General features: G+C 44.0%; 2 pseudogenes; both read right to left on the bottom strand.

The window, feature by feature from the left end:
- Window positions 1-4022: 4022 nt before the first annotated feature.
- Window positions 4023-27123, bottom strand: LOC147109943 (myelin-associated glycoprotein-like; annotated as a pseudogene).
- A 12611-nt stretch (window positions 27124-39734) lies between these two features.
- On the bottom strand, window positions 39735-44274 carry LOC147109942 (putative G protein-coupled receptor 139; annotated as a pseudogene).
- Window positions 44275-55000: the final 10726 nt, after the last annotated feature.

Below are 55000 nucleotides of genomic sequence, written 5' to 3'. Positions count from 1 at the left end.
CTATCTATCTATCTATCTATCTATCTTTCTATCTATCTATCTATCTGTCGTTCTATTTTTTATGATGTATCTATCTATCTATCCATCTATCTATTTATTTCTTTATAAATCTATCTATCTAACAATCGCTCTCTTTATATAACATCGGTTGTCTGTCTCTTTTACTTCCATATTCCTTTCATAAAATACAATTTATTATGAAATCAAACAATGCATCGTTGAGGGAAAGAAAGACGAGAATAGGATAGGATCATGAGGGGAAGGAGACTGGGGAATCAAGCTGAGAGAGAGCGAGCTCTGACTTTACCCTTGTGACAAACTTTGTCATGAATGGACCGTTAAGAGAGGAGCCAGTGGAAGTTGACAGAGGTATGGGTAATTCTAGTAAAGTGGCAATTATAGAAACGTGATGGAGTATTGGGAAGTTGACGGCGTAGGTGATGTGACTGGATTGAGGAGATTGGGGAAGCAAAAGTGATTGGGGAACAGGTGGGAATGGAGTCATTTTCGCTGCATTTACCCCGAATTTTTCAGGACAAATTCAACACACCGGCATTGGTGTTCCTTTCTGCACTGAAACATGCAATAAAATGAAACTGAAAGGACATCAGAAAGTTAGAGTAATATAGGGAATCAGTCGCGGGCGTGATAGAAGTGGAAATAGGTAATGGGTGAGAGGCACATGAGAACAGAGAACGAGTGATACAGAGAGTGAATGGAGCGAAAGAGGAGATAGAGGGAGCAAAATGGAAATGAGAAGTCCTCAGAAACAGGTAATAGACACCACACTCTCTGAACTGCCATGCATCCTGTGACTGAGAAGAGCGAATAATAAAATACTTATAAAATGCACCTAATGCAATTTCAATTAAACCTTGCCAGTATAGGTTCCTCATTTGTAATGGGACCTGTCTGTGTGAACTGTTCGAACTGTAATTAGAACCTCCCGAAAGTGCAAGCATTGGAGCCCCAACAATACCAGCAGGTTCTAATTACAGTGAATAATCTTTCCATAATTATTTCCGGTATATAGGTGGAGATGTGAATTAACCATTGACATGTAGAAATACCAAACATAACCAGCGCAATTTCAAGAGTATTCGGTCGCAATTTCTAGATTACCCCCAAAAGAGGAAATTTTATGCTTGCAGTTGCGCTGGTTAGGTTAGGCTTCAGGTTTCCGCCAAAATTCATTTGCAGATCACGAACCGAAGATGAATCAGTACATTCGGGTATCGTAATGGAATGGAATTGCTTCTTTATTGCCATCAAAATGTATTCCTTATAAGAATGTAACCTGGTGCAGTTGTATTAATACAGAAGAAAATGGATTCTTCAATAACAATAATCGGTTTCATCGAAATGAAATAATTTTTGATATGTGGAAACTTTGAAAATATGCCTGTGCACCAAAGAAAATGTGCGCAATTTTATGATCCTTCTAGAACCACCATAACTTTCGATTTCGACCTGGGGGGCAAAGCCAAGTTTGTGGGTGGAGCCTGATTGGGGCAAATTAAATCCTGAAAGAGCATAAAAGATGATGCAAACCAGGAGCATAAATGGTCTGACGCGTGGAGCACTTACGTTTAAATTTCCATGATATTTTGCACTGGTTCTGCCGAATTTCGCAATTTAACCTGGGTGCATGGCCAGCTTTGCGGGTGGAGCCAGATTCGAGTAAATTAAATCTTAAATAAAAACAAGCAGATGCTCACGTGTTGTCTGTCTTGAATGAGTGGAAAACAGATTGACAGATCTAGTGATTATTTTTTGCCCAAATACACAATGGTTGCTCAAATCAATTGTGTCTCTTCACCTCTCACAGAACTTCCCTTTTGTTCTGTCATCCCCTCCCACATTTCCCAGTCCCCAAACTTACTTTTTAATTTGTTTCATTCCCTGATTTTTTCTCAGTTCTGATGAAGGGTCTTCGACCTGAAACGGTGACTCTCTTTCTCGCTCCACGGATGTTGCCTGGCCTCCTACATTTCCAGCGTCTCCTGCTGTTATTTTGGGCGTCCAAATAAAGGATGGGCTAGAAATTGAAGTTGGAGTACCTCTAGATTACGCTTCTGACCCGCGAAATAATTACGAAATTACCTGCTGGCGGCCAGGCTGCGAACATTTGTGTTCTCAGGCCTCATAGCAGAGGGCAGCGTAATGGCCCACGAATCCCAGGGGCACAGGCAGTGCGGTAGAGTAGTTGGGACCACATGGGCCAGGTCCTCCAATGATAAAGGAGAATTCCATTGCAGTCATTTCCGAAGGGAGTCCACTAATGATATGCAATGGAATCCCGAAATGTACGACTTACATAATTAACAAAATGAGAATTTTATTCATAATTACCTTCATTCCACCAAACTCAATGGACCAGAATTTATGTTGGCTTTGACGGCATCGCTGAACCCCGTCCTCCCTAAACCTTCAGTTTGTGCCCTGCAAGTTCCGGGTTGCCACAAGTGTTGCGCATGCGTGCACACTCGGAAATTCAGAACTGTCAAGTTACAACTTATCAGATCTACCGAACCAACTGAGAAATCAAATTCACTGGCACAGAGTTGGGCTATTTGCCAAATTACTGTCCAGCAATTGCCACAAAGCACTGATGGCTGGAAAAGCAGGTGGAGGGCGTGCTTTCACTAGCATAGCGTGTAATATAAATCTTCAATTAAAAATTTTAAAATCAGAAATGATGCACATAAACTTTAAATTAGTTAATGCAAATAATGTCCCGGCTTTAAATGTTTAAAATTATTTTTCAAATAAATTACATTTTTACTGTCTTTGGCGTGATTGAGGGACTTTTAATTAAATTTGAAAATCAGAAAATTTATATTTATTTGTCTAAATTGTTTAATTATTTGGTGATTCCACTATATGTCCTCAAGGGTGTCCGTTGAGAAGTGACTGCAATGAAATCCTCCATTCCCAATAGAGGATCGGTTCTACGTGATCCCAAGGACGCTCCCGAACCTCTTGCTTCCCTGGGATCAGTGGGGCTCTAGCTGGCGTACGGCTGGAGGCACAGGACCTGAACTCTCCATGGCTGTGGAGCCAGCAGGTAAGTTCAGGAATATTTTGCAGGTTGGAGGTATACTCTGGAAGTAAGCCTCCGGCCCCAAATACAGTGCCAATAATTTATTTTATTTGATAATCATTTCATACATTATTTAAACTATAATCCTGACCAGTATATGCATAATCTTATTCAATACAGTGTATGTGCATAATTTCGGATATTTAAATCGTTTATTTAAGCCTGTGATATGCCCTTACGTTGATGAAAAAAGGCCCTAAGCCTGCTTGCAAAAACCTTGAGACCTACGTGGGCAATTGTTGGCCAGTCGTGCGGCAGGTATCCCAAATCTGCACCAGCGATTGCTTTATCGCTGCCCCCATGGATAGCCTGTCAACACCTATGTTGGCAGGCTGCAAGTGTCGGATTTCACATGCGGAAATCGGTAATCGTAGGGTATTTCAAAGGGGTTACGACGGCATATTCTGCCAACTCAGACACCACAATTCAAGGGCTGACAACATAAAATTGTTTGGATCTAACGGCAGAACGCGTCTATGCGCATAATTATGCATCTCTTTAAATTTGCACCTGATTTTTAGGCGCACCAGTAAGGAAAGTTATTGTCCCTGGCGTTTTATTGCAAGCCAATTTGGTAACCTGTTCCTCGGCTCTGAGGGTTCAGACTGTGCGACAATGGGTTTCAGTAGATTAATAGACAACGCCGATGTTAGAAATGGTTAGTAAAATGGTTATTTTCACAGAATAGAGAAAAATTTTGAAAAGTTACATTGATGAAAAATTCACACTCTCAACTGTATTTCAATGAACTCAACTTTGTGCACGTCGATCTAAACATGCGACCGATTTCCTGAACGATCTGCATTCTCATAGTCCTTATTTTAATGCAGTGGTGTTTGATTTACTTTACGTCATCAGATGTTTTAAAGTATTGTCAGTCTCAAACCATCCCCACTGACTGTATATCTCCTGTTAACTTTCAGTTCTGTTTAATTGCTGCATATTCGCAGGTCTCCTCATTTTGAATATATTGTTCATGTTTGCGGAAGTTTGAGAAATTGACGGTCACGTACAATATCTGGTCACCCTGAGATGATTTAGTCAATTGCGTGGCGCCACGACCAGCCTCTGTACATTGATCGTCCCTCTGTAACGGAAGGCATTTGAGTTAGCTATAGCGTTATTGAAGATATAGAGCTGAATACAATGGGGGTGTGCTGTCTGCACCAGAAGAAATCTAACTATTTTATCCCTGGTAAGTTTTCTAATGGCCCTGATCCGTGAACTGAACGCTGTTAAGTCGAGATAAAGGAAACACACATGTTGCAATTGTATATCCAGATGAGTCGATGAGGCCGGGGTGTGGGACTAAATTGAAAACCACTTTGAAACAGTCAGCACAGGTAAAACGGGCCGAATGTTCGCCTTCTGTGCTGTAACATCCTATGGTTCTAAGGCTCTTAATAGCACACTTGATCCGAGTCTTTATAAATAGAGGTACAGCTTACAAAAACAAGGAAGTTACGATGAACATTTTTTAAATCAGTGGTTAGGATTCGGCTGGAGTATTGTGTCCAATTCTGTGCATCACACTGTTGGAAGGGTGTCAAAGATTCAGAGAGCGTGCAGAGCAAATTTACTCCAATTATAGGAGGGATGAAGGCCTGCACTGAAATGGAGAGTATGGGGAAGCAGGGATTGTTCTCCTTAGAGTAGAGAAGGTTAAACGGAGATTAGAAATTGGTGATCAAAATTCGGGAGTAAGTCAGGAGAAACTGTTTCCACTGGCATGAGCGTCGCTAACCAGATAACACAGACTGAAGGTATTTGGGACAAGAAAAAAATGGGAAGTGAGAAGGTTTTTTTTAACTCAGCGAGTTGTTAGGATCTGGAATGCGCTGACTGAATGGGCTGTGGAAGCTGATTCAACATGCGTGAACATGAAAAAAATCAGATCATGGCTGAGGGAAAAGAACAGTATAGTGTGACTGATTGGGAAACACTTTCAAAGAGCCAGCACAAGCACCGTGGGCTGAATGGCCTCCATCTGGGCTGTAGGATTCTATGATTATTAAGACCGAAGCGCTGCTATGCAATTAATACCAGAGACCAGCTTTAGACATTTCCTCTTCACGAACTTTTTTAGCCCTTTAAGATTGACTAAACTCAGAACGTCACTGGAAGACATTAGAGCAAGAATTTACAATCATATAAAACAAGCTCTTGCGACCCGCAGCATTGGCGAATGGGTCGGATTCTTCCTAAAATAGTCTTACAACGAGGATTGGCTGAGAACCATTCCGATTCATTGATTATCCAGGTGAACACTCAGAGTACAGATGCCCATCTTTGCTCAATACATTATTTGATGCGGTCCTAAACTCTTAAATTGTTTGTGATGAAAATAAAAATAATGAAAGCCATTGGCCGATAGGTTATATCTATTAACTTTAGAGCAGACACTTACATTTAATCTTCAAGGTAAGAGTTTGTGGAGAAGGAGTTGGGAAACCATCAATTAAAATAGTGTATTCCAAAACGGCTCCGTGGTGAGCAGATGATGGAATGAAGGTGAGCACGGATGAAACACTTCGAGAACCTAAACGTTCATTGATAATTCCTGCTCGATTTGAGTAACCCATGGAAGAGGAAGGGATTCATTGTAATGAATCCACTTCAGTTGCAGGATGCCATCCGGGCATTTGTGGATGATGGAACAGGTCACTCGTGCAGTTTGTCCAGCGATCAGTTCCCCATAACCTGAAACCTTTGGCTTTTCTATAAGAGTAGGAGCAGACGCGCGTGTTAGGTACACTTCAAAGTTAAAATGGACCAGTGTTCTGCTCCAACTCAATCTGATAAAGGATTTGAAAAAGAAATAACTGTTGTTATGCTTTGTTTGCTTTGTGTTGCAAGTGTGTTCTCTGTTCTGAATTGTTCCTTGGAATTATAAAGTAGCTTATTGCCTTATGGGCAACATATGGCCTCCATTGTTAAACCATAATGCGCTTTACCACTTACATTATTCACATCGTGGATTTGATACCGACAGACCTGTTTTTCATGCAGGAATTAGAATCAATGTTAACTCTTTAAATATGTGAGGTTATCCGCTACATTTGGGGAAAAAAAGCAAATAATTATTTAAATAGAAAGAGCAAACATAATGCTGCGGTACAGAGGAATCTGAGGGTCCTTGTACACGAAACACAATGGGGCAGTAATTCCTCCCCAAACGCGTGAGTACGGAAGGGGTACTCACGCGCCTGGCCGGAGGAAATGCCGGTTTTCAGCATGCACAGCGCATGCGCTGAAAACGGGCATTTCCTCTCCTCTAACCCAAGAGGTGAAGAGGCTAGCGCGTGCGCTGTAGGGGGCAGCGCGTGCGTCTTGGATTTCCTCTGTTTTGGGGGATTTGCGCATGTGTAAAGGCCTCCGGTCTTTACGCTTGTAAAAAGCACACGTAAGTATTTATTTTTACAGGTAAGTGGTGTTTTATTGCAATTTAGAAAAAAAAAATCCACAGGTTTATTATTTTAAAGAATCTACAATAAGGTAAGTTTAGTTTTAGACCCTTTTTATTAAAAAATTATTTTTTCAAAAAAAAAATTGTTTAAATTATTTTTTTAAACTTATTTATACGTAATTTAAGGATTGGGATGTTTTTAAAACTTTTATTTAAAGTTTAAGTAGTGTTTTGGGGTGCAGTACTTCTCATGAGTTTGACAGTTCTTACTCTCAAACTTATGAATGAAGTTTCCCCTCCCCTGATTGGCTGAACAGTGCTCACCTGATCCCAGCCGGCACCTCGCACTAACTACGCCGCTGGGTCAGGTTAACACAGCGCGCCGACATCAGAACCTGGCCACTGACAGGAAATCCACTGCGGGCCAGGTTTCAGATGTCGGCGCGCAGGGTGACTGCACATGGGGGGCTTGCACGCGCGGCAAGCCCCCGACACCAAGTTCTGGGCCAATATGTTAGCATGCAGGTCCAACAATAATTATGAAGGGAAATGGAATGTTGGCTTTTCTTGTAAGGGGGTTGGAGAATAAAAGTAGTGAAGTATTGCTACAGCTGTCCAGGGTATTGGTGAGAACGCACCTTGAGTACTGCATGCATTTTGGTCCCCTTATTTAAGGAGAGATATACTTGCATTGGAGGCAGATCAGAGAAGGTTCTCTCGGTTGATTCCTGTGATGAAGGAATTGCCTTATGAAGAAAGGTTGAGCAGGTTGAGCTTATACTCATTGGAGTTTACAAGAATGGGAGGTGATCTTATTGAAATATAGAAGATTCTGAGGGGGCTTGATAGGTTAGAGGCCGGGAGGATGTTTCATTTCGTGGGGGACTCTAGAACTCGAGGGCTCAGTTTAAGGATAAGGGGTCGCCCATTTAAAATGGAACTGAGGAGGAACTTGTTCTCTCAGAGGGTGGTGAATCTTTGGAGTTCTCTACCCCAGTGAGATTTGATGGCGGTGTTATTGAATATATTGAAAGCGGAGATGGACATATATTTGAGCTACAGGGGAGTCACAGAATCACAGAATCACAGAAACCCCACAGTGCAGATAGAGGCCATTTCGGCCCATCGAGCCTGCACCGACACATATCCCACCCTATCCCTGTAACCCCACGTATTTAATCCCCCTAACACTAAGAGTCAATTTATCATAGCCAATCAACCTAACCTGCACATCTTTGGATATAGGGAGCGGGTTGGAAAGTGGCGCTGAGGCCAAGCTCAGATCAACCATGATCTAATTGAATGGCAGAGCAGGCTCGAGGGTCCAAATAGCCTACTCCTTCTCCTACTTCTTATGTTCTAATTATTCTATGTTAATATCACTAGTATTTGATCCTCTCAAAAGCCTTGCTTTACACCAGCACTTGCCTGTGAGATTGTGACTATTTCAGAAACAGATAGATTCACAATTTACGTTGCAAAGAAACGTGAATATAGAAAGGTGATGCTCAAGAAATGGAGTGACCAGATAATAACAGGTAACATGGAATTCTGCTGGATTAACAAAAGAAGATACCTCACATGCAAATCTCATGAAGCCTTCAGCAGAAATAGTATCTTGGTGACGTTGGATCAGAGTCAACAAATAAATCATAATTTTAACTCACTTTCGAATAACTCTAAAATGTACTTTTCAATTCAGATCTAATTAAACACGGGGTAAATTAGTTCTGAATAGGGAAAGGCACAAACAAAGACCGTATTCATTCAGTGCCTTTCCAATCTTTGCGATGTCCAAAAACGCTTCACACAAAAGTAATTTGAAATGTAACCAGCAAGCCATTGCCGACGGTAAATACAGGAGATTAATGGAAACAAATATCAAGAAGTTTGGAATTAAGGATAAGGGGAGAAATTGCATTACAAACTGTTTAGATGGGACGATGCAGTGAGTCGCCGTTAAGTGCAGTTACTCAGAATGGATGGATCTTAGTACGGTTTCTCACAGGGTTGTGCTCTGGGATTGCTTCTAGTCATTGTGTGCATCGAATCTTTGGAGAACGCGCTACAGATAGTGATATCCACATTTCCCAGCAGCAATTAATTGCATTCCATTGAAATGAAAATTGGGTGGGGTGTGTAATGAGAGGTGCATCTAATATTGCCAGTTTGACACCCATGCCAAAGTTGCAATACGACTCCCAGGAGATAACTAGAGAACTTTAGCGAGATACAGGAGGATAGTGGAGATATTGTAGAATGTGGACATAAGAGACAGATATAATTCAAGGTCAGAAAATAGGAGGCGGTAGACTTTAGTTTAAACCATAGGAAGCTGGGAGATGTGGAAGGACAGAGAAGCTTTGGCTCAGAATTATAAGACAGTAAAAGCAGCACTCGCAATGTTTCTGGAGCTCTTGCTTTAATGGTAAGAGATCTATAATATAAATTCGAGATGTGGTGGAGATTCTAACGAGAACAATAGTTAGAGATCAGTTGAAGTAAGATTGCTGGTAATGGCTCCAGTCTATAGGAAGGCTACAGGGCTGATTCGTGTAGTTTCTGGCTGGTATGAGAGAGTACAAATACCACGAAAGCATTTAAAAATTGGACCAGACCATCTTAGGCTAAAACAGAGCTTGGGATGATTTGACAGAAGTGCTTAAACTTATGAAGCCACGGAGCAACAAAGTATATAAAAATTGGGACAGATCTTATTAGGCTAAAATAGATTTCGGGATGATTTGAAAGAATTGCTTAAACTTATTAAGCAACGGGACAGAGGAGATAGAAGCAGAATGAGGCAGAATTTGAATTGGCCACCCTGGTCAAAGCTCTCATTCCAGATAAGTCACCCTTGGGGCAACCGCCTTAGTTTCATCACCTTTCATTTCATTGGTAAAAATGAGGTGCTGGTTTATGTATTGTAAGTACGAACGACAATGGCAGTTTTAGGTTCAGCCAACAAGTTGCAAATCTATCCTCATGTGGACATTTCAGAATAGGCTCGACAGATGTTTGAAGGCAATTGCAATAAAGGGATATGGGAACTGAGCAGACACATGCGATTCGGAGTGTTGCTCATGTGAAGGTCAATCATCAACACGGACTGTCTGGGCCGAACGGCCTGTTTTACTGCTGTAATATCTAGTTAATTTTGTGTTTAGGATATGAGTCATTGCGTTTCTTATCAGTGCCCCTGCAACCTATGCTTCAACTACATTTGAGATCGGCCAGGGAAACTATAATAGTTTTCCACTTTGCACATAGGTTGATTCATACTGAAGCACTGGAGTGAAAGTGTGCAAAATTCACAAACGGAATACTCACCTAATCCACACAGAATTATGTCAGTACGCTGAGTGCGACGTCTATTGGTAAACCAGGCCGAAGCGAACTCGATGCTGATTTGATATGTACTCTCATCACTCTTCCGGATATCCTTTATCAGGAGGGAACACTGTTTCTTTGCAGTGCTGCCCTTGAACTCAGCTCTTCCACGATAGTTATAATGCTGCCTGTATGGATCTTTAGAATCATAGATAATGGAGAAACCGCGGTTACCAGGACCAGGTTCCCTCATTAACCACGTCACACCAGCGATGCTCCTGTAGACTAGATGATCAAACTTACACAGGATCTCTGCACATGAACCGGCCACCACCAACACAACTTTTGGCATCACCACAGCGCATTGAGCACTACCAACAACTGAGAACAATAAATTTGACATACTTTAATTCAAAATATATTTCAACACCTTAAACATCCATTAAAGTATTTTTTAATTGACAAATAATCGCCCATCACAATAGCAATTAAAGTATCAATGAAGGTCTTTTCAAAATCAAGATTAAATACTAAATAAATTCCAATCGCAACACCAATTGAAATGGTCATATGAATGCCTATTTGATGGGCGATTGATGAACCGGTCATATACATGTTTAATACTCACCTTAAAACCGAATACATATCCGCTAACAATTAAGCGAACGCCCAATAAATATGTGCATTAAATATACGTTAAACTTTTGATCAAAATAAATATTAAACATCGATTGATTCTCCTTTGAATCACTCAATAAATATGAAAAAATATTTTATTAAATCTGCATTACAGTACTCATTAAATATAATTTGAACAGCCCTATACTTAAAGATTATTTCAATAGGCTTTAAAAAGCTACAAAGATGTAAATCACTTGCTGTAGAAATTGAAATAAATCATAGAAGTGCACCTTCTGTCAACATCATGAGCGACAGGAACAGACAACTCCTCATGGCTGGAAACTGCTGCCGACTTAACTGGCAAAATGGAGAACCCAGTTCACAATTAGCACCAATTCAAATCTCTGCATTTTTCTATCCAGTCACATCTTGGATTTCTTTGCGAATCAGCATCAGACTATCGGGGATGTCAGATTCGAGTCTTACCGATCTATAGGAACAGTGCTCACTGAATCAACTCCGTTGGTGAGGTATGCAACTAGCACATCATGTGCATTGGCTTGTGACCGACTGTTACTGAATATGATGTTGTGGTATGTTAAACAGTTGCAAATGAATAATGAGGACAGAAATAACATCACTCTCTCTCTCTTTTTCGCTCTTCCTCTCCCTATCAAACACACACAAACACCAAATGTACAGTTTATTATGATAATGATATATTGGCGCCTGCGTCAGAATGGCACCGCCCACGCTAGCAGACGCCTCTGACTCACATTTCACACATATTCAGCTTTCTGGCAGCTAAAACTAAATGAATGTTGGAGAGTTGTTAACTACAGTTAATTAGCTTGCTGCAGCCTGTCGACGTGTGGTTTCGACACTTTCGTTAATGAGCGCTCCAATATGCATATGTGAGGTCATAAATAGGAGCTGTTGATCAGTTCACCGTTTGATGATATGGTAAACAGGCTTTCTATCGATAAGATAACACTTTACATTCACACACAAGGTCGCTAATTTTGCAGAACTTAACAGAAAATCCATCCTATTTGTTGCAGTGCTTTTATTCCAAATTAGGTATGAGGTCTGTGACGTGTAAAATAGACTTGAAGTTTTTTGTCGAAAATACAGTCACCACTGGAAAATACATAGCTGAAAGTGATTGAAACAACAGGTCCTGCAACCTGATCAGTGTGGGCACAATCCTGGATACATAGCAATTCTCAACTATTTTTTCTACAAATTTCACTGGGAGCAAGTGGAATTAAATTGACGTGGGTTAAGGACCGAACTATTTATTCCAATTGGGGACAAGAGGCCCAGATCTTAAAATCAACTTAGCCAGAGTCAGTAGTCAGTTGATTTATTAATTGAATTCAACGTGAATGAACATCGGGCGGGGTGTTTTTGCTGGTTCGAGCCCTCCTGCACGTTTCGCACCCGGCTGTAACAGTGAAAATTCTTTCCGGGTTGAAATTGGTCTTGGGCGCTATTGTAAATCTGTCGATAGCAAATCGTCACTCGGTTTTAGACCCCGCCCAATTTTATTCTCCATTGACTTCAGGTGAAAGGGAAGCCAGAGGGTGATTAACAGTACAGCAATGCACTGGTCAGGGAGTGCATTAAATGATAACTGCATATTTTTTGTCAGGACAACAGCTTGGGATCATGTATCTCCCTTTTCTGAATGCCAATCATGAAACTTAACTGGAAATCAAATAATAACTACTGAAACGTTAAAGAGCAAGAAAAAAACCCTCAAATTATTAACATCCCCGCATGTTTGAGGGCAACATGAAAGTTCAGGGTTCAGTTTGTCTAATAACTCAGAAAGGAGAACATTAATTGTAAACCAAAACTGTAAACCCGTGCTTCATTTAAAGGAATGCAGCCGAACTAAAGAAAGTACCAAAGACATGTATCCTTTGGTCACCATGACAACTCCCGACTTCCACTACAACTCTGACCTAATAGATTACTGGCATCAGGTCACATCGCATAGAGTATTGCTCGCTGAAACTATCATTATTCACTAAATCTAAGATTTTAACAGAAATGTACACAACATACTGGTACAATAGGCTGTGGTATTGTAAGGCTGGGCCTCCAATGTTGTGTGAGATAAAATAAGAAATTTCAAAAATGTTTCATTCAACAGTTTGTTGCAATGTTTTAAAATAAAAAGAAATATCCTCTATTTTGTCAAGTTGCTTTCAATCCCTATCCTCAGCGCCCTTAAAGCTATAAACTTTATCTGTGGGGTTTATCGAAAATGTCGAGTTATACATTCTGTAGGGTGTTTTAAATCGTCTCTATTTTGCTCACTCGCACTCAGTCCTGCATTTAACAAAGTTTGTCTCGATGTTGCTGGAAATTCACAATATTGCTAATAGCTAAAGAAAGTTAGTCCTTCCTAAATTTGGAGGACTAAGGCCGTGCGCTGACCCCTTGTGAGTTCCAGCAGTAATTACACAAAGATATTTACCTGTAGCAGTGCGTTGCACTTTAAAAGAAAACCCCAATTTGCCACAAAAATTAGGTCTCATTGTGTCAGCATTTTGAAAACTAGTGGAAATACAGCGGGAAAAGATTTTGTGATTGTAAATTAAAACTTCCAACATACAGCAGTGAAATTATTAAATGTACCCTAAAATATGTCCATTCTCAGAGTCATCTCTACAGCTTTCGAAGGGAGCGGGATTACAGCAAAATCGCTGCCCTAACAGTCTATATATTAATCGTTCTGACGACAGGCCATCGACCTGAAACTTCAACTCTGCTTTCTCTCCACAGATGATGCCTAACCTGCTGAGCGTTTCCAGCATTTTCTGTTTCTATTTCAGATTTCCAGCATTCATGGAATTTCAGTGAGATATAATTGCTCCATATTCAGGTGTCCTCGTGGTGGATACACCCATCATTGATCCCAGTATTGAGAAACTTCCTGTTGTGTACATAATCTTTTCATCTTAACTGGTTTCGACCTTGAGAATAAACTACAGTTGCACTTCTGCATGTCCATCTTCACTCTGTAACATAAAAAATGGGAATGGAGTTAAACAAAGTGTGAACTCAATAAAAAACGGAATCTAAGCTGATGTGCTTTTATTGTTAGCTCAGGATTCGTATATTTCTGCTGAGTTCGTTGCAGAATTTGCGTTGATATACAGTCACGAAGGTTGAATCAGTGGCCGCTGTATATAGGTCCGTTTATACTTTATGAACATTGTCTCTGGTTCTTATCTTTCTGGTGCGAACTAATCAGAGAAAATCTACTTGCACTCTTGCCACTACATATTACATCCAACACTTAAGGTAGTTCATGCCTTATTAGATACAGGCTATCTTTGATATTTTGATTAACAATTGGACCTAAGCTGATTGGTGATTTACATTCTATGAAAACTCTAATATGTACCATCAATATAACAATATTGACCACTCAAACAGATTCAGTGCCCAACATCTGTTCCGATGAAAGGTCAGCGACTTGAAACGTTAAATCTGTTTCTCTCTGCAGAGATGCTGCCTGACCTGCAGAATATTTCCGCAATTTCCTGTTTTTCTATCGCTCACGACCATACTGAAACAGTTAACCTCGCCGCAATCACATGGGCCTTCGAAGCTCTCCATATTACAATGCGGGGCGCTGTGTCTTTGATCTGTTCTGGAGATACCTTCGCCTCTGCTGATTTCTTCCTGAAAAATGATTTGATAAAAATCCAAACAGTTAATGATAGGAGAGAAAAGTTGTATTCATGTCTACCTCAGAAAGATATGTTTGAAGATTCCTTGTGCACGTCTCACTTACTGACCAAAGTTCGAATGTGATCAAGTAATCAAATCAAATCAAATCAACTCAAGTTTTATTGTCATTGTTAGTGCACAAGTGCAGTACAACGAAATGTAGGCTTGTGGCTCCCGAGAGTGTACATTTAGATTAAGACATTTAAACATTCAACATACATTTGGCTTGTAATACATTAACATAAACATAACCATAATAAAGTGCATTGGCAGATGTGCAGGCTTTAGAGTTTATTTGTGGAGTTCAGTAGGATGACAGCCCTGGGAAAGAAGCTGTTCCTAAATCTGGTCGTACGGGTGCGAATGCACCTGTAGCGTCTCCCAGATGGCAGGAGGGCGAACAGACTGTGGCTGGGGTGGGTAGGGTCTTTGATGATGGACCGTGACCTCCGTAAACAGTGTTTCTGGTATATGTGCTCTGTGGTCAGTAGCCGGGTGCCTGTAATGCGTTGGGCAGTTTTGACTACCCGCTGCAGGGCTTTCCGGTCATAATAGTTACAGCTGCCATACCATACTGTGATACAGTTCGTCAGGATGCCCTCTATTGTGCAGCGGTAAAAGTTAGAGAGGATCAGGGGTGACAGGTTACACCCCTTCAGCCTCCTTATGAAATATAGGCGCTGCTGGGCCTTCTTCACCAGATAGGAGGTATTGAGGGACCAGGAGAGGTCTTCCGTGATGTGGAATCTGAGGAACTTAAAGCCAGGAGAGGAATTTCCCACTAGATTGGTTTTATTTAGAGTGTTTGGATTCATATGAAGGACATGTGCACATTTCATAAACACACGTTTCCTGTTTAGCCTGAGACAATTAAAATGGTTTTTGCTGATTGCCCTCTTACATTTCAAAATATCACTTTCATTTTGTCGGTTCTTGAGATGATGCAACCCGTGATGCGAGTTTAGACACATTCAGATTAAAAAGACATATTTTCAGATTTGACATAAGATGATATATTATGTTAATATCAGTATATCCCCGCCCTGGAGAGGGAGCACTTACCTATTCCTGAAGCTATAATTTATTTGCGAGGATAAGAGTAAAATTTAATATTGCTTCCCATCATCTGAACTATACAGGCGTCAATGTGATAGCAGGAATTAACTACAACCTTACTCTCTCCTCCACACCTCCCACCTCAGCCCAAACACTCCCTTCTCGGAGGCGGTGATTTGTGTCAACCAAGGTTCGTATTTGCAGCATGTCCTGATGTCTATGTCCGTTTTGAATGAGATTCCCCCACACTACCTGTCTATCGAATTATAAAACCACCTGTACATTCGCATCTCCTCAGCAACGAAGGCTACAGTCAGGATGATATAAAGGAGAGCTGTTGATCCACTCAGGATGACATGTATCCAGAACAATTTAGCTAAATGTGAGAACAAAAAGCTCCTGTTATTACAACACCGCAGTTAATACACAGAAATCATGAACATGTATTAAATAAAAACAGTTCAGTAAATAGAACATATAGAGCCTAAAATTCCTTGTACGATGGGTGGTGGAAGGGGCGTGCAGCTGTAAAAGTAACTGAAAGGGCAGGACAGGAGAGCAAACCAGTTCACCCGGTCGCCAGCAACCTTTTTATTGGTATGTCGGGAACTACGGGGATTGGACACTTCTTGCTTCCTCCAACCGCTGTGTTGGAAATTCTGGGGGAAGACACCGTCGACATTCATTAGTTGTGCCTGCTTTGTGGCACTTACCCCATTGTGACCTACACTTGTGTGAAGCAGGCAGTCGTGTGGACCAGGAACAGAATCCGGGGACGAGTGAGCGGAATTCGTATTTTCTAAGGTGTTTATCTTAATGCAGAAAAAAGGCTATGTCTCAAGCTCTCAGGCTACTTCTGGTGCTCAGATACTTTCATTTCATCTTGAAAAATTAAATCGCGGCACATTTCAGAAGACTCAAAGTTAAAATGCATAACACGGTTCAGTTGGTAACTGACCACTGATACATTACTTAGAGAAAGGTTCAGTATGAACTTGCTGAATGGAGCCGTTAGATTCTGACACTACCACCCTGCACGTAGTGACTGACCAGTGATGGATCAACACCCTTATAGTATTAAATTACAGACAATTGAACATGTACCATTAGAGTGGAGAGGTATTTGCTGACACTAACACAATTCAGTTAGTGACTGACCATGATGGGCCAGCTCCTTATTGTGTTACATTACAGACAGATTAAACACGTACCCTCAGAGTGGAGCTGGTATTTACTGACAGAATCACCGCGCAACACATGAGATCAGGTTTCCGGTTCCGGTTGGGTGATTCAATCTCAGGGAGCTCTCCACGAGATGATTGTTCCCCGCCCAGGGGGTGATTTCCACATCTGACGTGTTCCCAGTGAGGATTTTCCCATTAAGGCTCCATGTGATGTTTCCCGGAGGATTGGCTCTGATCAGGCAGCTGCAAATCATCCAATTCTCAGAGCTGATGCATGTCGGGCCTGCTACAATTGTGGGTTTATCTAAAAAGATGGAAACATCAATAGGAAATGTTCATGTAAAACAGTTGCAGTGTCGAAGTACAATTCATTCATGAGTTGAACTAACCATAATAGTTCTGGCCGGTTCTATTTTAATATGAAGCAGCCTTTGTTGCACCAGTTGGTGGCTTATTATATCTTCACTTGTAACATGTGAGCGCCATAAGGAATAATTTCATATAAACCGAATGAGTGTTCAGTCCAACCGTACCTATCCTGACAAATGTTGTGGGGGAACCTCAGACAGAGCAAGTTCAGAGTCTTAATTATGTATAATATACCAACAAACGTGATTCACTCGTCACTGTATTATAAAAGGTCAATTAATTATAATTTCTTCACTTTATGCACTATTTAAAGCATCTTCGTTTGTGGTGGACTGGCATGTTTCTTCAATAAATGTCCGGCTAACAAGGCGACATTTCAAAGGACCTAGCTTCGGAGCATTACACTGTTCACTCAGCATCAATACAATTAACAGAAGTTGGCTTAACACCATTTTATTAGCTAATATTGGGAGAATTTCTGCTCATCAAAATGCAGGATGTCTAGTCTAAGAATTGAAAAATTGTTCACTTCAGACTACGATTAATATTTATGAACAATTAGGTTGGAGTAAAGGTCCCAATAAATGTGCTCCTGTCGCAAACTCATACATGTACAGCCTGCTGCATTTATGCCACAATGTGCCATCTTCCAATCTTGTCAGACTGAGCTAGAGGTCGCGTTAGTTTCCATTATTGGAGCCAGCGAGGTTGTTTGGCACTATTTCCGCAGGAGATGGTGGCACTATCCCAAACGCGTGCACATAGACACCTTCCAGCAAGCAGGTAAGAGAAAATTGCAATTTAATCCAGAATTCGTGAAATGAAACGCTGCTATCTAATTGGTAAATTCATACATACTTACATTGTACAGAAATCTGTGTGGAGCGGTTGGTGGTTAGCAGGGCATTTTCAGCTATGCACCAATATTCACCGTCATCCTCAGAACGAATGTTGTGGAATATCTGCTTTAGTTCACCAGTGGAAGATCTGCTGATCTCTTCACCATTTTTCACCCACCTCAAGCTGGCCAGAGGCTTCCCCCAGGCCGTGCAGTATAATATATATGAGGTTCCTTCCACAGCTACAGTAGAGGAATTGACGATTGGTATTTCCAGTCCATCTGAAATAGGCATTAATGTAAAACGTGAAGATTCAGTAAGCATGATTTCGCTCCTAATGAAAAATTAATATTGGGTCGTTATGTATAGAATACATCTAACCTATACTGTCGGTCAGTTTAAAGTTATAAAAGAATGTATGTTTCTTCGGAAATGTACCCCACCCTTCCCCTTTTGTCCATCTGGTGGCCTACGTACGTTTACAGTGGCACCTCATTCAGCCCAATTCTGAAGCCCAACCAGATCTCCGATCTGGTATCACAGCAGAGATCAGCTTTAGCTTACTCGCCATGTCCTCTTTAATGCTTTTATGACTGATTGCACTCAGAACGTCACTGGAATTCCTTAGAATACGAATTAACAATCAAATAAGCCTAAATCTGGCTGCCCCCAGCATTCATTTATAGGTCTGAATCTTCCTAAAATAGTATAGATATGAGGATTGGCTTGAGCACCATTCCAATTCATTAATTTTCCAGGTGGACACTCAGAGTACAGACGTCCATCTTATCTCAATACATTAATTGACACGGTCCTAAATCCTTATTAAATTGTTTATGATGGAAGTATAATAATAAAAGCCGTTGTCCGATAGGTTATATCTATTAACTTTAGAGCAGGCACTTACAATTAATCTGCAAGGTACGAGTTTGGGGAGAAGAAGTTGGGACACCACCAATTAAAATTGTGCATCCCAGAACTGCTCCGTGATTAGCAAATGATGGAGTGAATGTGATCACGGATGAAACTCTCCAAGAACCAAAACGTTCATTGATTATTTCTGCTCCACCTTGAGTAGACCATGGAAGAGGCAGGGACACATTGTAATTAATCCACTTCAGTTGCAGGTTGCTCTCCGGGCAGTTGTGGAAGCTGGAACAGGTCAATACTGCAGTTTGTCCAGCGATCAGTTCCCCATAACCTGAAATCTCTGGCTTGTCTATAAGTGTAGGAGAAAACGTGCGTGTTAGGTTCATTTCAATCTTAAAACGGGCAAGTGATCTGATTCAACTCAATCTGATAAAGAACTTTAAAAAGGAATATATTTTGTATTTCTTTGTCTGCTAAGTGTTGCAAGTGAGTTCACTATTCTGAATTACGCCTTCTGGTTAAAAGGTAGTTTAATGCTTCACCGGGCAATATATAACCTCCGGTAATTAACTGTTCTTCATTTTATCACCTACATAATTCAAATTATGGATCTGATACCGATAGATCAGTTTTGCACGCAGGAATTGAAATCAAGGTTATCTCTACAAGTATCATTAGTACTTTATCCTTCGCCTAGCTTTGCAATTACCAGTCAGAATGTGATTAATGCAGACACAGAGAGATCCAAAATTACGATGCAAAGAAACGTCAATATAGAAAGATGATGCTCAAGAAATGAAGAAACCAGAAAACGACAGGTAACATGCACTGTGGTGGAGAAGCACAGCAGATACCTCGCTTGTAAATCTCATGAAACATTCAGCAGAAATAGCATGTTGGTGACGTGGGATCAGAATGAACAAATACATCCTAATTTTAACTCACTTTCGCATAACACTAAAATGCACTTTGGAATTCAGATCTAAATAATGCGAGGTAAATGAGCTCTGAATAGGGAAAGGCCAGAAAAAAGACTCAATTTATTAAATTCCTTTAAATTCGCACAAAAGTAATTAGAAATGTAATAGCAAGCCATTCCCGACGATAAATGCAGGAGATTATTGGAAAATAAATATCAAGAAGTTTGGAATTAAGGATAAGATAGAAATTGCAATCCAACTGTTTGGTAGGGACGAGGCTTGAGTCGCCGTTAGATGCGCTGCTCAGAATGGATGGTAACTGAGGAGAGCCTCCCACAATGTTGAGTTCATGAATTGTTTCTGTTCACCGTGCACATCGATTATTTGTATATAGCGCTGGAGATAGTCATGTCTCAATGTACCGACAGTAATTAATAGCTGGATTAGGGGATACAGGTTAACAAATGAAAATGGTGTAAAACTGGAAATATCGGATCGTACTGATTATTCAAACCCGCCTGTTATTACTTTCCATTGCATTACATAGAAAAGGGATATATGGCATGGTGTAAAATGAAAGGCTCATCCTATATCGCCAGTTTGACACCCAGACAAAACTTGAAATTACGCCTCCCGGTAAATAACTCTGAGTACTAAAGGGAGTTTCAAAGGGTTAATGGAGAGAGAGCAGAATCGGGAAATATGAGGCAGATACAACTCAGTGTCAGTGAATATGAGGTGGTAGATTTCAGTTTGAACGGTGGAAAGCTGGGTGATGTGGGTGAGCGGGGAAATTTGGGGCTCCAGGTTGATAAGACATTGAAAGCAGCACCTCCAGTGGAAACGGGCATGAAAGGGTTACTGGAGTCCTGCGTTTAATATTGACGTTAAAGTTAAAAGTCAAGATTCAAATTAGAACCGCAGTTACTTCACAGATGGAAAAAGGTAAGTGTGCTTTGTACTCACTCTATGGGTTGGCTACAAGGGCGGATTCGCTTGGTTTCTGAAATAACAACAGAAAACGCTGGAAATACTCAGCAGGCCAGGCAGCATCCGTGGAGCCTGCTGAGTATTTCCAGCATTATCTGTTGTTATTTCAGATTTCCAGCAGCCACAGTATTTTGCAATTATATTCGCTTGGTTTCTGTCTGGTATGAGGAACGATCAACACCGAGAACGCCTTTAAATTTGGGGCCAGACCGCATTAGACTACTACAGATTTTGGAATGATTTGACAGCAATGTTTAAACTTATAAAGCAACGGGACAGCGAAGTAGACAGAGGCTGAGTTTTGAACTTGCCGTCCTGGCCTGGAAATAATGAGCAACTGATTTCTGTTTGAGGTGTAGATCAACATCGTCAGTCTTATGTCCTATCAACAAGTTGCAAGTCTATCCTCATGTGAACATTTCAGAATAGGTTCGACAGGTGATTGAAGGGAATTGCAATAAAGCGTTGTGGGAACTGAGCAGCCAGAAGCGATCCGGAGCACTGCTCATGTGAAGGATAAACAGCCACACGGGCTGGTTGGTCCGAACGGCCTGTTTTACTGCTGTAATGTTTAGATTCTTCTGTGTTTAGGATATGAACCACAGCGTCCCTTATCCGTATCCCTGCATCCTGTGTTTCAACTATACTTTGAGATCGGCTTAGGACGTTATAATATTTGCCCACTTTGCACATAGGTTGATTCATACTGAAGCACGGGAGTGAAAATGTACAAAAGGAACTGAGGGAAAACTCACCAGAAATAGAAAGAGAGAATTGAGCACCGTCAGTGAGATATTCATTAGTAGAGGTGTCCAAAGGGAATTCCAGGATGAGTTGATATGCACCCTCATCACTCTTCCTGATGTCCTTTATCAGGAGGGATCATTGTCCATATGAAATGTTGCCCTTGAACTCAGCTCCTCCACGATCGTTATAATGCCGTCTGTGTGGATCTTTAGAATCATAGACAGTGTAGAAACGGGGGTTACCAGGACCAGGTTCCCTCTTTAACCACCTCCCGTTTGGGATGGTGTAATCGACGAGATTATCAAACGTACACGGGATCTCTGCACATGAATCCAACACCGCCAACACAAATTTTGGCATCACCACAGAGCACTGAGCACTACAAACAACTGAGAAAAAGGAACATGAGAACCCATATCAGTATCTATTCAAAATGTTTTGTAACATCTTAACGTTCCATTACAGTATGTGCTTTTTGACAACAAGCAGTATGGTTGTTCCTTCACCACACGGATTGCAGTGCTTCAAGGAGGCAACTCACCACCACCTTCACAAGGGCAATTAGGGATGGGCATTAAATGCCCAGTGACGCCCACACCCCATGAAAGAATAAAAAAGCGCCCATCACAATTTAAGTATCAGTTAAGGACTTTTCAGAATCATTTAAAATATGCATTTAGTTGATCTGCCATTTCCTTATTTCCCATTATATATTCCCCCGTATCTGACTGCAATGGACCAACTTTGGTTTTCACCAGTCTTTTCCTTTTGATATACTTATAAAAGCTTTTGGAGTTAGTTTTTATATTTTCCGCCAGCTTGTTTTCGTAAGCTATTTTGCCCCTCTTGATTATGCCCTTTGCCCTCCTTTGCTCTATCTTAAACTGTTCCCAATCTTCCGCTCTGGCGCTTTTTTTGGCTATTTTATACGCCCTATCTTTGGATTTTATGCTGTCTCTAATTTCCCCTGTTATCCACGGTTGAGTCACCTTTTTAGATTTCCTTTTATGCCAGATTGGTATAAACAATTTTTGCAATTTTGTCATTCTATCTTTAAATGTTTGCCATTGTTTATCTACCTCCAGTCCTCCCAGGAACGTTGTCCAATCAGACCTACTCAGTTCCCGTCTCATGGCATCATAATTCCCCTTGTTTAAATTCAGGACCTTAGTCTCTGAGTCAATTTCTTCGCTCTCCATTTCGAGTGAGAAATCGATCATGTTATGATCGCTCTGACCCAAGGGTCCCCGTACAACAAGATTACTGATTAGTCCCTTCTCATTGCACAGTACCCAGTCCAATATAGCCTGTTCCCGAGTTGGTTCCTCGACATATTGATCCAGATAACCATCCCTTAAACACTCAAGGAATTCCTCCTCCTCATTATTTTTACTGATTAGGCTAGTCCAATCTATATGTAAGTTAAAGTCACCTATGATGACAGCTGTGCTCTTATTGCACGCTTCTCTAATTTCCCTCGTGATGCCCTCCCTAACCTCTATTTTACTATTTGGAGGCCTATATACCACTCCTATTAATGTTTTTCGCCCCTCGCTATTTCTTAGCTCCACCCATATAGATTCTGTATTAACTGAGTTAATATCCTTCCTTTCAATTGCATTTATCCCCTTTTTTACTAGCAATGCTACCCCTCCTCCCTTTCTTTTTTGTCGATCCTTCCTAAATACTGAATACCCCTGTATGTTAAGCTCCCAGCCCTGCTCACCCTGCAACCATGTTTCCGTAATCCCAATTAGATCATAATTATTAACCTCTATTTCCACAGCTAATTCATCTACCTTGTTCCTGATGCTTCTCGCATTAAGGTATAAAACCCTCAGGCTTTTTTTATGCTCACATTTTTTATGAATTAGTTTGGCCCTTTGTTTTTTGTTCCTCACCCTTTTACCATTTATTTCTGTCTGCCTTTCACTTTCCTCTATTTCACTACATAGGTTTCTAGCCCCCTGCCATACTAGTTTAAATGCTCCCGAACTGCTTTATCAAAAATTACCCCGAGAACATCAGTTCCATCTCTGCACAGGTGTAGACCGTCCCTTTTGTATAGGTCACACCTACCACAAAACTGGTTCCAATGCCTCAAAAATTTAAAACCCTCCCTCTTACACCACTGCTCAAGCCACGTATTTAGCCTAACTATCCTGTTCTCTGTACTCTTACTAGCACGTGGCACTGGTAGTAATCCAGAGATTACTACCTTCGAGGTCCTACTTTTTAGCTTGGCTCCTAACTCCCTAAATTCTACTTGTAGGACCTCTTCCCTTTTTTTCGCTACGTCGTTGGTACCAACATGTATCACGACAACTGGCTGTTCCCCCTCCCCCTCCAGAATGTTCTGCACCCGCGCCGAGACATCCTTGACCCTTGCACCAGGGAGGCAACATACCATCCTGGAGTCTCGGTCGCGACCACAGAAACCCCTATCTATTCCCCTTACAATCGAATCCCCTATTACTATAGCCCTGCCACTCTTTTTCCCTCCCTTCTTTGCAACAGAGCCAGTCATGGTGCCATGAGCCTGGCTGCTGGTGCCTTCCCCCGATGTGTCACCCCCCCCGACAACAGTACCTAAGGCGGTGAACCTGTTGCTAAGGGAGACAACCCCAGGGGATTTCTGCACTACCTTCCTGCCCTTGCTCTGCCTTTTGGTCACCCATGTACTGTCTACGCTGGCCTTAACCTGCGGTGTGACCAACTCACTAAATGTGCTATCCACACCCCTCTCAGAATCGTGGATGCTCCAAAGTGAGTCCATCTGCAGCTCAAGGGCCGTCATGCGGTCCCACATGAGCTGCAGCTGGACACACTTCCCGCACACATAGTCGTCAGGGACACAGGAAGCGTCCCTGATTTCCCACATGTTACAGGAGGAGCATGACACAGGTCCGAGCTCTACTGCCATGACTTAACCCTTATATTACTTTTTAATTTTCTAGTTTTAGTTTATTTATCGACTTTTGTTTTCCGAAGCTTACTTAGACCAATGTATACTGTACTCCTCTTATTCCTTTTTAAACTAACCAAATCCCACTAGTTTTGGTTTTACTTTCTAGGAAGGTTTGAGGAAAGTACTTACCAGTTTGTCTTACCTCCCTGGTCTTTCGCTGACTTCCCGGTCTTGTGTCCCCTTGGTCCTACGCCGACTTCCCGCTCCTCCCGGTTCCTGCCCTGCTGAAAAGAAACTGAGACCAAAAAATTTGTGACCTCTGTTTTTAGACAGCTGCTAAAAGACTACTAGGTTAGAGGAGGAGGGCGGGTGGGGGTTCCTACTCTGTACGAACTCGGGTTTAAGCCACCACCCTCCTTAAATACCTTTCACCTGGGTGCTTCCCACCAGGTCCGCTTCTGAAAAAAAAAGCTCAAGAGCTTTACTTCCGCCTCAGCTGTTTTTTAAATGGCCCCGAGTCTCGCCGACTGCTGCCTCTCCGCTCCGCTCCCGTATTGAAAAAAGAGAAATACTCACCAACCAATCACTTACCTGCTCCTTGGTGACGTCACACACTGATTATTTTTTACCTCTCTCCCCGCTGCTGAGTTGGTGGGCCTCGCTGCTCTCCGGGTTTTATACCGGGCTCCGACTCACTGCTCCCGCTGGTCCCGACTGGTCTCGGGCCTCGCTGCTCTCCGGGTTTTATACCGGGCTCCGACTCACTGCTCGAAGTGTCTTTACGAAGGAAGACACAAAAAACCTCCCTGGGATATCGGGAAAAATAGGGACATTGGCAAAGGAGGAACTGACGCAAATCAATATCTCTAAGGATATGGTGTTAAGGAAGCTAAAGGGATTGAAGGTGGACAAATCCCCAGGGCCTGATAACATGCATCCTAGGGTACTGAAGGAGGTGGCCCTAGAGATAGCGGATGCACTAAGGATGATTTTTCAGAATTCATTAGACTCGGGAACAGTGCCCATGGATTGGAGGGTAGCTAACGTTACCCCACTATTCAAAAAGGGGGGTAGGGAAAAAGCAGGTAATTACAGACCTGTAAGCCTTACATCAGTTGTGGGCAAAATGCTGGAGTCCATCATTAAGGATGAAATAGCGGAGCACTTAGCAAATGGGGACAGGATAGGACAGAGTCAACATGGATTTACAAAGGGTAAATCGTGCTTGACTAATCTATTGGAATTTTTTGAGGGAGTAACTGGTAGAATAGATGGGGGAGAGCCAGTAGATGTGGTGTACCTGGACTTCCAAAAGGCCTTCGATAAGGTCCCACATAAAAGATTAGCATGGAAAATTGAGGCTCATGGGATAAAGGGGAAAGTATTGGCGTGGATAGGGAACTGGCTGTCAGATAGAAAACAGAGAGTTGGAATAAACGGCTCATTTTCTGAATGGCAGGCAGTAACAAGTGGGGTACCACAGGGATCTGTCCTGGGCCCCCAGCTGTTCACAATTTACATTAATGACCTGGATCAGGGAGTCGGATGCAGCATTTCCAAATTTGCAGACGACACTAAACTAGGAGGGGGGGGTGGGCTCAGAGGAAGAGACCAGGAAGCTCCAGAGCGATTTGGACAGACTGGGCGATTGGGCGGATAAATGGCAGATGCACTATAATGTGGACAAGTGCGAAGTTATCCACCTTGGGTGCAGGAACGGGAGGGCAAATTATTATTTAAATGGCAATAGATTGGGAGAGGGGGAAGTACAGAGAGACCTGGGTGTTCTTGTACACCAGTCACTGAAGGCGAGCATGCAGGTGCAACAGGCGGTCAAGAAGGCAAACGGTATGCTGGCCTTCATAGCAAAAGGGTTAGAATACAGGAACAGGGATACCTTGCTGCAGCTGTACAGGGCACTGGTGAGACCACACCTCGAGTACTGTGTACAGTTTTGGTCGCCTCATCTGAGGAAGGATGTTCTTGCCATGGAGGGGGTGCAGCGGCGATTCACCAGGCTGATACCAGGAATGGCGGGAATGACCTATGAGGAGAGACTATGTAGTTTAGGGATGTACACACTGGAGTTTAGAAGATTGAGAGGGGACCTCATAGAAGTGTATAAAATTCTGACAGGTCTAGACAGACTGGATGCAGAAGGAATGTTTCCCTTGGCGGGTGAGAACAGAACTAGAGGACATAATTTAAGGATAAGGGCTAAACCATTTAGGACAGAGATGAGGGGGAATTTCTTCACTCAGAGAGTGGTGAACCTGTGGAACTCATTGCCACAGAGGGCAGTGTACGCCAGCTCATTAAATATATTTAAGAGGGAATTAGATATATTTCTACGGGCAAAAGGGGTTAAGGGTTACGGAGAGAAGGCGGGGACGGGATACTGAATTAAAGGATCAGCCATGATCTCATTGAATGGCGGAGCAGGCACGAAGGGCCGAATGGCCTACTCCTGCTCCTATCTTCTATGTATCTATGTATCTATGTAATTCAATACCAATGACAACACCCATTAAAACGTTTATTGGAATACCTATTTGATAGGAGATTTATGAACAATAATATACATATTCAATACTTATCGCAAAACCAAGTACATAAATTCTAACTAACAAGTCAATGCGCAATAAAAACACATTAAATATAGGTTAAATTATAGATCTATATATATTTATTAAAAATCAATTGATTCTCCCCTTGCTTTCTCAATAAATATGAATTGAAATGTTAATCAATGTGCACTATAATACTAAATAAATATTATTTGAAAAGCCATATATTTAAATATTATTTGAATAGCTAATCAAACACAATAATACACCAAAAGGGGTGTGTTGAACGATCATAAAATTCCGAATTCACCAGTTTTAAAATCAATTACCAAAAATAATTTATATTCGGTGTTTTACAGTTCCTTACCCAAAAGATATAAATCACATATTGCAGAATCATTAAAAACAATATAAATTTACCATCTGTTAATATCATGAGAAAAACAAACAAGCGACGCCTCATGACTGGCACCTGTTGTAGATTTCACTCTCAAAATAAAGAACCAATTGCACAATTGAGCCCGTTCAGGTTTCTGCATTCTTCTTGCTTGTCATATCTTGGATTTCTTTGCTAATCTTCCTCAGGCTATCGGGGTAAGTCAACTAGTCTGTACCAAACGATCTGTAGGAACAGTCCTTACTCACTCAGCTTCGTTGGAGAGGTGGGCAACTACCACAACTTGTCCATGGACTGCGTGTCACCGACTGTTACTGAATATGATGGTAAGGTTTGTCCAGCAGCTGCTAAATAATGCATAATATAGAAGCAGCATCTCTCTCTCACTCAAACACACTTACAATACATGTACTGTTATTTTTGAACATAACATATTGGAATCTGCGTCAGGAGGTCACCGCCCACGCTTGCAAACGCCTCTGACTCACATTTCACACTTATTCAGCTTCCTGGCAGCTAATGCGAGCTGAATTTTGGAGAGGTGTAAATACAATTCGTTTGGTTGCAGCAGCTAAGGCGAGCTGAATTTTGGAGAGGTGTGAATACAGTTATTCAGGTTGCTGCAGTCTGTAGACATGTGGTTTCGGCACCTTCGTCTGCCTCTGCGGCGTCACAGATAGGAGTATTTTTTTCGAATTGATTTAACTCTTTGTACCCACACTAAAGCTCTGTAACTTTTCCGAAATTAAACAAGGTTCTATCCTATTTGCTTCAGTTTTTTATTGAAGCTTCGGTGTGAGGTCTGGGACGTGTGAAATAGACTTGAGATTTTCGTCGTAAATGCAAATATTGCTGCAACATACACAGATAAAATTGATTGAAGCGTAACATTGGGTCAAAACAAATCAGTGTGGTCAATGTCGGGATACGCAGTAATTCTCATTAGCCACCCGGTGCGGAGGGGGATGGAGAAGTCGGAGGACCTCCTTGTGGGTCAGCTCCTGGGCCTGGCCCAGGGGGCCATTCACAGGTTAAGGCAGCACCCAGTCCAGGGGACCATTTGGTCCGGCTGCCTGCCTCCCATCCGCGGCTATGTCCAGGAGCGTGTGTCGCTCGAGTGGGAGTATGCGGTGATTGCCGGCATGTTGCAGCGCTTCCACGACCGGTGGACACCGGAGGGACGAGAATGCATTGCCAACACGGCCAACAATGCTACACCTTAACATAGCTTCTCCTTAAAATAACTGACAATTTGGACCATATTGTCTGTGCGTAAAAAAATGGGACACTTCAATTAATTTTAATTAGATGGGTGACACGTCATCCTCACTGACCAATCAGAGAAGAGTAAAATGTCTCATTTCTCAAGAGTCCCACCCCGCTTTGTGATGCTGCAGAAATGCCTCCTGCTCCAGTCACGCTTCGATTCCGATCAATTACGCTGATTGTTGGGAGAGTTTACATTGGGGCTTATGCTAATGAATGTGAGTGGAAACTTGAACGTAACTTCAGCTGACGAAAAGTGGCGCACTGTCCAGTGTATAGCGGGTTCATTTTGGAATTAAGCCCCAAGCGGAAAATACCTGCCACCATAACTAAGCTGAGAAGGCAGTCAGACCCTAGCTTTATTGCCCCATATGAAAAACGACACCGCAGAAAGTGTAGCACTGCACGGAGGTGCCGTTCTCGATTTTGTGCTCCAGTCTCTGGAGTGGAATTGAACGTACGAACTTCTGGACTCAGAAACGGGATTGCTTCCAAATGAGCCACGGCTGACAACTTAATAAGGAGGTCATTATTAGCGGGTATTATTTATTACGTAGATGTATTATTAATATGGAGGATGCGGGCTATCAATTTACATTAAAGTTCAAACATACAGCTGCAAACACAACAAGACCTTTCACAATACAGCACAGGCTATAAGCGGATACGGCCTGACCACAACTTTTGTGTCTCAATTTTCAAAGCGAATTGCAGCCTAGCACGTGATAGATAGCAGGGGGCTGTGAGCTGCAGTCACTACCACTAATTGAGCTCTGAATAGAAAGGAGCTGCTCATGTCTATACTCTACTGGCACTGGTTGTTTCCAGACCTAACACGCAGCAAGCACAACCAAGGAGAACACTGGAGAGACACAGAGGAAGCATCCTCTGAACCGTCATTGTTAAGAGCATAAGTAAATAAGAAGAGCACGAGTAGGCCATACTACCCCTCGAGCCTGCTCCACAATTCAATAAGATCAGGGCTGATCATCGACCATAACTCCACTTTCCCGCCCGATCTCCATATCTCTTCATTCCCCTAGAGTCCAAAATTCTCTCTATCTCAGCCGTGAGTATTCGCAAAGAATCAGCATTCACAGCCCTCTGGGGCAGAGAATTACAAATATTCACAACACTCTGAGTGAAGAAATTCCTCCTCATCTCAATCTTAAATGGCCGACCCCTTATCCTGAGACTATGCCCCCTAGTTCTAGACACTCCAACCAGGGGGAACAACCTCGCAGCACTTACCATGTTAATCCCCCTCAGAATATTTTTTGTTTGAATGTGATCACCTCTAATTTTTCTAAACTCCAGAGAGTATAGTCCCATTCTACACAATCTCTCTTCATAGGACAGCACTCTCATCCAAAACTGGGCCTCGGATTTAAACACGCATCCCTGAACTAGTGAATAAAACTAACCTTGGCCCTGGAAGTGAACACACATCCGATAATGAGTCACCAATGTCAAACTGCGGTCTGAATCTGAACCAAAATCCTTAAACAATTCAACCTGTATCAAACTGGAGCCTGGTCTGTAAAGTCCTCAGTAAACTCGTCGTTAAAAACAAACTGAGCCCTGGATCTAAATAAGGATCCCTAAACAAGTGAATGTAACCAAAACTGGGCTCGGATCTGAACACAATTCCCTAAACTGGTCAGTAAAAACCAACTATCTTAAAACACAGCCCTAAACTAGTCAATATACTGAAGAGTGAGGAGGATAGTGATAGACGTTTGGAGGGCATAGACAGACTGGTGGAATGGGCAGAAAATTGCGAAGTGATACATTTGGTACGAAGAACGAGGAGATGCAATATAAACTAAATGATACAATTTTGAAGGGGGTGCAGGCACAGAGAGACCTGGGTGTATATGTGCACACATTGTTGAAGATGGCATGAAAGGTTGAGAAAGCGGTTAAAACAGGTGGACTTCATAAATAGAGGCATAGAGTAAAAAGGCAAGCATGATATGATGCACCTTTATAAAGCACTCGTACGGCAAAAACTGGAGTATTTTGTCCAATTCTAGGAAATATAAGATCATAAGAACCTAAGAAGTAGGAGCAGGAGTAGGCCATACGGCCCATCGGGCCTGCTCCACCATTCAATAGGATCGTGGCTGATCTGAACCTAGACTCACATCCACTTCCCTGGCATCTCCCCGTAACCCCTAATTCCCTTATCTGCTGGGAAACTGTCTATCTCCGCTTTAAACCTATTTACTGTTGCAGCTTCCACAGCTCTCTAGATTCGCAAATTCCATAGATTTACTACACTCTGAGTTAAGAAGTTTCTCATCATCTCTGTTTTGAAAGTGCAGCCCCTTATTCTAAGATTATGCCCCCTAGTACTAGTCTCACCCATCAGTAGAAACATCCTCACCGCATCCACCCGATCAATCCCCCTCACAATCTTATATGTTTCGATAAGATCGCCTCTCATTCTTCTGAGGCCCAACCTGTTCAACATTTCCTCATACATCAACCCCCTCATCTCCGGAATCAACCGAGTGAACCTTCTCTGAACTGCCTCGAGAGCAAATATATATTTTCTTAAATATGGAAAACAAAACTGCACGCAGTATTCCAGGTGTGGCCTCACCAATACCCTGTATAACTGCAGCAAGACTTCCCTGTTTTTATACTCCATCCCCCTTGCAATAAAGGCCAAGATTCCATTGGCCTTCACGATCACCTGCTGCACCTGCACACTAACTTTTTGTGTTTCATACACCAGGACCCCCTGATCCCTTTGTACTGTAGCACTTTGCAGTTTCTCTCCATTTAGATAATAACTTGCTCTTTGATTTTTTTTCTGCCAAAGTGCATAACTTCACACTTTCCATTAATATATTCCATCTGCCAAATCTCTGCCCACGCACTTAGCCTGTCTATGTCATTTTGCAGGTTTTTTATGTCCTCCCATTCACTGCTTTCTCTACCACCTTTGTATCGTCGGCAAATTTGGGTATGTTGCACTCGGTCCCTTCCTCCAAATCATGAATATAGATTGCAAAGAGTTGGGGTCCCAGCACTGACCCCTGCGGAACACCACAAGTTACTGATTGCCAGCCCGAGAACGAACCATGTGTCCCAACTCTTTGTTTTCTGTTAGATAGCCAGTCTTCCACCCATGCCAGTATATTACCCCCAATCCCGTGATTTTTTATCTTGATCAGTAAACTTTTGTGTGGCACCTTGTCAAATACCTTTTGGAAGTCCAAATACACTACATCCACTGGTTCCCCTTTATCCACCCTGTATGTTACGTCCTCAAAGAATTCGAGCAAATTTGTCAAACATGACTTCCCCTTCATAAAACCATGCTGACTCTGTCCTAGTAAATTATGTTTATCCAAGTGCTCTGTCACTGTTTCATTAATGATGGACTCCAACATTTTACCAACCACAGATGTTAGGCTAACTGGTCTATAGTTTCCAGCTTTTTGTCTACTTCCCTTCTTAAATAACAGTGTTACAGTAGCAGTTTTCCAATCTGCTGGGACCTTTCCTGAGTCCAGGGAGTTTTGGAAAATAATCACCAATGCATCCACAATCCCTACCGCTACTTCTCTCAAGACCCTAGGATGTAGACCATCAGGTCTGGGGGTTTTATCCACCTTAAGTCCCATTATTTTACCGAGTACCACCTCCTTAGTGATTTTAATAGTGTTTAGCTCCTCCCCCCCATTGCCCCCTGTTTGTCCAGTGTTGGGATATTTTTAGTGTCCTCTACTGTAAAGACTGATACAAAATATTTGTTCAGCGTCTTTGCCATCTCCATGTTCCCCACCACTATTTTCCCGGTCTCATCCTCTAAGGGACCAACGTTCACTTTATCCACCCTTCATCTTTTTATATAGCTGTAGAAACACTTGCTATCTGTTTTTATATTTTTTGCTAGTTTACTTTCATAATGAATCTTCCCTTTCTTAATTAATCTTTTAGTTATTCTTTGCCGGTTTTTAAATGCTTCCCAATCTTCTATCCTCCCACTAGGTTTGGCTACTTTATATGCCCTTGTGTTCAGTCGGATACTATCCTTTATTAATTTACTAAGCCACGGATTTCTGTTTTTTCTTTTACTCCCCTTTTTCCTCGGTGGAATATAATTTTCTTGAAAGATGTGAAATTTCTCCTTGAATGTAGACCACTGCTCTTGTACCATCTTACACTTCAATCTTTTTTCCCAGTCCACTTTAGTCAATTCTACTCTCATACCTTAATAAGACAGGTGTACAGACTCCACCAGTCTGTAGGTATTTCTGCCAATTGGGATGTAGTCGATTCATTTTCTGGTGGAAAGCAGTGTCATATAAACAACACTAATAGCTTAGAGTGAGTAGTAGGGTGCAAATTTAATACAATTCTTAGTTTGGCACTGGAACAATTAAAGCAGAGGTGATGTCAGAATGTGTACATACTGACTACATTTGGCTTATATAATAGAACAGGTTAATGTTCTTATCAGACAAGCTTATGTCAGAAATTCTCTGTCATTTAGCCCGTTGAATCTGTGCCATTAAAAGGGTAGCTAGACAAAGAACAGGCAGTGTTCCACCCTGGGTTCTGCGGGTTGTACAACAGCAACACCCTCTCACACATTGGAGGGTACCATAGCCTTGAATCTTACCAGGTCTCACTTAATGTAAGTAACTCGGGTGAGCTGGTGCGAGGGATAATTTGAACGCCATGAGAGACAACTGCAATCACTATGAGTGCACATTTGTCAGTCATTTTATTTCGAAATGCTAAAGCATGGTGGTGGGTTTACACACATGTAGGCAACCAACGACTCAAATCATGTCACGTTAAACAGAGCGGTTGTTGTGTTACTATTATTGTAAAAGTACTTTTTCCTTCTTTTTGCTCTTGATTATTCCCTAACAATGGATTCTTATTGTTAGATCCATGTGTTAATGGAGACATGGAATGCAGGAGTTGATTTAACAAGTGTTTACTGAACAAAGTCTGGAGGTGAACTAACAACACAAGACGCTAAACAGGCTTATATACCCGAGTGGTCACTACTGGTACTACAGTATACAAGGGCTTCAAAAACATAGTTCCTCTTTAAGGTACATACGCTACAATTCCTCCCCTTTTAGATAAATAGTACATAACATTTTAAGTAATCATTAAATAACATTTTTACAAGAACAATAATGTACACATTTGCTGAAGTTAATCAATTACAAATTCAGTCTCTCTGGAGGCTTACTGACTAGGTCCGGATAATGCCTCGGTGGTGTAGTAGGTTCTTTTGGCAAGGTCGATTCGGCTTCAATGCTAGTGTCGGGTTCATCTGGTTCCAGTATCACCAGATCGGAGGTAGATACTATGGGTATCTCTGCTTCATCACTCGGTGTATAGAGTTGTGGTGTAGGTTGACCTTTTTCGGATGACTCTATGATCTGGTCAGCATGGCGACTTATTATGTTTTCTCCAATGTCCACGGTATACATCAGCGGTCCTAGTCGTGTGCAAATAGTTCCAGGCTGCCATTTCTCGGTACGGTAGTCCCGGGCCGAAACTGGTTGACCTATCTGGAAGGTTCTAGTTGGCCTTTCATTCATGCTTTGATATTGCCGATCTCTACGTCCCTTCTGATGTTTGGCTTGACCAAATCCAGCCGGCATCTTAGTCTTCTATTGAAAACCATCATGGCGGGGGTTTGGTTTGTAACCACATGTGTTGCATTCCTGTACGCAAACAAGAAGTTATCTACCTTATGTTGTAGATTTATGTCTTAATTACCCATGGCCTTTATGGCCTTCTTGAAGGTCTGGACAAACCTTTCAGCCAATCCATTGGTGGCGGGATGGTATGGGGTGGATGTGTAGTGCTTAACCCCATTGTTTTTTAAGAACTTCCTGAATTCTTCGGATACAAATTGCGGTCCATTATCAGAACAGATCTGTTCAGGCAGACCATTCCTGGCGAATATGGTCCTTAATACTGTGATGGTTTTTTCCGTGGTGGTGGAGGATATCTTTATTACCTCCGGCCACTTGGAGTGTGCATCCACCGCGATTAAGAACATTGAGTCCATAAATGGACCAGCAAAGTCGATATGTACCCTTTGCCATGGGGATGAGGGCCACTCCCATGGATGTAGAGGGGCTTGTGGTGGGGCGTTTTGGACCTTCTGGCATCCTAGACAGCTCTTCGTCATTTCTTCGATGTCTCCATCGATACCTGGCCACCACACAAAAGCTCTGGCTAAATTCTTCATTTTCACTCCACCCAGATGCCCCTCCTGAACTTGCTTTAGCACTCTATCCTTGAGTTTGGGTGGAATCACCACTCTGGTCCACACATCAAGGTTCCTTGGCACACTGACAACTGTTCTCTTCTTTGCGAGAATGCTGGCAACAGTGGTTCACCATGTGCTGGCCATCCCTTCACCGTTAAATCATAGACTCGTGAGAGAGTTGGGCCATTTTGAACTTCCTTTTCAATGGTAGAATTTGTCACCGGTAGACATTCCACAATGGTCGAGTGGAATATCTCCACTGGGTCCACTGTAGGCACCTCTTCCACCGTTGGCAACGGTAGGCACGATAACCCGTCAGCATTCCCATGCTGTTTTGTTCCTTTGTACTCTATGTCATATTGGTGTGCCCCTAGGAAAAGGGACCACCTCTGTAGCCTTTGCGCTGTCATAATGGGAACACCATTTTTAGGGTTGAATATGGAGACGAGGGTTTGACGGTCAGTCAACAAGGTAAACTTTGTCCATGCAGGTAATGGTTGAATTTCTTCACCCCCCACACCAGGCTGAGTGCCTCCCTGTCGATCTGGGCATAGTTACGCTCAGCTGAGTTCAATGAGCATGACGCAAAAGCTATTGGATTCTCCGAGCCATCAGGGAATCTATGCGATAATACCGCTCCCACGCCATAAGGGGATGCATCGCACACCAGTCTGATTGGCAGTGATGGGTTGTAATGAGCCAACACTTCCCTGGACGTGATCGAGCCTTTGCATTTATGGAAGGCATGCTTACAGTCTTCGCACCATTTCCAAACTACTCCCGTTTGTAGCAGCACGTTAAGCGGGTGCAGAACCGTCGACAAGTTTGGTAAAAATTTATGATAGTAATTTACTAATCCCAGGAACGACCTTAATTGTGAGACATTTTCAGGCACTCGGGCCTTTACGACCGCTTCAATTTTTTCAGGTGACTTATGCAACCCTTCTTCGTTAATGACATGGCCACAATATGATATTTGTTTCTGGAAAAATTCGCATTTGGGGCGATTTGCTCGTAGGCCCCGTTCTCTCAGCCTCGTGAGCACCTGCTCCAAGTTGGCAAGGTGCTCGTTGTCGTTTTCTCCTGTTGCAAGGATGTCGTTTAGGTAGCATTGAGTTCCCGGAATCCCTTGCAGGACTTGCTCCATAGCTCTTTGCCAGATAGACGGGGCTGATGCCACTCCGAAAACCAGTCGATTGTACTGGTGCAGGCCTTTGTGTGTGTTTATCGTGAGATACTTTTGAGAGGCCTCCTCAACCTCCATCAGTAGATATGCCTGTGCGAAGTCAATTTTGGTGAAACCTTTCCCTCCGGATAGTGAGGCAAAAATATCTTCTATCCTCGGAAGAGGATACTGTACCGTGTAAAGAACCGGGTTTACAGTCACCTTGAAGTCCCCACAGATGCGAACTTTTCTCTGTTCTTCAGATTTATCATTATTCAACGTTTCCTTCATGACCGGGACGATGGGTGTTGCCCACTCGCTCCAATCTACCTTGGATAACATGCCTGCTTTTTCCAAATTCTCCAGCTCTGCCTCGACGGCTGGACGAATTGCGTATGGCACCGGCCTTGCCTTAAAAATTTGGGAATTGCCGCATCTTCCACTTTTATTGAGGCGGTGGCACCTTTCAGGGTTCCTAGTTCCTGTTGAAACACTTCTTTGGCGTTAGCCAAGATTTCTTTTAATCGTCCAGGTATGACGTCATCATCGTTTTTATTCTTACTGGTCACCGTCAGTGCCTGAATGGAGTGCCAGTCTAAACGTATCTTTCTGATCCATTCACGTCCCAACAACGTTGGACCACCATCTTGCAGAACGTATAAATACAACTTCTGTATCTCCTTGCCGTTGTATACAACAGGCACCCTTATTTTCCCTGTGGGGTATACTTTCTGCCCTGTATATGTCTTCAAGACAATGGATGTGTCTTTCAAAGGTATATGCGGAAATAGCCGCTCATAATCCCATCGACTCATGATGGTCAGAGCTGATCCTGTATCTAGCTCCATTTTGACTGGGGACCCCGCTATCATGACGGTAACCCAAATGGTCTGGTAATCTTCTTTGGCAATTACATTATGTTATTTGAGACAGCTTAGTCTCTTGTTTCCGGAGTCGCTATCGCTCTTCTGGCCTTCAGAGCTACTGTCCGTCATCATTTGTACCTTTCTGTACTTTTCCTTATTGACCTTTTTAATGTCAGCGGATTTCTTTCCTGATCTGCATACACGTGCAATGTGTCCCATCTTTCCGCATTGCCTGCATGCTTTGTCCTTGAACCAGCAGTCCTTCTGGTCATAGGTGGATCTGCCGCAGCGATAACATCTCTCAAAACCCCGTGTCATTTCATGGGTGCTGAAGTCCTGTGGCTTTTGCTATATCTCTGCAGCTCCTCTTGCTGCTGCTTCGTATGATACAGCCACACTGAAAGCCTTGTCCAGTGTTAAATCTTTCTCAGAAAGTAATCTTTTCTGTGTTCCTTCACTTAGGAGACCGCAGACGAATTTGTCTCGTAGAGAATCTGCCAGTCCTGCCCCGAATTGGCAGTGCTTTGACAGCTTTCTTAATTCGGTGAGGTAATCAGCGTTACTTTCATTCTTGTGCTGATTCCTCCTGAAGAATTTGAATCATTCCGCTATCAGCAGCGGTGTTGGGTTTAAGTGCTCCTGTAATGTATCAACAATCTCCTTAGAATTCTTGTCCATCGGTTTGGCTGGAGTGATCAAGTTTCCTAACAGCCCGTATGCCCTTGCACTCATCAGATTTAGAAGTACCGATCCCTTTTTATCATCCACTACTTCATTCGCCTTGCAATATACCTCCACTCTTTCCACATATGTGGTCCAATCTTCTATATCACTATTGAAAGCAGTAATATTGCCAGTCTTCGGCATCTTGAAAATCTAAAATTGCGCTTCCCATGCTTTTCTTTCTTCCCCGCCGAGTTAAGATGCCGCCTCCGGCGCTTTCCCGCCGCTGCCGCTGCTGCCAACGCTGTTCTCCGCGGTTCCCATTGTGACCTGCAGCTTTTTGCGGTATTTCTATTTTTTTAAATATATCGCTTCAATAGTTTCTCCGTTACTTGGAGAACCGTTCCCGTCGTTGAGTGGACCCTCAGGGACTTTCCCCTCCCTCTGCTCGGTCCGAACGCCGACCTGCTTTGCAGCACCGGCCGTGCCCTGAGTGCTCCACCCTCTCTCTCTCTTTGCTTCTGCTTCCCGACTTGCTGCCACCCGATCGAGCTCTAGCCCGTCGCAGCCCAGGAAGGATCAGTGCACTACCTGCCACCAGCCCGTTTAGCTGGGGAAACCACAGACTGGAGACCAAGCCTGGCCCTCGTTTTCGAGTTTCTTCGAGTTATTTTTTTTTCTTGCTTCTGGCTTCGACCTTCGTCTGAGGAATCGATCCCCTTGAGGTGCTGCCGAATTGCAGGAAAAAGTTTGTTTCTAACTCGTCGCCACTGTTAGATCCATGTGTTAATGGAGACATGGAATGCAGGAGTTGATTTAACAAGTGTTTACTGAACAAAGTCTAGAGGTGAACTAACAACACAAGACGCTACACAGGCTTATATACCCGAGAAAAGTCACTACTGGTACTACAGTATACAAGGGCTTCAAAAACATAGTTCCTCTTAAAGGTACATACACTACCATTATTATGATCATTGTCGTATTGTGATACATAGTGCATGGAACTGTGTCATATTAATCCTTGAAATCTCTGAAAAACCAATCGGTAAGACTGTTTGTTTATTTTCTGAAATCGACATGTCCTTGGGCCTTTATACCTGAGCATTCGTTAGGTGTCAGTCAGTGGCTCAGTGGGCAGCACTCCCACCTCTGAGTCAGAAGGTTGTTGGTTTAGGTCTAAATCCAGAGACTTGAGCACAAACATCTATGCTGACACTTGCAGTGCTGCACTGCTGGAGGTGCCGTCTTTCGGTATGAGACATTCAGCCGAGGCCCTGTCTGCTTTCTCAGCTGAATGTAAAAGTCCCCACGCCAATATTCCGAAGAAGAACAGGGGAGTTATCGCCATTGCCCTGACCAATATATGTCCCTCAACCAAAATAAAAACTGATTATCTGGCCATTATCACATTGCTGTTTGTGGGAGCTTGCTGTGACCAAATTCGCTAACACATTTCCTACATTACAACAGTGACTTCACTTGAAAAAGTATTTCATTGGCTGTAAAACGCTTTGGGACGTCCGCTGTTCGGGAAAGGCGCTATATTAATGAAAGTCTGTCTTTATTCTTTGATTTATAAGGAACTGTAAAGAGCCACTTGAAGAAGGACACATAGAGCCCCTGGAAGCATGTAAAAACATTGGCCCAGAATTTGCGGTGGGTAATGACGGCGAACTAACAGTGTTCACCAGCATTACCACTGTGAAACTGACCTCAACTTCAGCATGTAGTGTAAGCACATCGACCTGCAGAAATCCTGAAGTTGCGTTAAGTCATTCAATGCTCTGACACTAGCTGTGCTGTACCTCCCAACCCCCACCACCCCCCATAGCCGGCAATCAGGGAAATCAGTAAAACTGAGGAAAACCTGGGCATTTCTGCGCTAATATGGCTGTTGAATACCCAATGAAATGTTATGCCTTATTGCAAAAGATGTAACTGGGGTTTTAGCAGCGTATTGATTATTTTTTATATTTATGGAGTGTCAAATTTCTCCATAGTGATAACAATTACAATTTAAAAAAAAACATTAATTTTTTTAAAAGATTCTTCATGATATGTCAGCTTTTACCTTAACACCATGTGAGAGTCCCAATCTTTATTTCGCTCTATGATCATTTTTTTTTAATCGGGAAAAAGCATCTTCTCATTTCCTGCTTTTCTGCCTTTGAGAACACTGCAATGTGATTGGCTGCTTAGACATTTTGTGACGTCACGGCAGCGTGGCACTGGGAATCCCCACTACAGAGTGCTGGTCGCAATGGAACGTCGAAAAAGGCAAGCTTCTTGCTACACAAATCGCAAGATCTTCGTGGGCAGCTATCTTCAGGGCCAGCGGCGAGCGCCTTTGCTTTGCCTTGCCACTGACTGTAAATTAAAGGCAAATCTACAAGATGATGTCTGGTATATGCTAATTTGATTTATAATACCAACAATTATATAGCTGTTCTAATTATTTCAAAAACGTAACAATTCGGTTCACTGGGTATTTCACCATTTTCATAAACTCCTCTCTGAATTTACTCTGGGTCACTGCATAAATAAAGGTGTTTGTGCAGCAGCTCAAAAGCACCAGCATATATCCGGTTTCTTGAAGGATATAAACCGGGTCATTGTTACCTGTGTAAGAATAGGTATTAGTAATTCGATAATACAAGTAATGGATCGTGTACATCAGCCATAACAGTATAAAATTGCCGGATACACTGAAGAGTAAAATGAAGGAATTTCTCCGGTTTTCCATCTCAGGATCAGGATTGATTTCATAGCTGGGGTTGCCCCGCAATCCCTTGCGGACTCTGCTGGCCATTAATATATACCTCACGGTCAGAGCATTGAGCAGCAGAATAATGAAAAATGGCAGGAAAGGAGTCGCTATGCAGTCGAAAAAGAAAATGTTAGCCAAAGGTGTGAAATATAAAAGATTGGTTGTATCCGGCAGTACCACGGCAAATTGTTAAACATGTACAGAGGATCATACACGAAGCACCAGGGGATGTTTTTGAAACAGCTCAGAATGAGCACCGTGCCGACAACCGCAGCTGCCGTTTGCTTGGTGCAATATTTGGTTTTCAGCTCCTGGCAACAAATGGCTATAAAGCGATCGAAGGTAAAACCGACGGTTAACCAGACAGAAATGTCTCTGATTGCATAAACTAGGCCAGTTTTGGCCCGACATACCAGAGTAACCAACAGAAAACTTGCGGGAATGTAATGTCGATGATTCGATTGAATATGACGCCGGTGATGACAACCACTAGATCCGCCGCTGCCATGGCCACCAGGTAGCATGTGATACATTTGGAGAGGCCACACTTTCCCCGGGACAGGATCGCAATTGCCACCATATTAACGGTAGGGGAGGGAAAACAAGCAAGACAATTAATTATGGCCAGACTTTAAGGGAAAGTACCAGTTTGCGACCAGTAGGGACTCCCTGCAGAACTTGTTATTGCATTCTGCATGGAACCTAATAGCCATTAAAGTAGGTTGCAAATTAAAACAGTGTCAGCCGAGGCTCTGTGGGTAGCACACTCGCCTTTGAGTCAGAAGTTTGCGGTTTCATGTCCCGCTACAAAGAATTAAGCACATAATCTCGGCTGATTCTTGAATGCAGTACTAAGGGAATGCTGAACCCGCCGGTGCCCTGGCCAATATTTCTCCCTAAATCAACATCACTAAACCCAATTATCTGGTCGCTATCTCATTGTTGTTTGTGGGACTTACCTGTGAGCTGATGTACGGAAGATTTGCAGCCAATTACAACAGTGACTGCAAAATGCTTTTGGACACCCTAAGATCGCAAAAGGCACTATAGTGTTTCTGTTCCGTTTTACAATATAGATGAGGTACGTTAATGTAACATAATATCGTCATAGAAAGAAGCAGGACTGATTAGCAAATGAAATCTGGCGCTACTATTGGACGAGCAAAGAGCTTTAAAATAAATTTTAATATTAGTTATGATATGCCAACTTGAGTGCTATAAAATTAATTTAAATTAAAAAAATTCATGTAAATAACAAAATCTACACAAGTGCACCTGTAATAAGTTGATTGAATGAAATACAAGTCAATAGAGAGCGAGTTTGAGATTAACAATATTAATGAACGATAAAGCTGGAAAACTCCAATATAAACAGAAAACTTAGTGAAGCACAGACACCGGGGTCCGCCGGTAACGCATATGAACCGGACATTGAAACGTGGCGGAAGGACTGAAGTGAGTGAATTCGGACCGCGGCTACCGATCAGGCAGGATGGTTTAGGGATGAGGAGAGGGCCGCTGAATGACCGCCCATGCTCTCCAGATCTAAGGCCGTTGGGCACGTCACTGATTATACCAAGCAGCAAAAACCTTGCTCGTTCGTGTTTTGCAATCATTTATTTGATGGAGTGAAGTAAATCTGATCCAAAAGATTACATGCGCTGAGCTGCCTTTTAAAATTAATCGATAAAATATATATGTGGCAATATGAAAAAGAAAAAATGGAATGACTCACAGTTATATAGCGACTTTCACGACCAGCGGACGTCCGAAAGCGCTTTGCAGCCAATGATATACTTTTCGAAGTGCCGTCACCGTTGTAATTTAGGAAACGCGGCAGCCAATCTGTGTACAGGAAGCTCCGTCAAACACCAATGTGGTAATGACCAGATAATCTGTTTTAGTGATGTTGTTTGAGGGATAACAATTGGCCAGGCCACCGGGGATAACCCCCCTACTCTTCTTCGAAATAATGTCATGAGTTCTTTTAAGTCCACCTGAGAGAGCAGATGGGGCCTCGGTTTAACGTCTCGTCCAAAGGCACCTCTGACGGTGCAGCGCTCCCTCAGTATTACAATGGAGTGGCAGCCTAGAATTGTTGGGCTCAAGTCTCTGGAGTGGGACTTGAATCCACAACGTTCTTACTGAGAGGCGAGAGTGCTACCAACTGAGCAAAGACTGACACACAGGCATGCAGGTTATATTGTAAGTAAGCTTAATTTTCCTGAGCATTATTGATGGTGCGCAAGTATCATGACTCATGTTATAATGAGTTACGCAGTTATGGCATATTTAGGAGTCGTCCTCGTCTAATCCATCCATGGATCGCAGATGATGTGATGCAAGTTCCACAGCAAGACTCAAATATTCCAGTAGAAGTCGTAACATTAATCAATGGGCTTACTATGACCAACACGAGTGGAAAATGCCCGCGTTTGAGAGTCTGTTGAAAACATGATTTGGCTGATCAATTAAATGACCTCTATGATCAGTAGACTCTTTAATCTGCCTATCATGGGGGCGCATGAATAACAGGACATGTATCTGAAGGCTGACTGCACCTATGGCGCCTGACAACAGAGCAGAAGTGGAAAATAGAAAGGAATTGCTTATTATCATTGACCAAGTCTTTTAATAATTTTTTCGCACCATCGACAACACCTTGCAGATTACGACATAATAACTAACGTTTGCAATTACACATGACCCCCAATGTAAATCAAAGACTTCAGCCAGTATAGTACTGTTTGGACTGTAATAATTGTAACTTGTAAGGCAGCCAATAATGATCAAATTAAAGAGGAACCCGCCTGCTGTGTCCATGGTGTTGGTTCAACAACGTTAATGCAGGACTGACTTAGAGCTCATGTGCCATAACTAAATAGTTAACTCGCGGTTGGGGTGAAATATAATCCTATTACAAACAGATTTTAAGCGTTTCACTTCGCATTGCAATCCGATTAAAACACGATGGCATCCGTTATAAGAACGTATAGTAGAGAGAGGGAAAGATAGAGAGAAATAAGCAGGGACAGAAAAAGTAATGGAGATGAGAAACCGAAAGCGAAAGAGGAAAAGCGAGGAGGAGAAAGGTAGATATGGCCGCTGTAGTCAGACGAATGTATTTCACTATATTATTTCAAAATACGCTCGAATACATTTTACTTCAGATGTACAGTAAATACGATGGAATTTTGTTCTTTTCTATTCTAATTATTTTAATAGTTTACACCAATAACAGAAAATAAAAGAAAGCCTACTATTTATATAGCGCCTTTCACGACCTCAGGACGTCCCAAAGCTTATTACCACCAGTGAAGTACCCTTTGAAATGCAGTCACTGTTGTAATGTATGAAACGCGGCAGCCAATTTGCGCACAGCAAGATCCCGCAAACAGCAATATGATAATGACCAGATCATCTGCATTAGTGATGTTGACTGAGGGATAAATATTGGCCAGGCAGTGAGGAGACCTCCCCTACTCCTGTTCGAAATAATGGCATGGGATCATTTACACATACCTGCGAGGGCAGACCAGGCCTCGGTTGAACTTCACATCCTAAAGATGGCACCTCCGACAGTGGGGCACTCCCTCAGTGCTGCACGGGAGGGTCAGCCCAGATTGTTGTGCTCGAGTCCCTGGAGTGGGACGTAAACTCACAACCGTTTCACTCAGGGGCCAGAGTACTACCAACTGAGCCACTGCTGTCAGTGGGGTAGGATGGCGAGCTCTGCACCGGTGTACTTGGGCGGGGATCAATCTTTTGCCAATATGGTGAAACAGTTTATACATCAATATTCCTCACCCCTACATTTGGAACCTGTATATCGATTTGCAGCCATTGTCAAAATGCAGCAACATACCAACACACACTTAAATGTGTGGACACAGCTGATTCTAGATGTGAGATAGCAAGTCGTCTGAAGAAGACTTTGAATAATACTGTCTCTGTTGGAGCGGAAATAATTATAATTTAAATAAATTATTATATTGAATAAGTAAATTAGGATAACTTAGCCATTGAGCGGAAACCACAGAACAGGTGACTATTTAGCAAACACATTCACTCAGACAGATTAAGTTACCGGACACGTTGCAAGAACAATGAGGCAGTATAAAACAGGTTTGCACAACTGGTAAGGTTCCAACTTACCTGGGACACCAAGTGCGGCAAGAATTGGATCGTAAACTGCATACACCGGACCAGTTACTGGCTCAGGCATTTTGAGTCAGCAGCGATTGCGTATCAACAGCCTCAACACCTGCTTTGCAGCAGACTCAATATATAGATCATGGAAGCCTGCAGTGAGACAATTAGGTCACGTCATTACTGATGTTAGTTCCACTCCTTTGCACAAACAAACTGAGCGAGTTGTTTTTATTCTACTTTATAATTGAAACTTGTGTCATCAAACAAACAACAAGCAAAAATGCGCCCCTTTTGCAGGGATACAACTAATTAAATCCAAATCATAGAACATGAAACGATACTTAGCAAATGAAAAAGTAATATTATTCCCCATCTCTGGGACATACTCCGGACACTGCAGTGCCCACAGGTTGAAGAAGGCCTCAAGTGTGCTCCCCCTCCAGGGCTACCAGGGTGTGAACAAAGCTGCAGAAGGAGCGGCTGTCTTTCTATTTATTTTAATTGCACCTTAAGGACACACTGGGTTGCCCCACTGTCACCAACCCAATTAAAATAAATCTACTAATAGACCCCTTATAAGAAACATAGAGTCATAGAACATAGAAATATAGGAGCAGGAGCAGGACATTCGGCCCTTCGAGCCTGCTCCGCCATTAAATATGATCATGGCTGATCCCCTATCAATACCATATTCCCACTCTCTCCCCATATCCCTTGATGCCTTTTGTGTCTAGAAATCTATCGTTCTCCTTCTTAAATATATTCAGTGACTTGGCCTCCACAGCCTTCTGTGGTGGAGAATTCCACAGGTTCACCACCCTCTGAGTGAAGTAATTTCTCCTCATCTCAGTCCAAAATGCCCTACCACGTATCCTGAGACTGTGACCGCACGTTCTACAGGTCCCAGCCAGGGGAAACATCCTCCCTGCTTCCAGTCTGTCGAGCATTGTCAGAATATTATACGTAGAATTTTGTAGAGGTGCACAAACAATAAACACCCAAATCATAAAAATGATAAAGAAAAGTTAACAATTTACTTAATAATATTGTTTCCTGTATCGGCCACACGATCTCGATCGTGTAGAGCCCACAAGGCATGAAAGGCCTCAAGCAGACAGGTGGTCAAAATGTCCTACTTATCCAGGGTCACTCGGGCGTGGACATCTTTGTCCTGTTCTAAGCATGATGACTGTCCTCTGCCAATTCATGAACTGAATTCTAAAAATGTTGTTACACTTGTCACACTTTGACAGTTGGCATATGACTATGGTCCTTCAACTGTCTGTTGTAGTTTCTCTTTGCGAATAAGGTGAGTATGTGTGGGAGGATTTCATCTCTATTTCGTATGCAATCGTTTAAGCATTTTTTTCAGGTATCACTCAGAAGTCTCGACTGTAAGTGTTGAGAAGGTTTCAAGTGTATAGGATATCACATTGAAGCGCCTTCTACAAAAAACACCCTTTCGATCCCAATATACACGTTACAGATGAGAAGCAAGAAGTTACCTTAAACACCCCCCTCCCTGTACAGAAGGCTCTAATAATCTCAGTAAAGATCAGTGAAAAGACATAGATTACAACTGTAGAAATCCATACAATTTGTTTTTGGAGCGGTGCAGTCAATGTTAGGTGCATATTGAATGTTAAAATTTATTATTTGGAAGTGTTAGGAAGTATTTTGCGGAATGATCACCATCTCCCGAGAATACAGTGACTGAAATAGGTCTTAATTTAAAAATAATACAATGTTAGTATTTTACATCAGAGTAGGAAGCTATTCAACACATCGGGCGGGATTTTGCTACGGCGGGCGGGTTGGGGTTGGGGTCGTGTTCCCCACATTTCGGGCTGGATTTTCCTAAATTCGTGTCTGCTGGTCCCGACTCCGTCCCACCTCCAGGAGGCGGGATAGGCACTTAAGGCCCTGAACAAGCCCTCAATTGGCTCTATAATCCCAACTGGCTTGAGGAGTAGCAGCTGCAGCTCAACCATTAAATGGCAGATTTGAACAGGCTTTAATTGCAGGTGGCATAACTTTGCTCTCGCAGGTCTGGGGGGGATCATTCAGAAGGCTTCCCAAAGCTCTGGAAGTTTGCAGCCTGACAACCATCTCCAGTGTGACCTCCTGGGAAACCCCTCTCGCCGCCTTCACTGAGCGCTTCCTCAACTGAGGCATCTAGCAGAAGCATGGGAGCTGTTTTTGGCCTGCCCTTCTGGATATTACATGAGGCCGCCCAACAGCAGCAGCAACAACAGTTGCGCCAAGCTGCTGCTGCCCCACCTGAGGATGCACAGGCCAGAAGGGGCCAGCGCATGGAAGTCCGTTGGCGCAGGAGATACCCCCCAAGCAGGGTCTACAGACACAGGGTCAGCTACCTCGACATGTCTCAGCGGGAGTGCCAAAGGCGGCTCCGACTTTCGCGAGAGATGGTGGCTGACATCTGCGCAATGCTGCAGCAAGACCTGGAGCCCAGAGGAGCAGCTGGACACCCCTTATCAGTGGCGTCAAAGTCACCATCGCACTCAACTTTTTTGCCTCAGGCTCATTCCAGGGATCAGCAGCAGCCATCAGCGGCGTCTCACAGGCGGCCGCACACACCTGCATCAAGCAGGTAACCGATGCCCTCTTTGCCATCGCGCACAATCACATCCATTTCACCAAGGATCTAGCAAGTGTCATGGCGAGAGCGGATGGATTTGCGAATCTTGCAGGCTTTCCAAGCGTGCAGGGCATCGTTGATTGCACACATGTGGCCCTTAAGGCTCCCCATCACAATCCTGGTATATTTGTCAACCGCAAGGGCTTCCACTCCCTGAACGTTCAGCTGGTGTGTAACCACAAGAAGGAAATTTTGCATGTTTGTGCCAAGTACCCTGGCAGTTGCCATGACTCCCTCATACTGCGCCAGTCTACTGTGCCTCCGCTATTCAGTCCGCCAGACCAACTTAACGGATGGCTACTTGGAGACAAGGGCTATCCCTTGAGGACGTGGCTATTGACGCCGCTGAGGAGCCCATCCAACGCAGCTGAGGAGAACTACAACTCCAGCCACCTTTCCACCAGAGTCATGATCGAGCAGACCATTGGTCTGCTGAAGATGCGCTTCAGATGCCTGGATAGATCAGGTGGAGCCCTGCAATACTCAGCAGCCAGGGTCTCCAGAATCGTTGTGGTTTGTTGTGTGCTTCACAACATGGCACAGCGTCGTGGCTTGCAGATGGCCGAGGACCAAGTGGCTCCTGGCATATCCTCCTCAGATGAGGAGGAGGAGGAGGGGGAGGAGGAGAGCGAAGACGAACATCTTGCAGAGGCTCATCAACCAGCGGCAGCAGTGCGCGAGAACATTGGTGGCCGGCATGCAAGGGACGCGCTCATAGTGGCCAGATTTGCTGAGCCTCGCCCATGAGGGACTAGTGCCACGCATCCTTTTAACTGAGCACTGAAAATAGCCAGGGAGCAGCTGAGTTCTAGCGATGTGACCACCATACTGACCTCAAAGTGAAAGTCCCATTTGCGAAATGACACACACCACAACTACAGCAGTAGCCAACAGATGTTTTAATCACATTATTCTGATGGCTTTCAACCACAACACATTAAATTCCACCCGTGACTACCCTTGTGACTATTTGTGCAGTTTATTTCTCTTACGCGTGCTCCTACGTAGTGGTACCCCAGTGGCATCAGCAGATGTGGAGGCCCCTTGCTCACTTCCTTGCTGCTCCTGTCTGGACACCTTTGGCGGGCGTCCTCTGGGTCTGCGAGCCTATAAGGGCTGCGCAGCAGTCTCCTGCTCCTGCGGCTGTGCAGGGGTTGAGACGCCGATCTCACTTGGGTGCTGACTCAGGTGGGGCTTTGACCGAGGACTTGTCAGTGGCATGGAAGTTTGAGCGCTTGGAGAGGAGCCCCCACCTCCTTGTTCTCTGCCACCATCATCCCTCTCATGGGTCAGGCCCCCTTAGCGCTTGCAAGTGGCGAGAGAGCATCTTGCTGCATATCAGGGGAGCCATGGGGACCCGTGTCGGGACTGGCAGCCCTTCTCAGAGGGACTGCCATGAAGGTCTGGTTTCTCCATTCAATAGTTGCGCATCGCTCCTCCAGAGATGTCAGTCTAGTCTGAACACTCACCATGTTTTCATCAGTCGCGCGACGTATGTCCTCCATGGCCGTAGCCAGCCTTTCCACGGAGGTTGCCATCCTTTCCGTGGTAATGCCTTGATGCGCCAATGACTCCACAAAGGCTCTGCTCGCATTAGCGGCGGACTCCTCCATTCGCTCCGCACTCGCAGCAGCCCTGGAGACAAAACCTGCCAGAGACTCCTGCATAGTTTCCTGGAGTGCTATCACCGCTGATACTGTGGATCGACCCAGAGGCACAGGGTCGACATGCAGCTGAGCCGAGCTGGGAGAGTGCTGCGCCCTCCGACTAGGACTCTCCACTGCGGTCCCTGTCTCCACCATCTGCTGAGGCTCACTTGTGAGCTGTGATACACCAGGTGACGACACTACTCTATGTCCCGAAGGTCTCACCGAGGTGTCAGTTTCTGCGCTGGTGATGGGTGCGTTGCCTTCTGCTGACGCTGCGCCCTCAGAGGTTGCAGCTTCCTCTGAGGAGTCTCGTAGCTGAGGCTGAACCTCCTCCTGCGTCCTGGAGATGGGAGCTTGCGATGGACCTGTGGTGGAGTAAAGGAATGTGTCAGAGATGCGAGGCCAGGGTTACCTGCACAGTGCTTATTGCAGATGATCAGAGGTCCATCTGTTAGAGCTTCCAAGTCATTATCAGCGAGTCATGCAATGCAATTCAGAGAGTTGGAAAACTCCTCTGTCACCAGCTTGCTCTGCTGCACCGGTCTCTCCGTCCCCCACTTGTGTGTCGTCCTGGACGCCGACGATGTCCAGGACCGCCTCCTCCAATGGGATCAGCTGGGCTAAGAAGGCTGCCCCTTCCCCTGGCTTGGCTCGCTCTGCTCGGTTGTCAGCTCTCTTTTCCTGCAATGGGGGAGACAAGTGGAGTTTGAGCGAGAATGAATGAGTGAGTGTAGAGAATCGATGGCATAGATGCTTAGAAGGAGAGAAAGATGGAGTGAGATGGCAAGACCAAGGGCCCTCCCTATGTGATGTATGTTGCTTTCATAGCATGACAGTGATAGGGAGTGTGAGGGCTGCATAGTCCATTAGTTAGGTGAATGTGATCATAGAGAGAGAGGGAGTGAGTGGGAATGGGTGCATGGATGTCAGTGCCAAGTGGGATGTGGAGGAAGAGATTGGTAAATCTGAGAGCTGGCGAGGAAAGGCAATGGGGGTCAGATTAAGAGTGATGGGAACATCATACTCACTTTTCCAGTGCGCAGAAGGTCATGGAAGCATTTGCGACATTGTCTCCATGTTCTGATGGTATTGCTGGTGTTGTTCACTTGCTCTGCCACCCTCAGCCACACAGCCTTGGCTTGCTGGGGTGGCTTCTTCCTCCCCGAGGAGGGGAAGAGCACCTCCCTGCTCTTTTTCGCTCCCTCCACCAATGCCTGGAGGGCTGCCTCGTCAAATCTGGGGGATGCCTTCCTCCGACGTGTCGCCATGACTGATGATGTTCGCAGCAGCTACTTGGGCGAGAAGCTTGGCAGTCTGATGAAGTCAGGAAGGCTTGTGGAAGCCCTTAAAAGAAGCAGCAGTGATGATCTCACCTGAAAAGCTCTCAGGCTAGGGGTTCCCATTCGTGGGGAATCAATTGGGCTTTTAAATCAAAGTTGCATCAGCTGCAGCTTCCAAGTCATTTGTGGGACTTTACTACGGGGGCGGGTTTCCCACACGAATTCTGCACGATGTGGGAAATAGATGCAACTTTGATTTAACAGCCCAATTGATTCCCCACTTGTGGGAACCCCTAGCCAGAGAGCTATTAAGTTACGAAGATCGCCTCTGATCAGCACGGCGGCAGAATGGTTAGCACTGTTGTATCACAGTGCTAGAGACCCGGGTTCGAATCCGGCCTCGGGTGACTGTCTCTGTGGAGCTTGCACATTCTCGCCATGTTTGCGTGGGTTGGCTCCAGTGTCCTCCCACAGTCCAAAGATGTGCAGGTTAGGTTGATTGGCTATGATAAATTGGCCCTGGCAGCGGCTGATACCATCATCAATCATGGTGACACATCAGAGTAAGGTGTGACGAGGCAGCCGATCAACCTAACCCGCACATCTTTGGACTGTGGGAGGAAACCGGAGCCCCTGGAGAAACCCCACGCAAACACGGGGAGAATGTGCAAACTCCACACAGTCAGCCGAGGCCGGATTCGAGCCCGGGTCCCTGGCCTCTGTGAGTGCAACAGTACTAACCAGTGTGCTGCCTGGAACATTGGGGACGGAAGCCTGGATGGGAATGTATTCGGCCGCCTTACTGGGGCTTGGGGTGCTCCATTCCCGCTTGGGGAACCGAGTTGTGGTCGTCAAATGGCCTTTGTGCAGTTTCTGAAACACTGGTTATTGAGTTGTCAAGGTCAGAGCGACAAATGATTAACCAAGGAGGCAACTGATTAACTGAAAACTTGGCATTCACATGGGGGACGGAAGTCTGGATGGGAATGTATTCGGCCGCCTTACCGGGGCTTGGGGTGCTCCATTCCCGCTTGGGGAACCGAGTTGTGGTCGTCAAATGGCTTTTGTGCAGTTTCTGAAACACTGGTTAATGAGTTGTCAAGGTAGGAAATCATAGACCAAAACGGCATCTCATTAACTGAAATTTTGAACATCGACAACTGGTTAGCCAAAAGTCAGAGCGACAAATGATTAACCAAGGAGGCAACTCAGTAACAGAAATTTGACATCGACAACTGGTAAACCAAAAGTCAGAGCGACAAATGATTAACCAAGGAAGCAACTCAGTAACAGAAATTTGAACATCGACAACTGGTTAACCAAAAGTCAGAGCGACAAATGATTAACCAAGGAGGCAACTCATTAACTGAATACTTGGCATTCACATTGGGGACGGAAGTCGGATGGGAATGTATTCGGCTGCCTTACCGGGGCTTCAGGTGCTGCTTTCCCGCTTGGGGAACCGAGTTGGGGTCGTCAAATGGCCTTGTGCATTGTCTGAAACACTGGTTAATGAGTTGTCAAGGTAGGAAATCATAGACCAAAAGGGCAACTCATGAACTGTAATTTTGAACATCGACAACTGATTAACCATAAGTCAGAGCGACAAATGAGAAACCAAGGTGGCAACTCATTAACCGAATATTGAACATCGACAACTGGTTAACCAAAAGTCAGAGCGACAAATGATAAACCAAGGAGGCAACTCAGTAACTGAAATTTTGAACATCGACAACTGGTTAACCCTAAGTCAGAGCAACAAATGATAAACCAAGGTGGCAACTCATTAACTGAATATTGAACATCGACAACTGGTTAACCAAAAGTCAGAGCGACAAATGATAAGCCAAGGTGGCAACTCATAAACTGAAATTTTAAAATTGACAATTGGATAACCAAAAGTGGGAACTCATGTTTCGGACGGGCTTACAAACCGGCAGAGGCCCGGGCTTCGCCTCCCTTGCGTAAGCGACCGTCTCCGAATCGATTAAAGACGTAAAATCGGAGTTCAGAGCGAGAAAGTTTTTCCCGAAATCGGCCGAAAAATAAAGAAATTCTCCTTTTCCGCCGGTCAAGGGGGTATTCGAATGGACAGGGTAAGCCGCGTCTAACGGTGTAAAAACGGCTTGGCTCCGACGCGGGAGTGCGGAGATATGGCCGTTCAAAGTTGTACTGGAAGTACGGAAGGGGAAAGATTTGACCGCCTGTGGGCGAAAAAAGTGCCGGTGGTCGGTCACAAAAGTCAAATCCGTCCCGCTGATTTGACACTTGTCATTTCTGGCAGGGGGGATTGGCGGGGTACCTGGAGAATGGTAGGAGGTGGCATTTCGAGACTTGGTCTGTTTTCCAGACTACTGTCAAGGGCCTCCAGGTCTGCAGAGACCGACCCGGGCTGCCGTCCAACCGAGTTTTAACCCTTTTTGGGTGGAATTTTTTTTCCATTTTTAACCAATTTTCGGGTTTTGGTCGGGCTTAAAAGCGGCAGCCTGACGCCCGGCAGAGGCCGGGGCTTCGGCTCCCTTGCGTAAGGGACCGTATACGAAACGGTTAAAGCCGAAAAATCCGGGTTCAGAGCGGAAATTTTTTTTCCCGAAATCGGCCGAAAATTAAAAAAATTCTCCTTTGCCGCCGAGCACAGCGGCATTCGAACGGGCACGGGAAGCCGCGTCTAACGGTGTAAATACGGCTTGGCTCCGACGCGGGAGTGCGGAGATATGGCCGTTCAAAGTTGTACTGGAAGTACGGAAGGAGAAAGATTTGACTGCCTGTAGACGAAAAAAGTGCCGGTGGTCGTTCACAAAAGTCAAATCCGTCCCGCTGATTTGACACTTGTCATTTCTGGCAGGGGGGATTGGCGGGGTACCTGGAGAATGGTAGGAGGTGATTTCTCGAGACTTGGTCTGTTTTCCAGATTACTGTCTTGGGCCTCCAGGTCTGCAGAGACCGACCCGGGCTGCCGTCCAACCGACCAACCGACTTTTAACCCTTTTTGGGTGGAATTTTTTTTCCATTTTTAACCAATTTTCGGGTTTTTGGTCGGGCTTAAAAACGGCAGCCTGACGCCCGGCAGAGGCCGGCGCTTCGGCTCCCTTGCGTAAGGGACCGTATACGAAACGATTAAAGCCGAAAAATCCGAGTTCAGAGCGGGAAAATGTTTTCCCGAAATCGGCCGAAAAATAAAAAAATTCTCCTTTTCCGCCGAGCAGGGCGGCATTCGAACGGGCACGGGAAGCCGCGTCGAACGGTGTAAAAACGGCTTGGCTCCGACGCGGGAGTGCGGAGATATGGCCATTCAAATGTGTACTGGAAGTACAGAAGGGAAAAGATTTGACCGCCTTTTGCGGGCCTCGGGTGATGCTTCCCGGCCTGGGAAAGTGAGTTGCTCCCGGCAAATTGACATGTGCCATTAATGATTTCGAGACATCATTAACCAAAACACGAATGTCCGATGGGAAAAGATTTGGGCCCTTTAAGCGGGCCTCCCGTGATGCTTTCCGGCTTGGGAAAGTGAGTTGCTCCTGGCAAATTGACATGTGCATTTAACGATTTCGAGACATGATTAACCAAAACACGGAAGTCCGATGGGAAAAGATTCGGGCCCTTTAAGCGGGCCTCGGATGATGCTTTCCAGCTTGGGAAAGTGAGTTGCTCCCGCCAAATTGACACGTGTCATTTCTGGCAAGTGTCTCCGAACATAGTTTATGAGTTGGAGTTCGGGAAATCATTAACCAAGACGGAAGTCCCGATGAAGAAAAAAAAAAGTGCCATTTGCAGCGATTTGGGTGCTCCTGGTCGGATACAGGTGGCCGTTTGACCCGTTGATTTGACACTTGTCATTTCTGGCAGGGGGCGTTGGCGGGGTACCTGGAGAATGGGAGGAGGTGGTTTTTCGAGACTTGGTCTGTTTTCCAGATTACTGTCTAGGGCCTCCAGGTCTGCAGAGGCCAACCCGGGCTGCCGTCCAACCGACTTTTAACGCTTTTTGGGTGGAAATTTATTTCCATTTTTAACCAATTTTCGGGTTATTGGTCGGGCTTAAAAAACGGCAGCCTGACGCCTGGCAGAGGCCGGGGCTTCGGCTCCCCTTGCGTAAGGGACCGTATACGACCCGATTAAGCCCCGAAAAATGGATCCAAATGTCGGCCGACCAAGTAAGCTTGCTGGGGGAGAGACTAAGTGCCGGGCTGGGCACCTCATTAACCAGTGAAAAGTTTTGGCTGCTGGAGAGACTAAGTCCGAGCCTGGGCACATCATTAACCATAAATGAAAAAGGCAAGGCCGAGTCTGGAGCATGGCTAACTGATTAACCAAATTGGCAAGGCCGGGGCTGAAAGTGAGTGAGCGACCCGTGGCCAGGGGGCTGGATGGCAGGAGAGAATCTAACCTCCAAAATATGGAAGTCCGATGAGAAAATATTCGGCCGCCTTTTGCGGGCCTCGGTGTTGCTTCGCGGCCTGGGAAAGTGAGTTGCTCCCGGCAAATTGACATGTGCATTTAACGATTTCGAGACATGATTAACCAAAACGCGGAAGTCCGATGAGAAAAGATTCGGCCGCTTCACGCGGGCCTCGGGTGATGCTTTCCGGCTTGGGAAAGTGAGTTGCTACCGCCAAATTGACATGTGTCATTTCTGGCAAGTGTCTCAGAACATAGTTAATGAGTTGGAGTTTGGGAAATCATTAACCTAGTCGGAAGTCCCGATGAAGAAAAAAAAAAGTGCCATTTGCGGCGATTTGGGTGCTCCTGGTCGGATAGAGGTGGCCGTTTGACCCGTTGATTTGACACTTGTCTTTTCTGGCGGGGGGGTTGGCGGGGTGCCCGGAGATTTTCGGGAACACGATTTTCAGAACAAAATTCACTCAGCGTGAGCACTTTGAAAAGGCCCGAAAAGTGTTACTTTGCTAAAAGGCTCATTTTATCAATATAGAGACCTTTCAAAGAGTATTGGAAAGTCATATTAAATTGGTTTTGTGGCTTTTATGACTTAATGACAAAAAACTCTAAGTGTGAATCTGAAATCGTAGACAGATAGCAGAAACATATAAATAATTCCAGCGTCTAAGTTTCATTTGCTGTCTGTCACACACGTGCCTCTGAACCGGTCAGGGCCTGTGACCCCACTGAGCTTATGCACACGCAGTGTTTGCACCAAGTTCCCCTGTGTTGTGCGCTCAGTGGGCCCGTCCAAGACAGCAGAAACAAGATGTACAT

The sequence above is a fragment of the Somniosus microcephalus genome, chromosome 12 (genome assembly GCF_052327205.1).
Source record: "Somniosus microcephalus isolate GS21.2 chromosome 12, FLI_Smic_1.0, whole genome shotgun sequence".
In the NCBI taxonomy this organism is placed as follows: Eukaryota; Metazoa; Chordata; class Chondrichthyes; order Squaliformes; family Somniosidae; genus Somniosus; species Somniosus microcephalus.
Note: the sequence above shows the minus strand (reverse complement) of the source record. Positions and strands in the feature narration are given on the sequence as shown.